The sequence below is a fragment of the Pezoporus flaviventris genome, unplaced genomic scaffold, assembly GCF_033815535.1.
Source record: "Pezoporus flaviventris isolate CSIRO_AGI_PZ_B2104156 unplaced genomic scaffold, CSIRO_AGI_Pfla_v1 ptg000021l, whole genome shotgun sequence".
NCBI lineage: Eukaryota > Metazoa > Chordata > Aves > Psittaciformes > Psittacidae > Pezoporus > Pezoporus flaviventris.
The window spans coordinates 69635-140896 of record NW_026892569.1 but is presented as its reverse complement, the minus strand read 5'-3'; the positions used below and the strand labels follow the sequence as shown (position 1 = coordinate 140896).

General features: G+C 45.2%; 1 protein-coding gene across 6 annotated transcripts; it reads left to right on the top strand.

The window, feature by feature from the left end:
- Positions 1 to 27032: 27032 nt before the first annotated feature.
- On the top strand, positions 27033 to 65210 carry LMCD1 (LIM and cysteine rich domains 1). 6 transcript variants are annotated; one of them, XM_061455678.1, is made up of 8 exons: positions 35589 to 35682; positions 42449 to 42551; positions 45475 to 45664; positions 49619 to 49707; positions 51765 to 52020; positions 57189 to 57524; positions 62539 to 62754; positions 63192 to 65210. In XM_061455678.1, exons 4-8 carry the CDS (start codon positions 49619 to 49621, stop codon positions 63348 to 63350), a joined length of 1056 nt encoding a protein of 351 aa, XP_061311662.1. In that variant the 5' UTR covers positions 35589 to 35682; positions 42449 to 42551; positions 45475 to 45664; the 3' UTR covers positions 63351 to 65210. The 6 variants fall into 6 exon arrangements, with proteins under 6 accessions (XP_061311663.1, XP_061311658.1, XP_061311659.1 ...); XM_061455674.1 differs by lacking the exons at positions 35589 to 35682; positions 45475 to 45664 and adding an exon at positions 27054 to 27162; XM_061455677.1 differs by lacking the exon at positions 45475 to 45664.
- The last annotated feature ends 6052 nt before the right edge of the window (positions 65211 to 71262 follow it).

The following is a 71262-nucleotide window of genomic DNA, read 5'->3' as shown; positions in this document are numbered from 1 at the left end:
CAGAAATTAAGCTCATTCTTTTTTCTTTATACAAGGTCATTTTTAATTGACATTGTTTAAGCTCAGGCCCCCAGAAGTAAAGCACTTTCTCAAAGGGGCTAAGCAAATTATTTAACAACCATTTACAATATAGTTACTTGTTCCTTTTCAATTTACTTATATTAACTTTTTTGCTATGCTCCTTTCCTCTTCATCCTGTTGCTGAGCTTCATGGTAGATCACATAGAGCCAGCTGACCGGCATCTCTGCTGCAGCAGCAGTGCGAAAAGAACATCAGCCACCCGGCAGTTGTTCTCCACAGCAGCATTTTCACAGCTGTATTTGGAAGAGAAGCCTGCAAAGCCTAGCATTAGCTCTAGGTGTCCTGCAGTTGAAGTTTAGCCACTGACAAGGAAGCAATGATGGGTTTTGTCCAGTGATGTTATTCTTCGTCCAGAAGACTTGAAAGGGAAGAAGGAAGAGCTTAGGGGAAGGTTCTAGTCACAGTTCCTTGCCACTTCCACTCTCGGTTAAGACAATGTACTGATGCTCCTTAGCTTCACTGCCTTGTTGCCATATCTCTGCTCGAGAGTAAGTTTGGGCTCAAAAATAAACAAAACAGTTGAGGAAAACCTGAATAAATACTCGCTTTCTGAATTGGTGAGATTACCTAGTAGTAAAACCCGCATTTTTATGTATTTCATTTTGACAATTCATGACTGTAGCCTGTTATTCCTGTCTATTACTTTGGGGTATTTCTCCTGTCCTTTGCCTATTTGGGGTGAACAAATCAGCTGCGCAAAAATCTTTGTCTTAGGTAAAAAAATAGTCAGGAAAGGACCCAAACTTTTAGTGTCTTCTATGCAGCTTCAGATGTTTGCTTCTGGATGTATGCCTGCTAAGACTTTAAAAAGCTCTCATATGCTTTTATGGACTGGACACTGATGATACATTGTTGGATTCCTCCATTGTAGATGTTAAGTCATTCACATATAGATCAAATTGCATCCACTTTAATGCTGGCTTGTTTCAGTAGGTGCCTGTTCCAAAGCCAAAGGAAATAAATGGAAATCTTCTTACTGATGCTGAAAGGCTCTGGGCCAGACCTTGAAATATGCTCATCAATGCAGCCACTTTATTTTGGCAAGGATTTGTGAAGAACTTAAAGTACTCCTGTATCTCTTACTATTGAAATTAACTCGTTACTTCATTTGCACTGGGCCACCTGATCCCAGAGTGAAGCTCTGCTCTTTAATGACGATAAAAAGGGGTTGTGGTGTTGCTCCTGGTACAGGAGCTAAGTGGTTCCCTAAGGAAGCAGTGGAGGGCTGGCTGAGCTCGCATGTATCTGAATTGAGTTGTTTTTCCACAGCAGCCAGTTCCTCATGATGTGAGGACATTCACCCAGGAGTGAATTATAAAGATGCAAGATCAGCGTGACTCCTGTCCTGCCTCTGCAGAAACAGCTTCTTCTAGATGCAAGAGCCGGATAAGCTAAATTTCACCTGGGTGACAGAATAAACCTGAATCATTTCTGGGTCCAAACATCAAAGGGTCAAGTTGCTAAAATCCTCCCCCTGTCCTGAGAGCTGTGGCAGTTAATTGCTCCATGGAGCTGAAGAAAATTCCTTCTATCTTTGCCATACTCAGCTATAGAAAATTGCTGCTCATTCAGCTGCAAGTATCTGACAGGCAGGCAGACAGCACCTCAGGGACAGAAGGCTTTAAAGCAAAGCACAGTTATGTATCAGCGGCACGTTCATGAGAAAATCCACACTCCAGATCTCCTAGTAGCATCACGTAGTCCACATAACATAAAAACCCCAAATAAAAGGAGCCCCTGAGTATGGAAAAGTTTCTTTGGAGGAAGAGATAAAAATATTCCTGGATATAAACCTACTGGAGTCCAGCAAACAACACCCAATTCAGGGAGCAATAATGGACGTGCTACGAATTCCCATTGACCAGAAAGGGTTTGTGATCCACAAGGTCAAATGCAGGAGGTACATTTTAAATAGAAAAGGAGATAAAATGTTAAGGCAAGTTCAAACTGTGTTTGAATTCAAACACAAAAGGACTCAACAGCTACTGAATTTCAAACGGATTTCTGTGACTGTAGCCTTTAGACTCCTTTGAAAGCCTTATGAACAACCGTTCCCCAAAAGTGGGCTTGCATACAAGTAACTTGCTGAAGTAAATATCTTTAAATCAGGTTTGTTCAGCTCTGTTCAGCAGGCACATTCAGTGTCAGAACGTTTCAGAACATAACTGAGTATGCAGCTATAGAAGGTTTTTAATTAGAAACAGTACAATGCTGTCACATGGATGCTTTCTTTAAATCTTTCCAAGATGTTTCTCTTCCATATGCCTTGCAAGCATACCAGCTCAAGGCATAGGTGCTTATTTAAAGAGCCTGCTCTTATAAGGTGGATAGGGAATTGAGAAGTGTAAGCTAAAAAAAAAAGTTTAAAAAATGCAGCACAAAACCAAAGGTATCGCATGAGTCTCTATCCCATGGATCTGAAAGCACAGTGAGCATTTGTGATCTATCAGGATCTATGGGAAGAAGTTCTCTGGTCCTGTGTTCCAGCTGAGTGGTGCCCTCTCTATGTTAGGCAGCAGCACACCCCGGGAAAGCATTGCAGGCTGCTGCTGCAGGCACAGCTCCTCCTGCAGCAGGTATTTCCAGTGCTAATTGTCATGAAGAACGCACAAGTGTTTTTAACGTACAAACCGCAGCTTCGAGGTGAAGTGCTGCTGCCAATGAAATAAGTGGAGAAATGAGTTCTGCCATTCACTGCAATAGCAGTGGGATTTCTCCCAAGCCTTTAGTACCTCTTTGTAGCTATATATGTTCCTCTATATTACTGCTGCAATACAAGCATCTATTGTATTCCCTGATCTTCACTTAAAAAGCTTCCTGGATGGTTTTCCTTCAATACACGTTTCATCTAAATCTGGAAACATATTTGATAGAAACTCACAGGAAGATATTTAAAACCATTAGATGTTACTGGGACTAATTCATTCCCAGAAAGAATGTCGTGCTAAGATCTTCTCTTCTTCATGAATACCACAGAAATTCACAGTAAATTAAACTCAACCTCTGATATGCAGCACGATTTGAATGGCTTTGCCAAGGAAAGTGTTATTTATGCTTTATATAAAATCAGCAGTAATTTTTAGGACAATTTCATGATAACCACTTGGTAACCATTAATATTTGAGCTGAATTAAGGAAAGTTCAATCCTTTAGGTGATACTACTAGGAATTTGGGTAAGTTAATGTTTTGCTACTGCTGTGGTCCTCCCTCTGACTTCAGATTTACATTCTCATGCTGTTTGCAGGAGTGGTTTGGAGGAACAAGAGTGGAAATACCTCCCTCGAGAGCCACCCAGCAAAATCCCCTAAAGCAGAATGAGGTGTCTCATCATTGACAACACAAAGGCAAAAAATATGCTGCTATCTAAATCAGTGCTAGGAACATTCACAATCTAGAAGATGCAAAACACAAGGAAGATGACTTTTACATTGCCTTAAAGTAGCTGGTAGCAAAGGAATGCACCTGAAGCAGCACCAGCCCTCAGCAAATTCTGTGAGTGGCCTTTAGCATCTTAAAAACAATATGGTGAGGGAAAATGTCCAGAAACCCAAAATTAATTTGATTTATTGTCTGTAGGGATACAGCATCCTTGCTTGAGGTATCAACAGCAATCTGAAAAATTCTAGGGGGTGATACAGATGGCATCATTGAAAGTCACACACTGTCTGTCCGGCCAGGTGTCTTGTCCATTTGCATGACTGAAAATGCCTCTGGAAGGCAGAAGAGTCTCACTTGTTTCTGTGGGATGGATTCTCAGGTGAAGCAGTCTGGTGGACCATATTCGTACATTGTGTTTCATAGTTGTGGAGCATGCAGGAAGGAGGAAGGGATTTATTTGGTGTGCATTTTGGCTTTCACTTCTGTGAATGACTGGGAACAAAAGGAGATTTAAACAGAAATGCTTTGCAGCTCTATCAAAGTTTGCCAGCCTACTCTTTTGTTCATTATTTTCATTTTCTGCCTGGTTTGCTTACATATTCTAGCTTGCTCCTCAAAACCAAGCTTCCTTTCTTCCAACTCCCATTCCTTCCTAGACAGCTTTCTCCCTCTTATCCCCCATCTTTTCGTATACATAGTCACAGCACAGAGTAATAGAGAAGTTTTCCTCAAAGACTTCAGAGATTTTTTGCCTCTGACACAACTTTGTGTTCTTCTGCCTTTCTGTTGTCCCAAAGAGCTGTTTGCATCCTTTGACTGTAGAAGTAGGAAAGCTTACACCTTTCTAGAGAACACCTAAGCATTGTCAAAGTGCTTGTGGTGATGGGGAGAACACAGTTTATATCAACATTCCTGTTTCTGGGTTCTGAGTGACTACCAAGAGTTGCAGTTGCACACTTTGCATTTGGGGGAACAGGAAGTCTGAAAGCAGAGCTCCTGTTCAATGAATTTTCCCCACCATATGGAACAGGAGGACAAAGGCAGGAGCAGCCTACCAATATCTATCCACCCACCTTCCTGCTGAAAAATGCTCCTGGCTGGGTGTCTGAGGGGATGACACAAACATAAGAAAGAAAACCTATATCAGCAGGTCTCCAGCCGGCTGGTGTTTCTGGTTTTGAACAACTGCCTCAAAGCTGCCAGAGCAACACTTCTATTTCAATTTTTCGTGCTCCCCTGTGTGCATCTGTTATCTTGATGAAGTCCTACCTCCACAGCACAGCCATACACAGGCTGCAAGTCTGTACTGAAGCATCCTGGAAGTGTTCTTAGTCTTGGAGTGGAAACATGGACAGACGGTGGTCACAGGCATGGTGTCTCACAGCAACCCAACAGCTCTGCAATCCTTCACCAGCCAGACTTGGTGGTCATCCTCTCCCTTTGCTGCTGCCAAAACCAGCTGCACTGGAGCACTGCTGTAGAGCCCGGTGCAGCCAGGAAGGCAGGTCCCAGCATCCCCAGTGCTCCCAGCACACAGTGACAGCACCAGCCCCACTCCAACCCCTGCAAAACACAAGGTGGAAATGCACAAGAGCCAGTTCAAAGTACATCCCCTGTGGGTTAAAAGGAGCCTGAAGAATCACTTTCCTTATGTGCACACCTGGTTTGTTCCCAGCACTCATTCTTCACTTCCTCTGTGTTCTGGCAGTACTGAAGGATTCTGCTTTTTGAGTTCATTGACCTAATCAGCTCTGGGGGACCTGCATGATTTTGTGAATGCAGAGTGAACAGTTTTGGGGGTTGATTGCTGCCACTCAAGGTTACCAAACATATTCAGGTTTACTGAGATGATCAGGTCTTTGTTAAGGCTGTGAAGCCCTGTAACTTATCTGGAATTTCCAGAGCTCCCGCAGTACCCTGGAAAGGATATTCAGAGGGGTTGTGTGTTGTCTGGAAACCCCAACTGCAATTGCTGCATGTGCCAGTCAGCTCTCTGGGCAGGGCATGTGCAATTAAAATGGTCTCTGCAAGAGGTGCTGAACAAAACCATCGTAATTCACTTCTCTTTTATTTTCAGGGACCTAAAGAAAACAAAGGGCTTAATTCAACTCTGGAAGGCAAAACATTCCATTGACTTTGGGGGTGGGGGGGGGGGTGGGGGGGAGCAGAGCTGGAATTAAAATGGAATTCTTAAACTGCTGTGGACCAGATGTTTTGTTTTACAGCTACAATAGCTTCTGCAGGATATTAACTGCAAAGTCCTTTTGGGATCTTGAGCAATGAGAGATACTATATGAACACTGATACTAATTATCCTGCTATTGTGAGGGCATATCAATGTTTCAAAATCTCAGGTGTCCCATGTTAACATTACAGCTCTTAAAATACGATTTACATTTGAGAACAAGTGGGTTTGCTTTCAGTCCTGAGGAGTAAAGAGCAATAACTTCACTTAAAAGGAGACCTACTGAAGCATCAGCACGAGGAAAGAAAGCGGCTTGGGGTAATCGTTGTACTAATCCTTACACATTCCTCACAGACCCTTTCCCTTGGGTCTGGGAACTTGAAACTTTTACATAACTCTGCCTGTACATAATTGCTTGCACTGCTGTAAGCTTCTAAATGAAGCTGTGTCCCAAGCTTTTCCAGCAAGTAATGAGCTTTTATTCATGAATACTGTAATCACGTTGGGTTTTCTTTATTAGCTCTAAAGCTTCAGAGAGTTTAAAAATGTATGTCAGCCGTAAATGCACTTTGCAGACTTGTAGTAACAGGCAAATTCTCTAAAATATCATTTACAGCAGACTTGGTTCCATTAGAGATCAATACTCCTCCCGTAAATCCAGTCTATTTTCCTAACTCTAAAGATCCCTTAAAATTCAGCATTCATGCTCATGCAGGCGCTGGGTCGGTATTTCACCCACTTGAGGAATCACATGTTTTACCACAGTGCCACCCGGTGGGGCTCCAGAAATGGCACCCACTGACACCGGCCTCGGAGAAATGAGGATCGCAGCCTTGCCTTCCGAGCAGGGAGGAACTGGGGACACGGAAGAGGTTTGGTTCTTCACTACTGCCTACAAGCTTAGCATATGGAAAAAGTAATCACGCTACTGCAAAGCAAGCAGCACATTGGTGGCACAGGGAATACTTGATTGTATAGTGATTACAGGAAAGAGAAAGAGATGATACACAGGGTATAGACAAACATTTATAAGTGTTACAGCTTAACATAATATTTCTATTCAATTAAGATGTGCATAAAACATCATGTTTATACAGTGCTAGCAGACAGAGAAGTCAAGTATGCAAGCTTAAGTTATTACTTGTGATGCTCTCAGTCAGGTTCAGGTGGGAGTAGGTTGTCCTTAGATACAGTCCCATAGGGCTGCAGGCTGCCTGCAGAATCGTTTGATTATTCCTGGTTTAGAGCTGGAACCCAAAAGCACAACTAAAATATGAATATTAATAGGTGAGTAAAATCTCTCTTTCATTCATCTTGAGGTTTGGATGCAAAGCCTGCAATGGTGTTGATGATTTCGGTTTTCAGACCTAGGATGCTTCTCCTTTCCGACCACAGAATAAATGCACCCTTCTGCATTTTCATTCAAATGAGACCACCTTTGAAGCAAGTTCCCTTGTCGTTCTCATTTAATCCCTTCTGGTTTTCTTTACAGAGTGGTTTCTGAAAGGCAGTGATTACTTTCCAATAAAACTAAACCAGAAAATGTGTTCCAGAAGCACCTTTTATGTGCTTCAGCTGCAAACTTTTTAGTCCATAGAGGGTCTCCTAGATGTGGTCCATAGTGAAAATCCCCAAATATGTGTAATACGGATGTTGCAGACTCAGCACCAACCAGTGGAATTTGCAGTTTGACCTGACTGCACTGTGTTACTTTGTAAAATAGGAATAATCTAGAGAACACCACTTCTGTCTGCCTTTCCAAACTCCAGTATTGAATCATGATAAACAAATAGCCTCACTTGTTCTTGTGAATCACGACAGACACTTAGTTCATTACACCTACATTTGCAGCATGCCAGTGCCTGCATTTTCTCAGCTATGCTTTCAAGGGAAAAAGAACGATTTTGTCAGATATTCAATAATGGAAGCTCCATATATCTGTCCCACTTCACACGGCACTATTGTTTCTCTCATCTTCGCTATGAAAACTCATCTGTCAAACAGATATATTCAAGTCTTTTTTCATGCAATACTGGGTCACACAACATAAACAAAAGAGATGACAATTCATAGGGGGTTTTCTCCCATTTACTATTACTTTCTGTAAGAGCCATCCTGGGAAGCATTATCTAAGAATGAGAAAATTAGTCTAATATTAGGATATTGGGCTTCACTTTACAACCCTGTTACGGATGTCTTGTGTAACTTGGCACAAATATGTCACTGTCTGTCTCAAATCGGTATGTGTAGAATAGAAATGATACTTGCATACCTCTCCAGAATGAATCTGTTCATGACTGAGGTGTTAGAAGAACATCTGTAGCTTGGCTTGAGAGATCACTTTGGTCCTTCCAAAGACCTTTCAGTTAAAAGGGAAAAGCCAAGTTCATGCATTAAACTGAAGCACCTTTGTGATTTGGGGAATTAATATGATTTCTGTTTCCTTTTAACAGAACTCAGAATTACCAGGAGGTGCATATGAGCTCCAGTTGATTGATCTTCTTAGTGTCCTTTGCCATACAAAATGAAAGGGAAATTCTCATCTCGGATATAGACTCAGGCCCAGCTGAATTCCCACATACCCATCCTAGGAGCTGCCAGCAAAACCATCCTTCTGCGCTAGAAAGTCTGTGGGCAGTCTAAATAATGTGGGAACCCCTCTCTTGAAACAAACCTGCCAGCTCATTTTTCAGTACTTCTGCTTACTGTCATAAATAGAAAAACTGGGATCAACTGCAGTTTCCTGCAGCAATGTTAGTGTTTGTGGTCTAAAATGCAAAGTCATTCTGGAATTAAACTGACGCAATTTAACGTGTATCATCCCACTGTTGATTACTCATCTGAATATGGCTGTGCTTGCTCACAAAGGTCATTATAAAGACACATTCAATTGAATTTGGCTTTGCCAAATAAGCGTGTTCCAGCGGAGTAATAAGAATATTCACACTCATGCAATTTAGTTAAACAAGCTGAGTATCTCTGTGTTAGAAGTATTTGTGAACTGTAAGAGCAGGTAAATGGTAAGTATGAAAGAAAAGAATCTAGTTGTGCACAGATTGATTTTGTAAAAATCGCCTTTGTATGTCTATCAGGCTCTTGTCTAAGGAGCAAGGAGGTATTCTTGAGTAGCCACTTGAATAGGTGAAGCATCTCAGCCTCCAGGCTGTAAATCAGCCTCTAATTATTGAAGACTAAAGAGGGAGTTTATGTAGAGATTACTTTAGTCTCAATTCTCTGTGAGTTTTCCTATTGATTTTAAAAGGACTCAGGTCAAGCTCTAGCTGCCTGCTCCAGGGTTTCCTCTATGAAACATTTGTGTTTGATCATTTCTGGGAAAGAATAAAGAATAAATTTAGATAATGCCTAGGAGAAGGCTTGAAATGGGGGCAAGGAATAGGAACCAACAGATCCTGTCCTTAAGCTACCTGTTATTACCATTTAACATGTTGTGAGAATAAATAAATACAAAATACAACATCATTAGTAAGCCCTTCCTATGAGGGGCTGCAGTCTAATTAAGAGAGCTGCAGTGCATAAAAAGCTCTATTGCTGGGCCAAGCTGGATGACAACAGTGCATCGCCTGCTGACAGCAGGAGCAGCCCTGCGGTTCCTCCCCTGGCGAGGATGCAGTGTGCCAATGAAGTGCTGCAGGGCTCCATCTCTGCCCCCACCCTTCCTTTTAGAATGGTGTCTGATGTGGAAGTGAAAATACGTGAAGGATGGAAGGTGGGAGCTCACTGAAGGAGAAGCTCCTCTCAGAGATGCGCTGGAGATAATACCTTAATTTAGCGGTGTTCTGAAGGTAAGACAAAACTAAGCAACAACCAAGAGCTAGGTCTGAATGCTCATCCTGGGCATTCAGAGTCTCCTTTTGGAATATGAAGTGTTTGATTCCTGGTTTAGCATAGCATCCGTTCAGTATATGACTCCCTCCCAGCTACTCTTGTGACTTAAGCCTATACCCCAAGGTCTTGCTTCGCAGCAACAAGCTTCCAAGTGCAGCCAAAAACCTCTCCTGCCTCTCCTGTTACATGTCAGCCTTTCATTTGGCCTATACCGCTCAAAGAGAGATGCCCTTCTCCAGCCTTAAGTTACAATGGACATAAAGAGATGAAATACTTGTTTGGATGCCCTGGGGCCTTATTTTATAGATTTGCCATACTCTTGAGCATGCAGCAGAGGATCAGTATGGACGTGCTTTCGCTGTGACAGCTAATTCCCCAAATTTAGGGCTGGCACTTGTGTGTAAGAACAGACATAAGGTGCAAGCACTGAGCAATCACCACTCACTCCCTCGCAGGAACAGGCTCCCATCCTCTTATTCACACCCTTAACACATCTCACATTATTCAGAACCTATTCTGACTAACATGAGAGAGATGGGTCCTGTCAAGAGTTAATTATTAATAGATTAATTCAATAGAAAGTTTTAATAAATGATAAGATTAACTCAGTTCAGATAATCCAAACATAGATATCACCTCTACATTAGTCTGGCTGGCCCCTTAAAGCATCTCTTTCGTGCCTATTGCTGTATGTCTGAATAATCCATCATATCTTTGCTCCTGCACTCTTCCTTCTACTACCTGGCCATTAACTCTTTTAGAAAGTTCTGGGGACACTAATGCATTGCCATATCTCTGCTTTCACACTTGTATGCTTCTCTGAGGAGCAAGGACATTCCAAGTTGCAGCATCAGAGTGGGATTCATCTGCCATGAAAAGAAAGGTATTTACACCAGGCAGACTTCAGCCATTGATGGGTGTAACACCGGCTGCCCTGTGAAAGGCAGCAGGACAGACCAGGACTGCAGCCAGCTTCAGCCAAGAGCCAGAATTATCGCAGGCCCTGGCATGGGGGCTGCTGAAGATGGAGGTAAGCCAGAGTCTGTCCCAAATAGCCTGCTGCCCATGTGGCACGGGGAAACTTCTTTCATAACAGCTAGATTTTGGTCCAGTTTATGGCCATGTGACTACAAACACAGAGATTTCAGTTTGAATCCTTTAACCATTGCTTGTACATACTGACAGCTTTTCAAAACCAAACAAGTAGAGTCACTAGTCAGCAGAACAAAATGCTATAAACAGATCAGAAAGATTTTTTAGTCACTGCTTTTCCCCCCTTTTCTTTTGTAGTTACTGTTTTTATGCTGGAGACTAATATTAGCTTTTCCACTGCTGTACAGAGAAGCTAACTTTGTTCATTGGGAGTATTACTTGCACTTGTCTCCTTGACCTGTAAAATCACACATCAAGAATACAAAAATTAATACTTCTACTAAAAATAAAGTGACACAAAGACGTTAACAAATGTATAATTAATTTTCAGTGAAAGGCCAAATAAGCCACAAACCCTAGAATTACTGATGCCACTTTACTTTCGTAGGTGGTATTGAAAAATGTGAAGTAAATGTGTTTTTTTTTCAAAGAAATATAGAAAAAAAGTTTTCCAGTGTCAGTATCATCCTTCCTTCTGCTGTTCCTTCCTTCCTTCCTTCCCTTAAACGTTTCAAGCTCTAAATTTGTACAGCGACTTGGAAAGTACTTGTAAAACCCATTTAATATTTACAGATGTTTAGTGGCAGGAATAGCAACTTCCTTTTACATTTCCCAGCGGATGCCTCATGCTTTGTATTTCCCTGAGCCTGTCACAGCAAGTTACATCACTCTGGGAAACCGAAATAAAGATGAATCATTTGTGAAGCTCTTGTATCTCCTTTTGGTCAGCTTTTCCGATCGCATCAGAGGAAACTGATAAAGAAGTAGCAGGTTTCCCTTGTGACGAACAGATAAGGTTTCAGATGTGCTTCTGATGGGCCATTGTGCTTAGAAAAAGGACTGTCGAGGGGCTTATATCCAGGAATTATGTCCTCATCCCCAATGCCTTCCCTGTCACTGTTACTGCAGCAGTGGCCTCCCATCCTGCCCAGGTGGGCACCTTGCATGACTGACTGCCCGGCGCAGTTTGTGCAGGGATGCTGGAGAGCACGGGGGCAGCCGGCATGTGGCGAGTGGTATGCGGCACATGGCACACAGCAGGACTGCTGCCAGATCCATCTGAGAGCCCCAGCACCCTCACAGGAACCCAGCTCCACTGGCTACTGACCTCAGCACAGACAAGAGCCAACTTCTCGCCTGGAGTATGCTGAAGATAACATCATGCTTCCCTGTGCAGCTCCTGCTGAGGTCCTGCTGAGCTCAGCACCTACAGTGGCAAAGAAAACGAGTTTTCCCCCTCATCTGACAGTCTGTTCAGGGCTACACATCTGTCCAGAATCTCCTGCCCCAGAGCGGCGCAAATCCATGTGAACCAGGTCAGCGTTAGCTGGAGGGGAAGCACTGCTGCAATGGATGCTGCACAGTTGGGCTGCAAGAAGGAAATAACCTGACCACTACCACCCATGGCACAAGTAGGAGTTTCCATTCATAACTCTTCAGCCCTAGGTCACAGCCTTCACCAGAGCAATCCCTCTGTCTCTCCAGATTTATGTTTGTACACGGCACAAACTTTTCCAGGACTGTCTTACATCAATAAAGCTTCAACCGTATTCAAACCCCATATGTTTTATTTCCTTCCTGTTCCCCTCAGAAATACTTGGCTCCTGTCTAAAATGCCTTTTAGCAGGAGAATGTTTGATATTGTCCCAGCTCCACAGCTCCAGGGCCCATTGTTGCCCTTCCAGCTCCTGTGGTCCCACTGTTGCTTCTCATCTGGTAGCCTAGTCTTTGATGTGCTGTGCTCTGTAGAGCAAGAAAATACTAAGCTTCTCACCCACAGTGCTGTGGATTTTAGATTATTGACATTTTGGATCCAAAGATAGCTTAAGGTGATAATACCAGAGGACCTGCTGAATAGAAATAAGGCTGAGGTTTGATCCCAAAGGTATGGCGCAGCAGCAGCAGCTGGGAATACATGTTCACAGTGAGTGTCAGCAGTTTAATGCCTCAGAAATGAACGTCAGGTTTATAACTTATTGTGCTGAATGTTGTTCTTTGCTGTTTGTGTAAAGAGCTGTCTGGCATCCAGCACCTACAGGAGGTGGGTAATAAATAAGCAATCCCAGATGTGAGCCCACCAGTATTTTGTTGTATTGTGTCTAACCCTTCCTTTAACCCTTTACCTTGGGATGTGTGAACTGAGAATCTCCTGGTTGCCTCCACAGCACTGTAACTGCAGGCTGCTGGTGGGTTTTTGTTCCTGCAGCTGGCACTACTTCATTCATTACAGCTGCTCTGACAGGTCACAGAGTGGCAGTGCATTATTTTTATTGCCCTCCCCTGACTGATCATCAGGATGCACACAATGCATCCCGCAAAGCTGCGCCTGGAGTTAGCACAAGCTGGCCTTGTGGGTTGCTCTTCGTAACAGAGAAAAAACCATTTCAGCTGTACTTGCTTCACCAGCCATCTCCTGCTTAATCATCCCCTCATGTATTGGCCCATAGCACCCCTGCTATAATTTTTCAGTACAAAATCCAAAATTCCTTTAATTCCAGAGAAGAGTCTTAAAAAAAAACCAACCAAAAAAAAAACTGAATTCTCTCTGAATCAGAATTAAAAATGCACTTTATTAAATGAAAATAGTTATATTTTTGTTCTCCATAGCACAAATGGCTTGTTTTGTTTTCCTTTTGGATTTGTTTTACTTTGGATGTAGCATGTAATTAATCATGGATAAGCATGAGCTGCTGACTTCTATCAAGACACTTGATTTATTTTGTTGCTTCCTTAAAGGCAAATACTGTTTACACCTAATTATAGAAAAGCCTTATGCTAGAAAGTATTCAAAATAACTACATAAATCTGAAAAATTAGTAGTATCTGTGCCATGTTTTGACATTACCAACTTACAGCTTGAGCTAATTTCTGCTAAAGTTAGTGGATATTTTACCCGCTGAAATCAATAGAAGAATTACAGCAGCCATTGATGGACCAAATGAAAACCCAGTCCTGGAATATGTGATAACTCCTGCATATCGGGGCTATCACAAACTGCTGTAAAACCGGAGCAATTAGATGGAAATCATTCTCAATCCACATGTGGAAGGCGCAGGTCAGAAAGGGGAGGAGGCCTTCTTCCAGCTGGAGCTCTGCTCTGAGAACATTTCTTCCATTTCTTCTGCTTTTAAGGGACATAGATTGCTCTCTAAGGCGTGAACAAGAAATATGCAAAGAATCACTCAGGCTTACTTACGGGATGTTTTTTCATTACTATCTAAGGAGAGGTCTCCGTGTCATGTTGTCAGATAGTCAGATTTTCCGTTTTCAGAGCCAAACCTTTCAGTACTTTCTCAATCGACGTTCCAATTGATCTGTCATTGCTCATTTTAACTAAATAGATACAGCAGGATTAAGGCCAGCTTTAAAATATTAATAAAAGCTCTTTGGGAGATGAGCTGTTTCACATGGAAATACTGCTGCCCAGGTTTTACTGAAGAAATGTTCTTGCTGCTGACAAATGTACTTTCTGAAATGGCAACACCCAGTTGGCCAAATATCCCCCCCCCTTCTCTTCCTGGAAGGAAGAGAAGATTTAAGACCTCCCAGCCTGAGGCTGATGGGATACCCATTCCCACAAGAGATGCAACAGTGCAGGTGCTTGGTACCTTGGGGCTATATCCACTGTCTTCCAGTACTGTCACCACTTCCTTGAATCCCTGTGTTGCTCTGGTACAAGCCTTGGCAGCTTTCTGGCCTTCTCCATAGTCTTTGATTCTTTCTAAAATTAGGGCAACATAAGCTCACAGAAATTCTTCTCCAGGAAACATAATTTGTTTTGACACCCATGGCATGACAGGGCAGTGTAAAGCCTTAACCTCCCCACAGAGCTGTCAGTTCTCTTCGACCTGTGGCTATTTCTATGCAGTTTATTTTAATATTTGTACCCCAAATGCTAACAGATATCCTGCAAGCAGCAGTTGATGGAAGCGTGTCCAGGCTATAGGGCCCACATCCTCAAGACATGTTATCTGTTCACCTCTGATCCTGGCACTTCCCCTTAATCTGACTTCTACTCTGTGTAACTGAAATTAAAGATGTACAAGGGGTAGCCCCAGCATGAGTGTTTATCACTAGTACTTCATCCTCAGAAACATGCTGCAAATCCCTTTGAGCCCTGCCTGTTTGAAAGAATAAGAGAGGATTAGGGAGAGACTTGCTCAGCTGATTTTCTTTTAACTGGAGCGAAGTTCCCCACTGGCTGCTGACATCTGGGAAGCTCACACCACATTTACATATACAGTCTTGCATGGGGACAAATCTATGATATTGCAGCACAAAGTCTTAATGAGCCAGATGGCATTTATTCCTGAGTGCACCGGCTATGCTGCTGGTTAAGGATTACATCAGTGTGTCAGTGATGAAGGAACAGCAGTGCAGGTACCTGCCCAGACCTGACTGCAGAGCCCTGCTCAGCTCCACAGCTTCACTGGGGTTGGCTCCCCTCAGCCCATGAGGATTATTCAGGTCATGATTTGGGATGAGCCTGCAGTCCCGGGGCTCCTCCAAGCAGCCTGCACACTGGCTGAGCTCCCACCGTGAGCCCACTGCCTGTACAAGAGAGGACATCAGGGTGCCAGAGCCCTCACAGAAGTATTCCTACTAAAACAGAGAAAATGGCCCTGGTGTTCCAACCTGAAGGCCAGATGCAACCAGTAACCCCTCATCGCTCATTGACTCAGATCTGAATGAGAGCTCTGCCTTGTCTTCAGGGGCACCTGATTTCACCTGCAGGAGACAGGGGTAAAGGTTATAGCTTTTAAATAAGGCCTCTTATTTTTTCAATAGACACAGAGCTCAGAGAAATCTGGCAACGACTCTGACAAAAATAACCCTGCGTGTGTTTCTGGCATCTCTACAGAAGCATCGAACACACTTGTTCTCAGTAGAGCCATGAAAAATATTATTGTCTAACTTCTCCACATTCTTGATCAAGGGATTATGGATTTGGATTTTAAACTAAAAGAAATCAAGAAGATTCAATACAGAAGTAGAGCCACTCATTAACTCACCATTCATTTAATGCAGAGAAGTCAACATCTCTGACAGAATGGATTAAAAAGCCAATGTAGGAAGATTTTTACAAGAGTATTGTAAATAAAGATTAATGAATCTGGTAAGAGACAACATTTAACCCAGAATGTTACTGGGAAAGCAGAGGTAGGGAAGAGCACTCACCAGATGCATTGGAGAAACCAGGGAGGAACTCTGCAGGCTCCTCCAGAGCTGCCAATGGCCAGAGCTTCAGCAGCTGTGGGTGGGAGCAGACACCTTGAGCTGAATACAGCAATGGCAGGATGTGTCACAGAGAAAGAAAAGGAAGCCCACAAAAAGAAAAAGTATTCCAGAAACCACAAAAATCTGAGGTTCACGTGACGCCCTGGAGTGGTTCCATGCACAGCAAGGGTAGTATTAGCCTGCTGACAGCAGGACCCACAATCGGGTGCTGCAGATGCACAGAGATCTCTCAGACACCAGCTTTGCCTCTAGCCTCCCACTCGTGGGGATAGCTCCTGGGGCTAGGGAATGGGAAGCAGTGAGAAGAAAGACCTAGCCCCAGCTGGCATCTCCTATAACCTATGCACATCTCTTATCCAGAGAGCAAATGGATTTCTCTTCCCCCTCAGTCACAAGGTTTCTAGTAAGAATACAAGAGGTAAACCCAAAATATTTGGCTAGCTGGTTTCATATTTGCTCAGAGGTATTTTATATCCACTTCTCATGAATATTTAGCAATTTACTGGGACATTTTTGTAAATCAATTTTAGCCAAGTGGGGAATATTTCCATAAAACCTGTTTTGAACTTGCAAATGCAAGTGTTCATGCTGGAAGTCTCATTAGAAGAATTACAAGTAATATTCCATTAATGTGTCCAACAAAAAGAAATTAATTCTGAAGATGAGCTACAAATGAACTTCAGCTCAAGAATTGTCTGCGGGAATTACTTTGTGATGAACTGAATAGTGAATACTGGCAATTTGTGACAAGAAAATGAGGCAGAATTTATTGAATAAATTACTTGTGGTTTTGCTGTAGTGGTGGTGGGGAGATTGTTGGGCTGAGTTTACCATTAGGACTTGTGCTTTTACTGTAGGAATAAACCCTTTGTTTTCATTTCTTGACCTGGCATTTTCAGGGATGACCGATTTATTTTTCAAGATGGGGAGAAATGGACAGAGATAGATGGGGAAAAAAAGAGCAACATCAGACTAAAAGCAGCAAGCAAAAACAAAGATTCTTAAGCAAAAATGAGATCCAGCAGTGCTCCCCAGAGATGCACCTTGCTCAGGTGAGGTAGGACAGTGCCTGCCCTGCCAGATGTGCGGTTCTTCTGGCTGCCTCATGCAGTGCCTGTGTGTTTGGGTTGGCACCCAGTCCTTATTCAAAGACTTCATCTGATGGCAAGTCCACATCCTTGTTGCTTTGCTGTATGAGCAGGTAAGGGATTTTTAATTGAAATGATTAAAAACTAAGACAACATGTGTGCATTGCTCCATTAGAGAAGGGAGCCAGACCCAAAGCAGTGATCTCTGGTGGCTTCCAGTATACCCCTCTTCATGCACCTTGTACTGCTGTGTACATCATCAGCAATATGTAGACACACACCCTGTTCTGTAGAATGCACTAGTGCACTTTTGTTCTCTTTCTATGTTATAGCAGCAATATTTGCCATGAAGACAAGATTGAGCTCATGAGCTCACTCTGCTGCCCCATTCTGGTGAGGTTTTCGGGGAGGAAGGGTGGCATCCCTTCCTTGGCAATGGGCCATCAGCACAGAAATGAGGATGCCTCATGAGGTGCAGGAGCACAGGAAAGATCAAAATAGCTACGAGCTTTCTACACCTAAGAGGAAAAGTTTATGTACGCTTTTAAGCACTGAAGAGTTTCCCTGCATTTCTTGCATGACTCTCTAGGTGGCGGATGCTACCTTACTTAACGGAGTTATTCAGTCAGTATTTTCTTGATATTTGGGTGTGCGCTTCTTGGTGCTAACGTACACTTAAAGGATGAGTAGGAGCATACAGCTAGATTTTGTCATTTAATCCACGGAGGAGTACATCACCATTATTTCATCTCCCATTGAGAGGTCTCCTTGAAGGAAGAGGCACTCCCCAAGCCAGAGTATGGATAGCACAGCCAGGTCCAAGAATGGTGTCGGAGACCATGGGCTCTCTAGGACACTGTTGAGCCTGGGCAAATCTGCATGACCATCTGAAGGAGTTCCTGACCATAGGATTACTTCACATCACTGCCAAGTTTACTCTTCTGTATCTGGGGAATTCTTTGCACTACAAATAAGTAACCAGGTGCTAGCCTTTTAATCACACAGAAAAGAAGCTTTTGTTCAATAGGGGAAATGGTGAATAACACGTCTAGCTAAAGCTAGCAGGGACCATGCTTTACTTAGAGGAGTTCTCCAGTCTACAGGTAGTTTCATAGATTTCAGTAAGGTTCAATTTGTGTATTAGGAGCATTACTCTGATTTCTGTTTTCTCAAGATTTATAGGAAACCAGTACTTCTTAAATACTGAAACAAACCGGATAAATGGCTCTCAACACACCAGTGACCAAATCACAGAAGGCATTGCTACTAAAAGCCCATGTTTTTGACAATCTCAGCAGAATTATTCAGGGATGAGGGAACTGTACGTCCATGGCGGGACTTGGATTTGCAATCAATGCCTTCAAGTGATGAAGGAGTATGGGGACATGAGTAGCATTACTGGAAGTTTTCCTGAATCAACTGCTTTTTTTACTGAAGACTATCTCCTTGTACTGTGTCCTTTCATATGCCATCACACAGACATGTCTGCAACATTCATAAATGTCACATCAATGAAGAATACGGTTCAGTTAAAAAAATGAATATAGTAGTTTCCAATCTGGAGGAAATCAGTGTAGCTTCAGTAGAGTCAGCAGGGAGATGCTGATTTACAGGCACTGAGGAGCTTGTCCTAAGACTACAGTTTAAGCAAGTTGTAACTGCCATGACAGTTTAAGGATCTGGTGATTATAGAAAAAAGGAGTATGTGATTCATTGCACTAGATGAGCTTTCCTAGCACATGGAAGTGCAGTGCCTGGAAATAGGCAATATAATTAAAAGATATTTTTTACTTTTTTTAAAGTTGTACATGATAATGCACATTTGAGACTACCTGATTAAATGCACTTTAAGATTGCAAAAGTAACAAACTAATAACTACCTTGTTCCATGCTTGTAATATAGAGCAGTTTACTTTTCTGTACCTTAATCAAGGGCAGCCAGCCTTCCTGCAGCATATTGTGATTCTGTGCTTGCTGGCTAAGAGAGCTGTGTGCTTGGGTATGCTAAAGACCAAGCGAAATTGTTACCAGCAAATAGATGACAGGGAAATATGAAATGGTCAAGAACATCTTTCAATCTTTCCACTTTTCCCAAAGAAGAATCTCAGCCTTTGTTTTTCTGCAAATATAAACTGAGATTTATCTCAAACAAACCTTAGCTCATGTCTGACCATTTCACCTTGTTCTGAGTACAACCTGTGCTTTGGCTTTCAGTCAGGGATACAGATTTGGGAGTGGCTCTCTTGTTCCTCTTTTAGCCTGTAAAATACTTGAAAAATAGTCATTTTATACGTAGTTTAAGATTCTGGACTGACTTTGTATTTCTTATCTCTGAGTTTACTTAGCACTAAGACTACCAAAATAAAATCATCCATTATGCTTGAGATTTTTATTAGCTTCTAATCTAAGAGCTGATAAGAGAAATTGGAGTTTATTTCAAGCAGTGGGATCTACAAGTGTGCAAAGCAGTACTGGGGTGAGGCTCAGTGCATTCCACACCGGTGAGAACCCACAGGTGCATTTCCTGAATACAGCAAGTACTCTTCTCCCTTAGATTCTGGAATAAAACAGGTACGTGATAGCTTGAAAATAATGGGAAACGTTTATGACCCAAGAGTTCCTTTCCACCCAGCTGTGCAGAGGGTCAGCAGTGTCCAGCACTGACACTGAAGACTTTCATTAATGCTCACTGCTGTGTTTTCTTCCACAGGAGCCCAATGCCTCTGCACCCTGTGAGACAATGCAGTGATCACCATGCCTCATACAGAATCGTAGAATTAATGCAGTTGGAAAAGACCTTTAAGGCCATCTAGTCCAACCGTAAACCTAACACTGCCAGGTACACCACTAAACCATGTCCCTCACATGACAGGGTGATGCTTAGGTAAGACAATTCCCACAATACAATCACCCAAAACCACCTGTCCCTGAAAGGCATCTGGGTCTTGTTTTGTGCCATGCAGGATTTCAGTTTCAAGCTATTAAATCCCCACCAGAAGTGATAAAATATCAGATGTATAATGCAATTGCTCAGAAACAGAGCTGGGAGGCTTTATAAAATATATTTATTGCAGTTATTATATGTGCTATTCTCAGGGGACAGGAGGCTTAAAAGCAGCAGCTAGTAAAATATCTCAGCTTGCAGATTATCATTGGAGATCACAACTAGCATACCACTTGTTTTTGCCTTTTTATAGTTCAGTGCTCAGTTCAAAGTGGAACTGGACATCGGGGATGCTGTGGGTGTATGAAAGGAACCAGCAGGTCATTCTGGCAGGTGACCTGGGCTCTGTTCTCCTGTGTGCTCACAGCCTTTTGGCTTGCTTGCCTGCCTTTTTTCTAATTAAGATGAGCAGTGAGTACGCTCTGAAATCATCAGATAAAAGGCATTCTATAAATGCAACAAATTAAATATCCAAGAGGAATTAGGCAAGATAAAAACAAGTTCCCATCCCCGTGTTTGCATTTTCAGGAAATTTGAAGGATGTGGGACCTAAGCATATTCTAGAATATGTTTAGATCTAGGCATTTCACAGTCATTATTCAGGTGAAAACAATACTTAATGTACCCTTCACCTCTGAGGTATTTTGTCTCTACTTTTTGACTTTAGCTTTACCAGTCTATTTCATAACTCAGGTGATTAGTTGGGTAGTGTGAAGATACGTATCCACACATATACATGGCTTTATGTCTAGTTCAACTTTAGAGATAGTTTCCAATGCTGCAAACTTCCTTATGCTCTTAAACATGCATAATTCATGCCATGGAGATTACTGAAGAAAAATAAAATGCATTCCTGAAGACGATAGGGACTATTCATTCAGATTACCAACACAAGATTAAATGGAGATGTTTGTCGCTTAAAAGGTCAGCTGAGAAATTCCCAAGTAAGTAAACTCAGAGTAGCAATTGCTCCTTTTTAGCAGTGTCCATTTTGCTCTCAGTAGAGGTTTCTTTATGGGATTGTTTAGAGTCATTCTGTAATACTCAGGGCAGGGGGGTAAAGTGAATGGCATAAAATAAACATAGATTCTTGCTATTCCTGTCTCAAAACCCTTTTTGTGTGGAACTCTGAAAATCTGGGTAGTCCTAATAGACACACACACCAAGGTCCTTTGAGCATCTGCCATAGCCTTGTAGTGCTTGTTGTCTGCAAACAAGTACATTAACATTGCAGTGATTGATCTACTGGAGAATGAGGTTCTCGCTGGATTGCAGAATGCATCTGGACCAGCCTAATGAGCACATTCTTCACCATCAGAGAGGCTGTGGAGGGCCTGCAAATATTTTAGCCATGATTCACAGAGCCAAAAGGTCTTGTTTACTGATATGCTATTTATACCTTACTCAATTAAACCTCTTTGGAAAAAAAAATAATCAAGGATGCCAACACAGGCAGTGCTGTTGGAAGTGAGTGTCTCCTCATTAAAGAGGTTAGAAAAACACTATTAATAATTTTGATAGATCCTTTTGGGTATATTTATGCCCTAGTCTTTGTCCACCTACATCAAGTATTTTATATGGTGCGATTCTGGCAGCAGAGAGGAAGTTTAACTGTGTCTTGGTGGCAGTCAGCTACAGGTGCTGCATCCATGGGGATGAGCTTTCCCCCTATCAGCCCAGTGTCACCCTGCCAGGAGGTGAGCTGCCTGCAGTGCTCCCTCCACCATGCATCAGCCCTGCAGGGCTAGCACAGGGGCTCTAGGGCAGCCACCCCTGTGTCAGGGCAACTGCTGAAACCAAGACCTGCAGCTCCCTCCTGTGAGCAGTACCGTCATGTCAGGGTGTCTTCTGAGCAGAAATATTTCTGCTTGCTCCAGCTTCGTATGAACACCTAGTAGAAAACTGATTGCTGATTCTCAGTGCTCAGCAGTTACAAAGCCTTCAGGGATGGAGACAGAAAACAGGGTGGCATAACCTGTGAGGCACATGGCAAAGAAATGAAGAAGAGACATGGAAGGATGTGCAGGCAGCAAGCTGCTTTGCTGAGGTCAGATCAGTTCCTGCAGGTCCTGACTTCATGAGCTAGAAAAGAGGTAAATTGCCAGAAGGTTCCATTCTTTGTGTTAGTTGCAGGCTTAGAGAGATGCCTGTTTGAAGGAGAAAGCTAGAGAATGATTCATACCGTTTGAATCTCAGTTTCTTGGAAATCCAGGTCTTTCAAACCTGATGGTTAAAAAAATCAGTGCTATGGGCATGAAGTTGAATGTACTGCAAAGTGCTCTTTCCTGGAGCTTTCACTGTGGAATTAAATACCTTGCCTTGAAATTCACATTAATGTAAGTACATGAACCAGCTGGAGCTTTTGAAGGTGTCTCCCTGAGCAGTGTAGCCGTACCTTACTTAACCCCTTGATCAAGAGCAAGAAGCCTATGAGATAAGCATGAATGCTCATGTGGCAGTGAGCACTAGGAGCATTAACATAAAGTACTGAGACTTAAATTAGTAGTGGAAAGTAAGCACAGCAGCTTTTATATAACACTTTATAATGATGCACCCATTAAATAATGAAAATTTTGTTCCCGTAATACACTATTAATAAATTTCAAACCATCATACCTTTAAAAAAATGTACTTCAGCCAAGTGGAAAGCAGACTAATGTGGATTTAGAAAGAGGTTGGGAGTGCAACAAATTATAGATGCTTTCTCCTTTATCAGCATTACAGAGTACTATTAATTTTAAAAATAGCTTTTAAAAACATACGTGGCATACCATAATGGAGATGGCTGTGTTTCAATACATCATCCTGATGACTCTTTCCACAGCCATGAGTTATGCAGACGTGCCAAGCTCTGTTTTGCAAATATGGAATGTACCATGCTGCAGCTGGAAGTTAAAAAAAGTAGTTTCGTCTTTTGATTCAAGATTGGGCTCTGCTGAGGCTTCCGAGTGCAAGTGCTTACGGATGTGCACTGTGTGCGCATCAAAGGCCGGGATGCTCCCTTCCAAATGTGGATCTCTCAAGGAAGCACCATCCCTGAAAAATTTCCGTTGTTCATTATCCCCATACAGCGTTGGAATCTGATCACTGATGCACGTTTTGAATGATTAAACCCAAAAGCGTTAATGGAAAATGCTAATGCAAACGAGTAGCTCCATTAAAATACGTTGTCCATAAAAGTTTTCCGTGCTAATTGTCTTGAGCATCCTCAGAATAGTGGGTTATGTCTGTCTGAATGATGAAGGAGGTCGTTGCCATAGCAAGGACTGTTTTTATTGACTGCTTAAAGGAAAGAGACACATAAAACCGTAACCGAGGCCAGAAAACGAATTACAGAAATCTCTGGGTAGCTCTAACTTACTCTCCAGCTTGTTTGCTTGCCTTCTTTATTTTTTCTTTTCCCTTAGACTCCACAGTTCTTTACTCCTCATAAAACAGCAATTATAAATATGACAGAGGTCAGCGACCCGTCCCAGCAGCCCTCAAAGGCTCCGGCTTGGGTAAAGCTCTGCCTTCTCACAGACTGCAAGGCCCCACAGTCCCCAGACCTGATGTCCCCAGGCTTCAGGCTCAGCCTTTAACATGCCCCAGGTGAGCGGCAGCCACCACCCCCTTGCAGTGGCTTAGGAGCTGGTGCAAGAGGGGCACCAGAGCTGTCCTGTGACCGTGCCAGTTCCTCCTTCCTTCTACCAGCAAGAATTTTTTCTCCTATTTGTGGGTTTCAGCTGAATTGCCCAAAACCTCCCTGAGTCCTCAGCACAGTGCTCACAGTGGTGTGGGGCTGGAAGGGGTCTTGCTGCTGCTGGGAGAAGGGCTGCAGTGTGAGCTGGGCTAGATACATGAAGATCCTCAGAGAAGCCTTCTGCTCTGAACACAACTGGCCATGAGAACAGAGGCAGGGGTTGTATTATTTAAGGCATCCAGAACATAAGCTTGAGTTTCTCTCTTGAATGGCCTTTTTTTATGCACTGAGACATGAACCCCAGTTCAAGCTTTCACTTCAGCCTTGTCATTCCTAACTTTTTTTCCCCAGTATTTATGAGCATAACTATATCACCACTTTCTGTGCAGACGAGAATGCTACTTACAGAGCATGTACATGCTGCATTAATATGTTCCCTAGTCCCATTTTATTTTATTTAGTAACATAAGAACATCCCCAATTTAATCACCATTTATTCATTACCCAATTCAACCCAAAAGACCAGAATTCACTAAAAGGAAGACGATTTCTTCTCTAAAAGCATTAGAATAATGATTAGACACTAGCTCAAACTGTAACAATAAGGTTAGCAAAGTCATTTATTACTTTATCACTTATTAAACATAAATTTGTCCACCTAGAAATGGCAAACTCCATTTACCTATGTACTGCTCTGTTCAACACCCCTTCTTCAGGCATTCACTCTTGCCTTCCTACCAGCATATGCCTACTGAGCTAATTAGTTTTTGCTGCCTGTTGAGGACTACAGTAATTGAATCTGTCTTTGTGCTCTTTTATGCCAATGTCCAGTTACACTATTTGGAGCTGCATTATCATATTCCTGGTCAAATGAATAGCAGATGCAAAAGCATCTCTTCATAATGCTTATGTAGCACTCTGTTTCCTGTATTGTTGATGTGATTATACAGATAAATAATTCCGCTGGAACTGTGCTGTGTAAAATCTTTATAGTGACAAGTACAAAGAAATTCCCTTGCCCAGATTTACTTCCACATGCTGCTGTGCAACTAGGAGCTGTAAATCTGGCTTTGTCTGTTGCTGACAGCCACATTCCAAAACCATGTGGTGAATGTGTGTGCTTGTCAGTCTGGGGTGGATGGATGGATGGATGGATGGATGGATGGATGGATGGATGGATGGATGTACGCACCATCGTCACAATCAATCATCACCAGCAATCCACTTTCTTTCTCAAACACTGGGAACTTCATGTTCAATATCAAACAGCACCTTCTCCAGATTATAACTCAGACCATCATGTGATGCTTCCGTGGAAACAGCTATTAGGGACTAGGTGCAATAAAGATGTTTTTATAGCTCTTATGAAAGGCCACAGACTTTGTATTACTGGTCATGGAGCCCCTGCCTGGACAGCAGATTAAGTGTGTTTGTGTAGGATCCAGATATGCTGCAAACTGTAACCTCACTCCCTCGTTTTTTCTATTATGTTATGATCAACCACTATTATTCGAGAGTATTTCAACTCCATTCATGATGCATACAGAGAAAAATGTTCCACACCACCATTCTGAGAGTAAGCTATCGAGCTTAAATGAAACATGATCATTTCTGCTTCAAGCAAATGAGAAGAGACTTTCTATTTTGCACATCACTGAGTTCTACATGTTGGCATTGTTTATTTTACGGAGCCTCCATTACTGAATTGAAATATTAATATATTGGTGCTATTCAGATGGTAACTTGAGTATGTCTCTCATTTATATGAATTTCCCAGAAGGGAGATGTTTCAAAGACCAAATCAGGGAACAGATACAACTTTATCTTTTCAAATCGTGAAACATCCTCTCCTTTATTCCCAATTAGGGGTTTCAGCACCGCATCCCTAAGAAATCACCAACAACATACTCATCACATGTCAGTCATCCAATGTCCCCTGTTTAGCACTTCTGGCCGTATCTCTCAGCTCCATTCCCAGTTCAGCATGCCTGCCTTTCCCTGTCTCTGGGCTCTTTTTCCATTACTTTCCTGGCACTCGCAGAGAGGATGCTTGGGCTTTAGGATGCAGACTTGTTCGAGCAGGTTTGTTAGGAAACACTGCTGGGATAGACCCAGAGGTGATTAATAGAGATCTCGAAGCAGCTGACATTTCCTGGAGCATGTGAAACTGCTCTGCTCAATGAGCAGCATCTTCTAGCTTTCACTCCAGTGTGTGCCTATGCTCTGGCCATGTATTGGGAATCACCCAATCTAGACAGATGGAGATGAGAGTGTTAATGGGGAATAATGGTTTTACAGTGTCTCCACATCTCAGCTGGGAACTGAAAAATCTGAGGTTTCACTTTCCCCCTCCTGCAGGTTTCTGAGTACGTGTGGCCCCTGCTACAAGAGCAGGAGGGGAGTGTGTGACCCTGCCTGGTGTTTATACTTCCCTGAAGCAGCAAGCAGATCAAACTTGACAAAAAACATGAGGGCCTTTGTTGGGAAGTGTCATTTTCAGATGTGCTTCTCTCCCATCATGACTCTTTAGACAGAGATGTGTTTTAATAACCCCTCCATCTCAATGCTGATTCAGACTGTGAGCTCCTTAAAGCAGCTCTGAGCTAAAGGAGGGCATATTTCCAATGACAGGTCAGAAGAGTTACAGCTCCTTAAATCAAATTAGCAGACAGCATCTGAATGGGAGCCTCTGCAAGATGAATGGGGTTTTGAAGAGTAAAAACGAGGTAATAAACAAGATTAACACAAAACTAATGGAGAAATGGAGATAAATAAGGGAATGTCCATGTAATGTCAGAGGGGGTAGGATGCCAGACTTCTGGCAACATGTTTGAGACAGGAATAGGTAACTCATACCTACTAAATCACAGCCATAAATCCTACACTGTGTTAACAGAAAATGAATGATCTGAACTGAAATGAAAGGGAAAAAGAAAGGAAATTCACTGTTCATGGTAAAAAGAGCTGCTAGTCTAAGCTGCTCCTTTTTTTGCTTGAGCCAGGTTTGGAAAGGCACTTCAACTGCCTGATGAGGCAGGTAAGTGCACACATGGCATTCAGCCCCCAGCTTCATAAAGTTCCCCCTTCATAAAGTTCACCCCCGTGTGCTCAGGGTGCCACAAAAATGGCTCCTACAGCTTTGAAAAAGAAGAAATTCATACTGACAAGTTGATTCTGAACTGCAAACCAGGACAAAGAAGAGGTGAAAACAGCCCATTCCTTCCCTTCCATCATAGCAGATCCCTTTCAAAAGCTAAGATTGCCTAAACCAACCCATTAACCTGCATTGTGGGTTGACACAGAGATTGCAGTGTGTCAGATTTCTAGGTATGGTCTGAAGTCTTAGTCATTTTTGGTTAATCATTAATTAAACAAAGGACTTTATTGGTTAACAGGTGGACTTCTTACTGACAGAAGTACAAAAACCTGTCCAAAGGAAAAGATCATTTTGTGGCTACAGCACAAGGATGAACCTTTACGGCTCTAATGCAGAATTGCCCTGTTCATGTAAGCAGGTCTTGTGAAGTTCCTTGTCCTTCAACCTTTTTGGACAAAATCTGGGTAAGGTACGGGATCCTATCTTTTATTATGTGACTTCATACACTTGGAAAAAGGAGCCAAAGCTTTTGAACTGGCAGACCTCATCAGACCCCAACTCTACCCACACCACAGGTTCCAATTCTATCAGTGGGTCTGGAGAGGTTTTACCTTCCCTGCAAACCTTTCTGCCTCCTGTCCTCAGACCATCCAAGTGTAACAAGAGGATTATTTGCCTGACTCTCTGGAGCTGTTGAGTGTGACTGTGCAAACACGTAGTTACAGTCCAGCACATTTTTACAGTCGAGTACATTTTTATTGGCATCCACACCTGGAGAACAAGAAGAGATAACAACAGGGGCTCGTAGGGCTGTGAAGTGAAGAAAAGCCTGTAGTGCAGCAGTCTGAGCTCTGCTGAGGCTGGGAGAGCTACCAGAGCCCACACCACTGAACAGATGCAGTAATCAGCAATGTGAGGGCAGAGATGGACGCAGAGCTGATTACATGGGGCCATCCTAGTGAATAGGCTTGTGAAAGTCTCTTTGCAAGGCAGAGTTTGCATTTTGGAACTGGGCTCATGTTTTAGGCATGTACGCTCATACTTGGATTGGAATCCTTTGGTGATGTTTGGTGCCCTTACAACCATTTCATTAAATAATGGAAAATATTACATTTGTGATTTTGTCTGCCACTGCTCGGAAACAGCCCGTATGGTACAGAGATGCCGTTCATTTTTTAAGTGCTGCGTGGTCTCAGCTTGCAAGAACATTTGATAAACTGTAGCTAAACTATAGGGAAATAAATACTTTCTTTTAAATCCATAGTTGTTTTATGAACTTGGGAGCAACCAGTTAAGCTAGATGGATTTTGAAAGGGCCTACAGTGTTTTTCTGTTGAAATACCAAATGATAAACACCATTTTTCTTCTCTCCCTGCAGAAACAAGACAGCCCAGGGTAACATAAAATTTTCTTTTACTTCCTTCCAACAATGGCACATTTCTTCTTTTAGAGGCTGATTAATATTTATTACTGTAGTAAATGGCAACTTAAATACATGCTAGCAGTTCTGCAGTATATCATTAATTTAAGAAAACAGGACACCTACTATCAAACTACAATGGGTCCTTCTACAGTGAATAATGGTGGTGATATGGCAACCTTTTGAAAGGAGCTACTGAAGTATCCCGGTAGTGATTTAAATGGCAACATGTTACCATGCAGGAGCAGATCCTTCCAACTGGTACCTATGATTACATGGGCAGTCAATGAGTGAGGCACCTTTGGGTATACACTGCAAGTGGCAACACAAAAATAAAGTGGGAAAACAGGCGCAACCTGAACATGAAAATCGGTGTTTTCCTCATAAAGGGTATTGAAAGAAGTCCTCATCCTTTGTCCATCCTAGGGGTGCAGGCATGCATTTGGCAGGTCTAGCAGGCATCACTGCATGTTTTGTGAAAGGCTGGTCTTAAATTCTTCCAAAAGAGGGTTTGAAGTTGAAGCTGAGAAAGACACTTTTGGGGCTGTGTTTCAATTAAGAAGGCACTTTGAAGAGGAGGAATCTTTGGGTTTGAGTATTTTTCTTTCTGAGATTCCTGAGTTGTGTTCAGATGTGCCCTTTGGAAAGTTGAACAAGGACTCTTAGTGTCATAATGAAAATCTATATAATCCATAAAATGACTCTTCTTCAGAAGCATCAGATAAGGTTAGTTCTACTTTGTTAATGGTTCTATTTTTTAACTACAACAATCTGAAAAATTGCTTTTGTTACTTTTGTATTCATAGAATCATAGAATCACAGGATGGTTTGGTTTGGAAAGAACCTTAAGATCATCCAGTTCCAACCCCCTGCCATAGGCAGGGCCGTCTCACACTAGACCATGTCATCCAAAGCTCTGTCCAACCTTCTAAGATTTCTTGCTCAGGTAGTAAGGGTCTTAATGCCCTAACACTTCAGTCCTCATGTAAAGACAAATCCAGCAGCCTGATACAGAAACATACAGGGAGGGTGACACAGATACTTGACGCAGGAGCAGACCTGAAGGCAACTACTTTATATGCATGTACTTAGAATGCACAATAAGGAACTGGCATTGCTGGATCAGAGATCTCTGCCATTTGTAGGCGAAAAGATTTATAACCCTGAACTAAACTTTTCCTGCTCCAGGATGGCTTCACTATGGCTTAAGCACCACAGCTGGCTCCCATGGCCATTCCAAAGCTGGCCTTTGTCTGCCCTACCACCCCCATCATCTCAAGTGCCTTGTCTGAACAGTGCCCTCTGGATCCATCTACTGACCTTCTACAGCCACATACGTCAGCTAAAAGCAGCCCTTCGCCCTGAAACCTCCTTTCTGGAACATTTCTTAGTTTCTTCGTGTACGCCCACAGCTTTCTCAGGAGGTTTTGCCTCATTCAGTTTCTTCCCTTCCCAGATTTGCCTTCCTACCAGGTGGACAAAGCCACTCCTTCCCTGGCAGCGTGGCCACCTGGGCAAGGGATGCTAATGGGGCTTGAGCTGATTGTGCCAGGCACCCACCTCCCAACAGGTCCATCCACATGGGAACAACTTCCTCTGAGCAGCATGGCCAAGGCAAAAGTGGAAAACAAGTCTTTGATTCAAAATAAAATGGCAAAAAGTGTGATTCATTTTCTTCATAAACACTATGTCATTTCTTACTTTATGGATAGACTTACAGGATTCAGAGACTCAGACTGATACATGACTTCAAGAGCTTTACTCACTACAGATAATCCTTTGATGATGAAACTAACTGCGTAAAGCTTTGGAAAGAAAGACTTTTCATGAATATACCCAAATTAGGCAACCCATATCGTAACAGCTGTGTTCATAACCACATGTATTGCTGGTTTATTTTTTTAATCTACATTACTGGATCTATTTTTGACTACAAGCAAGATGACTCATTTGATCACAACCAGTGAAAAAAAACATAGTATGTTGCCACAAAATATGTCTTAGACTTGATGCAGTATTATTTTTTTCTCACCACTGCAATCATGTATCTCTTTAAAACCAGCCATGCGCAAAATCATCCCATAGAGGAATTTGGCTTGTTTTATTCAATAATCAATAGAAAAGGAGCTGCCTGGATTTAATTGTCATTTGTCTGCCTTTCTGATTTGTTTCTTCCATTTATTTTCCTGTTCTTTTGCTTTGATTTTGCTCTGAGACTCCAGGAGATCAAAATTTCTTCAGAAATATTTCAACCAAATCTGTAGTTTTACTACTACTACATTCATGGAAGAGGGGCAAAAACTTAAGCAAAAGCAGCTGCAGAGCAGTATTTTCTACTTCATTTATTCCTTTATGTTTGTACAGAAGAGAAAAACTGAAAATTAGCCAGGAATGTAATACCGCAAATTCTCTCACTAGAAAACACAGCATAGTTTGCAGTAATCCCTTTTACCATAGCATTAGCTGCTTGATCTGCAGCACACAGGCTGCTCTCAAAGAGGCAAAAGGCTTTGCCAGCTCATACAGACTCCTGTGTCGCTGGGGCTGTGGTGGTCCACACCAGCACATCGGTGCGGGCTCTCTGAGATTTCAACTAGCTCATGGCATGAGAAATTTATAGTCATTGCCTCTGGACCAAGTTTTCACTTGCATCAGCCAAGGAGCAAGTCAGGCAGCAGTTTTAAATGCACAGTATCAGTGTGGGTCCACCCTGGGCAGAGCAGGGCCAGGGCTGTGTGAGGCTGGGGTCAGCTCTGACAGCCCAGAGGCATCAGCCTTCTGGTTATCAGCAAAATTCACTTTCAGCTCCAAGGTTTTTCACTCCTCTTTCTGCAGTGGTGCCTTTTATTTCTCGAGAACAAAGCATCTCAGCATCAGTTCCAGGCAGAAATTTGGCCCTTTCCTCCATGTGGGATTCCTGAAGAAATCAAGACATTCCTAAGAAGATCTTTGTGCTCCTCCAGCACTGCCTTTCTCCTGCAGCAGGACTTCAGCCTTGTCTGTGCTCTGTCTCCTAAACCCCAATCCCGCAGCCTAAACCCGACTCCCCAGCCACACAGCTTCAAGCTAACCTTGCTCCATGTCACCCTTTCACCTCCCCTGAGACTCATCCTGTTTCCCTGAGATGCCTGAGAAAGGAGGTGATGCCTGTCTACACCTCAGCACCTGATGGGCTCCTCTCCTTTTTCATCCTCTTCTTCCCACCTTTTGGTGAGCCTCTGCTGCATGAGGATAAAGCCTTGAGCCAGGCTCTCCACCTCGAGGTGCAGCCCTGAGGCACACTGGATCAGGGATTAAAACTGGATCAGGATTAAAACCAGAGATCCAGGTTTGGCAACCTGCTCCTCTCTGCTGAGTGGAGCATCTGGTGAGAGCGTGTGGGGTTTGGGAAGGGGCAGGGATGATTTGGCCTGCATCCCCCAGATTCAGAGTCAGAAGGGCTGGAAAACCACTTGCTCCATTCTTCAAAGCCACGGCTGAAACAATGCGAGCGGCAGGAATATAAATGAGGAATAAAGCTGCAAACTCAACTGAATTAGACCTTGCAAAATCCATCTTAGAAAGTACAGATTCTGACCTAAGAAATGAGTATTGCTTAGGTCGCTCTAAATCACAGAGAATGATGCCCAAGGAGAGACAGATGACCTAATACGTCTTTTCCTCCCCTGTCCTCAGTGACTTCAATAAACTCCTGACCTTGCAGGCCGATAAAGACCAACCCAAAAGAGACGGGAAGTCTGGATTCACCCTCAGCATCTTGTCAGAAGAAGCGAGGAGCTCTGTTTCAGAAATTATTACTAATGCCAGCCTTTTGCTGCCATTATATCAGCTATCAACTATTTTTTTGTTCAAGTACAGGCTTCTGCCTTCAGAGCTCAGCTGACCACTGAGTGCACTTCAGGATGCAATAGTCTGGTGACACCTCAGTGGGGATAGTTTTGCCCTGATAAAAGTGGCTGGTGAATCAACAGGAAGCTGAAATCTCTGTTTCTCATAATTGAGCATCTTTCCCCTTTGTCCATTTGCTGGCAATTTATGGGGAATGACTACTGCAGAGATTTAGCTGTGTTTAGTCATAGAATGATTTTGTCTCTTCCTAGCAAAGAGCTAAGTATAGCGCAGACTCATTATTCAGAGGCCGTCAGTGATAACTGGTGCTGGCATCCTTCCCGAGGCAGAGTGTGAGAGGCCGGGTCCTCCTCAGAGCCGTCTTCAGCTTGCCTTTGCCTCTCCCTGACTGCATGTTGCTCTGCATCGCAACCTGCCGTGATGCCAGAGCAGATCTCCTTCTCAATGACAGCTTCTATGGTTGTCTATTCCTGATGACAGGCTGAGTCGTTCCGAAATCTGTAAACTAAAATGGTCACCATCTGGCTTGGCTGAGTTTCCCAAGTCTGAGAGCACCCACCATCAGGAGCTTCTCAAGGGGGTTCTAAACACGAGAAATAATCTGCCCTTGATTTAGTTTTTCACTCTGGCTACACTTAACTATAGCTTGCCATGACTTAATTGGGTTACCATGAACTACAACAACTCCAGATGCAAATATAAGCATCTAGAGTGTTTTTAAGTCACATTCTGATCATGGCTTTATTATCTTCCAGTATTAAGAAATCATAGAGCCTAATGGGACTTTTTGCAAGGGTGTGTAATGACAGAAAAAGAGAGAATGGCTTTAAACTGAAAGAGAATAGATTTAGCTTAGATAAAAGGCAGAAGTTCTTCCCTGTGAGGGTGCTGAGGCACTGGCACAGGTTGCCCAGAGAAGCTGTGGCTGCTCCATCCTTGGCAGTGTTCAAGGCCAGGTTGGACAGGGCTTTGAGCAACCTTGTCTAGTGGAAGGTATCCCTGGAACTGGACGATCCTTAAGTTCCTTTCCAACCCACTCTATGATTCTATGATTCTAATTACACACTGCGTCAAGCATTGTTTCCATGCTGACGAAAAGCCTTTGCTACGTGGGGAGAGCCTGGTCACTACCTTGGCACCCGGAGCCTGCTGGTGCACAGCTTTACAGCTACTATTTAAAACTAAACCCAAGAAACTAAAATCCCCCAAACCCAGCACTTTTCTGTGTAACCTCTCCCTACAACACAGATTTGCCTCCCACAAATGGATCGCTTTCCCTCCATGCTGGCTGGAGTGTGCCTTCCAGCTGTGAATGAGGACGGGAGCTGATGGGGACCTGTAGCAGCTCTCCCTGGGGCCATGTGGCAGTGGGGCAATGTTAGCACTCCCTGGGGTGTCCTGGCCTCTCACCCTGTGCCTCGTGGCTCCCAGAAATCCCTTTGTATGTCTTTGCCTATTTCCCAGGTTGCTGTATGCATTGAGAAAGGGAGCTAATGTCACCTCATTGCCATTTCAAACGTTTCTTGTGGCTGCCAAGGTTTGAAAAGCAGCATGGGTTTGAAAAACAATATCCCTGGTGCTGTTCCCTCTACTCACTCCCAAAATGCCTCTGGAAGGTCAGGTTCAAACGCCCTCCCCAGAGGGACTTTATCATGCCAGAATTTCTCTTCTGCCATTGCTTTTTAACCCAGATTTTTTGAAGATGTTAAAATACTTCTAAAAAAGCCACAGACATCCTCGCTGTGTGTCAGAGCACATTCCCAATCCCAGGGGGTTGCTAGCCCCTCATGCCTTTGGCCTGCTTGTTCTGTCAGGCCAGCATCTCCTACACAGCTCCATCCCAATTGCTTCTCTTGAACAGAGTGAATCCCTTCTCCCTGTGCTGGATCCTGGGAGGCATCAGCCACTCGGTCCTGTGCTGGAGCAGGAGAGCACCCAGCACTGTGCATGGCTGTGGAGGAAAGCCCCACACTCACCAGCTGTGGAATAGCACTGCCACTGTCCCTAAGTGGGTTTGAGGCAGGACTGGAGAATTTAGAACTCAGTGGGCACCCAGTTCCCCATGAGGCAGATTTGCCCCTCTCTGCATAGACCCAGGTAACCCATACCATGGCTAGAAAGCAACAGAAAGCCCTTTCCTTCTTCTGCAGACTGAGGGACATTGTAAGAAGCAAAGCAGAGCATGACTGGAGCATGAGAAGGGAAACGCAGGCACCTGCATTGCGTTCCCATCTCCTCCAGTGAGGTACCAGCCTTTGCTGCCATTCACTCATTTTCCTTTCCACACGGCTGCTACAAATTGTATTGCTTCTTTTTGTCCCTTCCTGTGGTGGGAAGGTTGGAAGCAGACGATCTTTATGGTCCCTTTTCCAACCCAAACCAGGCTATTATGTGATTTTCGAAAAGCATATCCAGGTGCTGGGGAACAAAATGCGATGTGAGCGCTAATAAATCCTGCCAGGGTCACACGAGTGACAATGAGGAAAAGGGACGCAATTAATCGTGAAGTTCCCTCAGAAACTGAATACAGAGGAGGCTGGGATATCTGTTTCCTTTCTCTGCAGGAACGTATGCAAGAAATCTTGGGAAAACATACTGACGTGAGATATTAAATCAACACAAGAGTTTAGGATTTCTTTTTTCTCTTCAAATTACAGAGAGTTCAGCCCTGGGCTGTGTTTGCATTCTTGCTCCTGGTAGCTCTGTGTTGATCACAGAGCATAAGCAGGCAGCTGGATCCTGAATTCTGCTCTTTCAGCATGGGTTTTTCCTGGACTCAGGCATGAAGAGGAAGGAGAACAGCGGGAGACAGCGGAGAGGGAGAAACCAGGGAACAGAGCTGCGAGCAGGAGCACACAGAGCCCTCTCACCCTCACCTGCACAAAGGGGCTTTGTGCTGGGCCCTCCCAGCCAAGGCAGGAATGCTTGTTGAAAGCTGTAAAGAAGACTTTGCCATTTCATGTGAAAGCAAAGCCCCCAAAAGCAATAATAGATTGTCATTCAATGCTTGACATATTGAAATAACATAAGGAACACGGGTTTGGAGAGTTTCTTTTGCAAAAATTTCCTCATCTGTCTTCTGTGATAAACATTTTCCCAGCATTTTCCTGCCTGATTTGAGAAATCCATTTCCCTGTGCCTGGTGTCAGAGCCTGGGACGGCAGGGCAGAAGGACGGTGGGACAGAGGGACAGCCCCAGCCCGGCCATGAATGGCGACTTGCCTTGCGAGGGGCCAGATTCCCAGGCCCCCATCCAACCTCCCCTGCATATCCTCCTCCCCCCAGTTCAGGCAGACCCTCTTAAAACCACTTTTATTTTCTCTTTTTCTCTTTGCCCTATTCTTTTTTTTTCTTAGTTAAGCCACCGGAGCTGCGCTGGGGAACTGGGGGGGTTGCGCTGGGATGGGATGGGATGGGATGGGATGGGATGGGATGGGATGGGATGGGATGGGATGGGATGGGATGGGATGGGATGGGATGGGATGGGATGGGATGGGATGGGGGGCGCGGAGGGGCTCTGCCGCGTACACGTGCGCGCGTTAGTCAGCACGCTCCGCCCCACCGCACGCCATTGGGCAGAAAAGTTTGTCGCCGGCGGCGGATTGGCTGAGGGATGCTCGGGGCAGCAGCGATCGCCAATGAAAGGCGGCCGTCGGGCGGCGCGCCTAGGGTGAGTGGCGGACGCGGTTCGGGATGGATCTGAGCCCCGCGGTGCAGAAGGTGGGTCCGCGCCGGTGGCGGGGAGCGCACAGAGCGGTGGACAGATCGGGGCGACCCGTGGGGTGCTGCTTCCCCTTCTCTCCTCCTCGCCGGGGCTGCGTGGTGCCGGGGGTGACTGAGTGCTCGGGAAGGCGCGCCAGGGCTGCCCCGTTTAACCTGCTCCGCTTCCTTCGATCCCTTCGCCTCCAGTCATCTCCTGTGCAGTACCAGCGGCTGCGATGGGCGAGGAGGAGGGGGCAAAGCACGCCCGGGACGAGGAGTGGGCAAAACCCATCTCCGGGTCTGCCCAGGCACACTGCATCTGGGTTTGAGCCTATTCCTATACAAGAAACCAACTTCAACGAGGCTTTTGCTGAAAAAGCAACTGTTTGTCGGCTAGACTAACTTGTGTGAGGTTCTGACCACTGCTCTTCTGAGCGCCTGTATCCTTGGAGGGAGTTGCTGGTCTCCCTTTAGACCCGCTGGAAAGCCTTTGTGCCTTATGCTCTGGCTGTCAGAGGCTTGCTTTTCCTGGGATATCCTGGGTCTTGGCCACGGTGTCTTTTGATGAGCAAAAGAACCAGAATAACTAAAAGGCCCTCTTGGCATGGCTGAATGGAAGGGATTTTAATTGCTAAATAAAAATCTGTGTGGAATGGGTTGTCAGGGAGCAGCTGCTCCTGTGACCTTACTTTCTGTACCTTTGTCACTGCATAATTAGGAGATGAGTTAAACACCTAATGTCAGCACTTCTCGGTTTCAACATTGTTGTAATCCCATCTCTGGTGCCAGATGGCCCTGACTGCCTAGTATCATATGCTGTGCCCTGAGACTGTCCTCTGTGGTTCTGCTGGGACCTTCCTGGTGCTGGATGGCACTGTGTGCTGGGAGCTTATTGAGATGTTTCTTGCCAATGCTGTCCTGAGAGTTCCCTCCCGGACTGTCAGGATGGGAAGCTCAACCTGCCTGCCTTTGAGGTGTGGCTCCCTCTGTCCTATTGGGTTTGAGCTGTGCAACTGCTGGATCTGAAGAAAAACTATTTGACGAGTTCTGTGGAAAACAGGATGCTCCTTACAGGCTGTCCCGGGCAAATGTTAGCGTCTGGCAGCAGGGCTTGTGTCTGCATTGCAATCTGGGTGGCTGGGGCTGTGCAATGCACTATCCTCTGCAGCACGATGCTCCTGCTCTGTGTCCTGCCTGAAATATCTGGTGCTGTGAGGTGGGATTGAGGGGTTCCTCCTTCCTTCCCTTCCTCCTTCTTGTGCCCAGCTCTGCCCATCTCCCCTGTCCCTGCTTGGTGGGGACCTGCTGAGGAGATCTCTGGTGTGCCATCCTTAGAGACCGAGCAACGTGTCCTCTGCCAGAGGGTCCCTGTGGCTGGTAACCTTTTAGGCATGTCCATAGGTGCTGGTTGCTGCAGCTTCTGGGGGGGGGGGGGGGGGGGGGGGGGGCAGGGAGGACATCTTCGGATGCCCCCTGGGGAAGTTATCACCAGACTCTGGGTGGAGATCGATCCTGTAAGAGTGAAAACTGACCTTTTCTCATGGGTAACTGCCCCTGTGTGCTGGTCAGCCTAGCTTTGTCCGACAGCAGCCCGATTCCTGCCTTGCCTAGAGTGCTGCTCATGGGGTTTGGAGGGTTGGAGTAGGGTAAAGCCCTGCCAGCAGCCCCAGGGCGGGGGTACCTTGTAAGGGAGCAGGGCTAGGCATGGGCAGCAAGGAGAGCTGAACAAATCTGTGCTGTTGAGCTTAACTATGCCCTAGTAAAGCTGCCACTGCACTGTACCCGTCTGCCAGGAGCTTCTTGAACATCACCCACAGGGGATGGAGCAGTGAGGCTGCACAGCGGTACAAAAGGGGCTTACAGTTCACCATGAGGGACTTGTGAGTGCAGCCATCACCGGAGCCTTTGTGAAACATGTGGCAGGATCCTTGGCTCCCCTTGGTGGAAGCGCAAAGAACAGGACATTGTTACTAATTTCACTTAAATCTGTTCCGTACAGACTGTCTGCAGCGGAAGGGTGTAGTTCTGCTGTGAGATCTACTCAGAGCACTGGTGCGGGACAAAGAGCACATGATGCCCTCTGTCCATGTAATCCTTCTGATGGGCTGCCTGTCTCCTGTCACCTGAGTGGAACAGGGCATATCAGTGTTAAAAAAAGGAAAAGTCCCATCTAGGTTGCCTTTCAAAAGGGATATGAATGACATAATAAAGATAGAAAAATACAGACCCTGGATCACTGTCTAAATAATGCATGTCCAAAGACAAATGGATGTCTTTGCAGTAGACGGCTGTTTAATTTCCTGAATCATGAGAAGGGCACTTTTTCTGGGCATGGGGTGGAATGCTGTCAGGTTTTAATTTGGCTTGGCAGTGCTGTGCAACCAGTTTGAGCAAGTCAGGGAAGGCAAGTCTGGAACTCATTAGGGCCTGTTGCAAGGCCCTGAAAATTCGATTTTCAATCACTGTTGGGTTTAATTATTGTTGATGTCTTGCCTAGCGTATTATGGGATTCTTTCTGAGGAAATTAAAACAGCATGAGTGGGCCGGCATTCTGTTTGGCAAATGGGTTGTTTAGATTAAATTCTAAATGGAGAGTTAAAACGTGAAACGAAGATAAAGCGTGATGGCTGGCATTTCATGTGTTACTGGAGCTGGTTCAGCTGGACCGTGCAGGCAGCAGAATTTGTGTACTGTTCTCACTAAACTCAGTCCATTTTTGTCAGGAGAGGAAAATAACCCACTAAGCTAAAAGCACTGCTCAAAGCCAAGGTAAAGTTTACTCAGTTAATACAAGTTTTGGTTCTTGAACTTTTTCTTCCTGCAGTTCTTTAGCAATGGGTTTTTGCAGACATCTGAAGCAGACTGTAGGACAGGAAAAAGGCATTGCTGCTGGTGTGATAAATTGGTCCCAGTGCGTGCAAGTGTCTGGGTGATGTGGGTGGAGACAGAAGCCTCCCTTCTCCATCAGCAAAGTATCTGGACACTTGAAAACTCCTCTGCATATGTATCTGCAGATGTGAATGGAAACACTATTAAGAATTAGGAACTTGCCCTTTTAGAGTCCAAAAATGTAGAGCTCTTAAAATACTTGAATACACTGGAGACACAACTTCATTTTTTTTCCTAAACTATGTCCCTTGATCAAGGTGTGCAGAGCATTTTGCCTCAATCCCTACCTGTGATTTCACCTTGGAATGGTGAGTGCTTGGGCAGGTGGCTGGCATCACAGAGAAAGGTAGCCCTAAATAATGGGGGCTATGCCCAGAAGTCATCTTCTACGGGACACATCTGAGAGACCTCTATTCTGTCCAAAACCACTTCTAGGCCATTCAGGCACACAGTGATAACGATAACAAGTGCTGTAAACTGCAGTGAGTGCCCACAAAGCCGTTTTTTTAGTTGTGTAAATGTGCTAGGGCTTGTTTGTATAAATGCTGTCAGTAATGGTACAAGCAGTTTCACCTCTGCTGTTGAAAGTTGGATCTCTTAACTGGTAATTAGACCACCAAATGTTATTCATCCTCTGTAGACTACTTTCATGTTCATGCTTTCTGGTTATAGTCTCCACTAGCAGAAGCTCAGGTTCATTATGAAAAGGTGGAGCCTTTGCTGTAAATCCTCTTCTTGGTGGACGAGGAGTTTGGTCGCTGCACTGGGTTTTACCTGGCTGATGGCTGTGGAGATGGCTGTTATCACCCGGTGTGCCCTCTGAGAGCTGTGGGACTGAAACCCTGCCCAAGAACAGTGCCCTTGTGCTGGAGCCCAAGGGAGGAAGTGCTGCTGCAGCTGTCATGGGGAAACAGATGTTGATCTTAATGAAGAAACCGGCTTAGCACTGAACAAGTATTTATAGATATGAAATCATAAAGCAGCCCATGGGTTAAAGAGCTTATTTGGGACTTGGACTCAGAGCTAAGTTCAGGCCCATAAAATACAATTTACAAGTTACAAAATCCCTCTTGTCCTGTAGTGTTGCTCTGTCTGGAGTATTTGTTTAAGTTGAGAACTTTTTATTGTTTTCAAAGGAAATATTGTATTTCAGCCATTCAGGAAAAGAGGTATTATGATGTCCTAGCTTGATGCCCTGTTTAACGATGGGGCTCAGAGAAAGTGAAAGATTTCAGGGCAGCTATTTGCAGTTTTCAGCAGAACAAGAGTTTCCTGATGCTGGTGATTCCTCATACTTTTACCAACTCACCTACTCCAAACCCTTTGACTCCAATCTCTTCAGTTACTAAAAGCCTCCGAGCTGCTCCAGAGCTGTTATTTCCTTCTGCAGTGGGTACTTTCTCCTTTCTGGGTGTGCTGGCTTTGAACTCCCCTTCAGTAGCCCTGCTCATGTGTTAAAGCATTAAAAGCAGTTGATGCAACTGAAACAAAGAGCAGCTTTGACTTAATTACTGGCAGATAAGGCATTGTAAATTGTTAATTCTTAGCTCACTGGGTGCAGTATCTCAAACCTGTTCAGGAATGGCTCCCCTGAATCAGAGGTGGCTCTTTAGAATCAATCAGAAGGGCAAGGGAAAGGAAAGCTGTCCCTTTCTCAGCACAAGGGGCTGAGTGATCCCAGTGAATTCAAATAGGGACTATTGGACAGGATCATGTGTCGCTGGCTCACTTAAGTCAAATGGTACAAATAAAAACACTAGGGAAATGGAGGGGATGGCTGAGTAGTAGGAAATAAGGAAGATGGAAGATGTTTTTCTGCTAGTACTTAATTGTAGATGCTGTTAGCTGTGCTTTCAGACAAGCAAAAATACATGCTTCTAGGAAAGTAGCTGCTGCTTGTGCCTGCAGTGTTAAAGCTGCATTAAAGAGAAACACTCAAGCATTAAAGCAGCTGGGTGACTGTTTTATACAAACTGCTGTGCAAATATCATTATTAATTTCTAGCACAGTTGTACGTATCTGTTGGAAGCTTTAAATGTTGGAGGTTTATTGCCCTACCTACTAAGAAATCAGGTTAAGTTCTGTTATTTTACATAGTCCTCGGAAAATCGTTCCAGATGTTTCAATGGGAAGGAGCCTGACATAGGATGAAAAACCTGTTTTATCAGAGGAACACAGGGAAACTAATTTGCCCAGAAGCTTTGTGGCTGGTTGCCTATCCCTTAGCAGTAGTTGAGGTGGCACAGCCCTTCAGCATCTGCAGAAGAGTTCAGGGCATCAACAGCCACAAAATTAACTTGAACTTATTGATTTGCTTTTCCTGAAGACCTGGAAATGTGTCACTCAGAACCACCTCCCTTTATTTTATTCACTCGCTGTAAGAAGGCAACTTCTGTCAAAATTTCAAAGCTTCAGGGGGGACAAAGTATCCCCTGTGTTCCCATCACATGTGCTGCCAAGTCTGCTTGGACTACTAAAGAGCATCTTGCAAGTGCCACCTACAGCAGGGAGTGTACAGAAGGGCAGCTAGCTGGCTCCTGTCAGTCATGTGTCTTAATCCAGAGTATCAGGATATAATAACTGATCAGTATTTCTCCTAGCTTAAAGTAGCTGCCCTGGATCTGGACATTTAGGGTGGGAACACAGACCTGTACCCCAGAGGCTGAGTAACTTCTCAGTAGCTGACAGAGCTGCTAATTCACCGTACCTTGCCTGTTCAGTGCTTCATGCCCAAGCTATCTTTTTTTGTCATTCTTATACAGCTGGATGGGCCTTTTGAGATTTTTGGAATGGTTTATGATAGTGACCAGACCCTATAGAAATGCTGGAGCTGATACAGTGAGGCCGCAGTGCAGGAAGGATGGGGCGGAGGAGAGGGATGAGTGGTCCAGGCATGCTTCTGCCCTTTGCTCTGCTGTGAAATGCCTTTGTGCCCTTGGCATGTCTTTAGCTCTCTTGTGTCTTGATCACTGCTGTGAAATGTGAATAGTAAAGGTGAGAAGGTATTTAGGAGGACAAAATCAATCATGTTATACGGAAACTTGATAGAAGCAGCTCCTGAAGTGCAATGTGCGAGTGTACCCGCAGACCCCCGTTCCTGATGGAAGTTCAGCATCTTCTCCATGCGTTCAAGGTGGGAAGGACAAAGTGAAGGTAACTGGGGATTACAATGAGACACTTACCTGAGCACTCTGGAATCCAGCACAGCTGCTGTTTAATTAAATTTGGGTGGGTTCTTCCCATTCCATACACCTACTTGCAGCTTGGCTTGGTTTTATAATTAAGACCAAGTGTCTGAAACACTGTCTTGCTTGTGGAAGAATCTATTCATCTTGCTTTCCAGTTTGCCCTTCTGTTATCATTAATTCACACATTGTTAGTGGAGAAAGGAATGCTGCCAACTATGCGCTCTTGGAAGAGTGAGTTATTTGCAGAGGCTCTGGTTGTGTTGTATCTCTCATCCTGTAGGTTGAGATCTGGCAGCTCCATTGAAATACTTTTCTCAGATACTGGTGCCTTTTCCTGGTCTTTATGTTGCTAAAATAAAGGGCAGCAAACTTCTCACTCTACAAAGTTTAATATCAGTAAGTGCCTGCAGTACTCTGGATGAGACCAACTCATTCACTGGTGACTTACATCCTATGGGGAGAATCTGAGATGAAAGACAGCCTTTTGTTAGTGATATTTTTCTGTGTGATAATTTAGATAACTGCTTGCTCAGAATCTGGCAGGGAAATGAATTGCTTTCAGGTCATGATTACAATAGATGTTTTCTGTCTATGAAAATGAGAGGGAAAAAAAAACAATCCTTCACTGTTCTCAGTCAAAATTATAGTAGCAAGTGTGTGTTTTAAGAGTAGTTGTTTGCACTTCCACAAATCTATTCCACTTGTAGGTGCTGTCAGGGAGTCCCTTCTAAAATCCAGAAAAGTTTGTCTACCAGAGCCCAGTCTCCTGCTCGAGGCAAGCCCTCCTGCCTGCCCTTCTGCTGGTCCAAGGTATGTTTTCAACAGGTTTCTTCTGTGCTAGTACTGGGAGTTGACTCCTGAGCACACCTGAACCTCACTGGGCATCAAGTATTGTCAAGGAGGATGTTTGGTCATCAGCAGGACTGAAGAACTAATGTAATACCCAAGACGTAAAACTGTTGGACAAGTTGATATGTTTCAGGAGCAGCAGTTCTGCTGCTGTGGCTCTTCTGCTCTCTTGTATCAGTGTCTGTAGTGCTGACACTGACAAAGTGGAAAGAAAAATCCACTTCCCTGGGATCATCTCCAGAGCTGATGATTTTGTACTTTAGTTTGTCCAATTTTAGACCATTGTTTAGGTCATACTTAAGTGAGGATTGACTCTTGACACGTTCTTCACTTGTACCTTGTGAATGCAGAGCTCAGCTTTCAGTGTTGCTGAGATGCAGGTTTATGGATAACCTAAGGAGTGCTAGTGACAACTGCCCTTGCACTTGAACGTATATGCAAATGCTAGGCCTCATTTAACCAAACACCTGTGAGTTCAGATTTGTTGGACTAATGTGAACCTTTTGCCAGTGTAGGATCCGCTGAAAGGAAAACAGTCTTGGTAACTTGATCAGGTAACTGAGAAGCTTAATGCTAGTGCATCTAGTTTTCTGCTTGAATTAGGAAATTAAATAGGACTGAGACTATTTCATATGGGTTTCTTGTTAGTTCAGTGTGAATATTACTTAGATGATCCTTTACTGTGTATAGCTATTAGAAACATGCCTTATTTAAGATTCCCACTAGCGTAAAGAACATTATGGGCTCAAAACTATGGTAGTTCCAGTTAGTAGAAGATTTGCAGGGAGCCTCCTAAGATGTGTTCATTGCTAGCACAAGTGTCCTGCTGTGCCTTAAGTTTAGGGCAACCTAATAATGTTCATGCCCCCGGCTTGGTCTCAGTGATGGCTCTGTTCCTGCTGCTGATGCCCTGTGGCTTTGCAGAGACAAGTCTTTCAAATGAGGTATTCTGAAGGAAGCTTTGGATGCAGCCCCAGATCAGCCCAGGGTCTCTATGGGGTGCCATGGGATGACCAGCCCCACATCATCTGGCAGCAGATGAGCTTTGCAGCTCTCTATGGTGGGGAGGTTCATGCCACTGTGTCCCCTGCCATGCCAAAGAAGCCTTTCTGGCCAGTAGCTGGTGTTACATGTGAGGAGAGTGTTGAAACTCCCTAGCTTTGGTCAAACAGACTGCTGGCCTTCCACCCTTCCTAGAAGAGAGGCAATTGCATGTATGCTCAGACATACATAAGATAGTAGGGTGCAACACATGATTGTGTCTAAGAAGACAATTATAGGAAATTAGCCCTGCTGGGCCCACAACAGAAAGAAAAATGCAAATAAAGAGGCTTTTTGTATGCACAGAGTCTGGTTTTATTCCTGCTTTTAACTAAAACACAGACCTTTGGATGTGTTAAATCAGTTAGTTAAGACCAATAGCAAAATATTTTCTGCTGCAGCCCAGATATAAGCTTCTTAGCTTTAACTGATGGTGGTGTAGTTTTCCAGAGCTTGCAGTGTTCCTATTGCTGTGATACCTCTTCTGTTAGATATAAATACTTGCACCCTCCAGTTATTGAAAATCCTTAAGGAAGTTTGAATTAGCTCCCTATTGTTATGTAAGCTTAGCTCTATTATAGTCAAGTAATGATGACAAATTGCTATCTATCCAGATCCCTAACTCCTCAGTTGTTCTGAGCAAACTGGTCCCAACCATATGAATCTTGTATGACTTTTCCCTTTTACTTTGTTCAAGGGACTTTCTCAAAGTTAGAGTTATTAATCTCCAAAATGTGTTGCAGCTGGAGGAACCCACCCAAAGTGTTCATGTGCCCCTTTTGCTTCACTTGAGCTCTCTTCTGCCCTGGCTGTGATTTATTGAGGTAGGTTATCCAACACCAAGACTGCATGATGGCCTTCCAAAGGCTGTGCAGAAAGGTTTACATGGGTGCTGGGGAGCACATGGGAGAGGTGAAATGAGGACCTCTGCTCTGAATGGCTGTTGTGAAGTTGTAGTAACTTTTTGGAAAGCAGCTTTTCCTCTCCCCTCCCTAAAAAGGAGGACAAAGCATACCTGAGGTAGTGACGTGACTCCATCGCCGTTTCTAGTCTCCAAATAAGGTGCTGTGCAATAAGTGCCTTTGGGATCCAGACGCCTCCGCAGAGGCAGGAGGACCCTTCTCTACCAGCCCTTCTGGAGCAATGGCTGCAGTGTCTGGTCCCCAGAGCCCTTTCAGAGGATGGAGAACAGTGAGTAACGCACGCTGCAGTGCCAGGGAGGAATAAGGCTCTTGCAGGGCTACCCTTCATCCCACTCTTGGATCTGCTCAAATGGTACTTGTGCTCTCTGCTGGCATTGAGAATGGCGAGTTGGAGCAAGCAGAGTCCTGCTGCATGTCGCATCACTGTGTATGAAATGAACTCTTGCAGGAAGGTGTATGTTCTTTGAGTCTTCAGCAGCCCTTGATTAAAAACCACATTGACCAAACTTGCCACAACTCTGAGCTCTATTTCAGGTTTGGTCTGAGGACGCAACTGCAAATTAAAGTGTCAGCTGGGTTTGTGACCCTTGTGACAGGTCCACACCTCCATCCACAGCAGCATGATGGAAAGTGCTGCTGGCCAAAGGGCTGTTTTCTTCCATCTGAGGCTGCCCTGTGCTTTGCTGTGGTATGTGGTGTATGTGCTGCTAATGGCAAAACCATCCTGTGAGAAGATACCTTGGCTTTTAAGGGCGTTTGTCTTAGGGAGTATGGTCCAAGCATCCCTGATCTGATAAGCGTCTCGTACTTCAGTTATCATCCTTTTGTTACAGTGACTGATTTAGCAGCTGGAGCTGGCTCCACTTTCCTCTTTCCACCTTGTTTGTCACTTAACCAAGACCCTAGCTTGTTTTGTGTAGCATGGTTCTGCTGGAGATCAAAATGAACTTATCAAGTCTGTCTTGATGCTGTGCCTTGTGCATAGCTGAAGGAAGATGACGTAAGGAGCAGACAAATAATAAAAGAAAAGTAAGCATCACCGACAAGCAAGTGCCAGACTCATGACTGCATTTCCCTTATGTAGTTGCAGTAGCAAATTCTTTAGCAAAGGTGGGTGCCTCTGACTGGTGGGGACAGACTGCAGGCAGTGAAACAGCCCTCATGGCACATGCTCACTGTATGTACCTGTGATAGCTGGTGTGTCTGAGCACATGCAGGTCTGAGTTAAGCCTATTTGCGGTCTAGAAGCTTGGTCTCCTTGTCTGTAGTGTTAACCTGGTTGTTTCTAGGGGGGTCTTTGCTGGGAAACACCTAAGCTTAGACTGAAGTCTCCTCTTGGGTACATTGAATCTCTGGCACTGAACTGGTTGTGAGTGTGAGAAGAAGCTTCCGCTTGTTGGAAGGATTTTCAAGTCATATGGATGTAAACCCCAGCATTTTCTCCATGTGCCATTGAGGATGGTCCAAACTCTATTGTCAAACTAGCTTCAGTACGCCCTCTGGCCAGGGGTCATTAGCCAAGGTGTGCTGGGCTGGTCAGGGCGTGATGATGCACAGCAAGAACCTTCTGGAGTCTCAGCTGAGCTGCAAATGGAACAGGCTGGTGGAGTTGGGATTCTGACCCGCTCATAGCTTCTAACCAGTGGTCCATCCTGCAAGACCTGCTTTGGAAGCTCAATGCTCCTTTCCAAAGGAGTCCTCAAAGTGCAAACAAAGGTTTTCCTTGTCTCTTGTCATAATAGGCTCTATTGTCCAGCCACTGAGTGAACTTACCAGTGTTTAGGATGACCCTGCCTTTGGCCAGTGTAATAGTGAACCATGCTATTACTAGTGTATTCCTGAGGTTGGTCAGAGATGTTTTTGTGGGTAGAATGGCCTCAATTTCCTATCATTTCACTACCGAAGAATTTCCTCTGCACTGGTTTGCTTTCTCGCTTTTAATAGCAAGAATGCTATAAGACACAAAGCCAAATCAGAACTCTCAAAATGCGTTGTATATCTAGTCATGGTGAGCAGAATTTGCTTTTCTTCCAAGTGGTTTGTTGACACAGGCCTGTTTTTAAAGGCATTACAAATGTCTTCACATTCTTAAACTCCAGTATTGCCTTGTTTAACACTGCTGTTCCCAAATGGGCTTGGGCATAGGTGGAGTCTAAGATAGTCAAGGGAGCATTTGTTTCACATTATCTTACTGGATTTGGGTTGTTTTGTTTTTTTTGTTTTTTTTTTTGCAGTGTCTTATGTCTGTTTCTTAAAGAAATCTCCTTTTATGCATATTCAAGGAGCCGGAGCGGAGCTGTGAGGAGAAGCTCCATATCTGGGCAGGAAGTCTTTCTTACCAGGCAGCCTGAAAAACAGGCAGCAGCGCCTGTTGGGTTTGGCCCCTGCACAGAGATGGAAATGAGTGCCTCAAACCTCCCTCCGCTTCTGAGGGAGTGAGGGATAATGCTGTCCTCCAAATAGAGACGTGGCTGTGATTTGGGCAGCCGTGAGGAGATGCTGCCCAGAGGACCCTGAGCTTGTAGGGCAAGGCAGAGCAGCAGCCAGTGGTTATGTGCCCTTTCCCCGTCTGGAGGGGCTGTGCCACCCTTTGGCTTGGAACCGCTTGTTGGACTTGTCTATGGGTCTGTTGTTCAGCCCACAGTGATGTGGGGCACCACCCATCTGATCCCAGCTCTGCCAGCTGGCAGGCTTTGGGATGCTCACCCTGCCCTTGGCAATGGACAGTCATGACCAAGCCATTGAATGGCAGTGTTTGGAGTTGGGTAGATGTCTAAAACAGATCCAACAGCTTGGAGGCAGAGATCCTAGCAGCTAATTGGGGTGATGGGTAGTGCCAGCCTGCTCTGGAAAGCTGGCACGAGGTTGTTCTGGGAGCACTGATTCAGTAGATAGTTCCGTGGGTTAGACTGAGTAAACATCAGTTACTCTCAATTACACTTGGACCTAGGACATGCACCAGAAGTCATGGTTGGACAAGTAGAATGAACTACCGAGACAGGGGCTTGTTAACACTGAAGGAACAGTGTGAAACGCTGGGTATACGTACCAATGTGGAGGTCACAGGCTGGTAGTCACCCCAAATGGCTGTGAGCTCCTGAACAGGCACTTAATTAGACTGCGAAGTATCAGTCTGGTTATGGGGGTTTCATGTACTGATGTTTGCTACTGGTAAGGCTTTTTTCTCTTTGCTTTTCCTCTTGTATGTAATGAAGCTTTTCCAAATGAGTTTATTTAATCCAGATGTTTGTATCTTAAATAAACAGCCATTCACAGTCACTTGCCTATACTCAGCTTCTAACTCATTAAGATCAGAGTCTGTTAAAAGTCCCCATCAGTTAGTGGGCACTGAGCACATGATTACAGAACTGGCAAGATTGTGTGGTCTGTGGGGATCTTAAACTTCTCTCTTTTGAAGAGCTGGCACATAACTGAAGAATCAAATGGCCTGTTTCTCTGGGGCAGGGTGGGGAGTGTGTGTGAGTGTTAAGGCTGTTTTTAAGATGTGTTTTTATGAATTCCCAGAGCGAGAGGTCTTTTCACTGGCTTCAAAATATCTAGAAAAACTGCAGGTGAGAAGAGGTGAAAACTGCAGGTGAAAGCGGAGGCACAAATGAAATAGCATTCCCTGGGGCTAAGTGAGCTGAAATGGGCCATTTCGTACCCTTAGGGCTGTGCTTCTCAAGGTCGAGCAGCCTTGTGTGGAGGCTTGATAGTTCTGTGCAAAAACAACTATGTAAAGGCTCCTTTACCTTAAAATCGGCAAACCAGCACCCAGCTCTTTCCAGACCCCTCTGTCCATAAAAGCTTTGTCCTTATTAGCAACACTGGGGTTTCCAAGTCAATTAAATGCCTTTTCTAATGAAGTGCCATAAAATAACTTTTTTCTCTTGGGAACTGGAGTATGAGTTTGAATGTCAGAGGAGACCTTGGGGCGCTCCAGATCCCTGCAGGAGCTTTGAGGAGCCCAGGAGCCACTGCTGAAAGCTGGATGGGTGGATCTGGGCAGGAGCAGGAGGAAGGGGCAGCTGCCAGTGTCATCAACAGCTTTGCATCCCAGTGGAGCTGTGAAGCCCAGTGCTGCTGGGCAGAGCTACAGGCTGGTCACCAGCTACATCACTGCCTGCAATGCCCAGCCACCCGTGCAGGATCCCTGCAGAGCCTCCTCAAAAGGGGATTTAACCACCCACAGCACTGAAGAGTGAAGGAGCTGAGCACATTCCTTCACTACATGCTTTAAAAATACCCTCTGTTCTTTTACTGCTATTGATCCCTCCCTTGGAATATGGGCTTTGGCAAAGACTGCCTTTACCCATCCCCATCTAAAGCTGTGGAAGCCTCTGACCTTGCTGGGGAGGGAGGCAGTGTGCATGGACAAGGGTTGTGAGTTGCTGAGTGGGGAGAGGAGCTGGAGCTGGGTGAGGAAGATGAGGAGCTGGTCCTGGAGGAGGCTTACATAGTCTTTCATTACAAGATCATATGCTGTCATAACGCAGAAGCTCATATGGACTAGATTAATACTGCACAGGCAGGCAACAGCCTCTCCAGCATTAGAAACTTCTACAGCCTTAACTGTTCTTCTGATGGGCCCCTGTAGAAAGACCAAGGAGGCCCAAGCTGCAGTAAAGCAAGCTCAGCATTAGGTTATGGCAGTGCACTTCATGTCCCACTGGAGGAAATTTCACTTGCACAGAATCATTTGCAAATATATAAAGTAAATAAAAATAGCATTTTAATGAGACCTGAGGCCTCTGTGTATGAGATTAAGCTGGCTATCTGGGCTGTGTGCATGCTTGCTGTGTTTGATGTGTTGTCCCCCCTACGCTGCTCCGGACATGCCATCTTCTCTTAAGGTGAAAGCCTTCATCCCAAGCATCTCTAAATAAACTTGAGCAGGTCTGCATGGACAGCGCTCAAATGGCCTCTGTGAGGTTTGAGGTTTCACAGGACATAAGACAGGGCTGAAGAAATCATTTGAAGGACAAAACACAGAATTAGTATTCTAGTCTCAGATAATCTTTGAGGATAAAGCATTTCCAACTGCAGTGTCCTGTTCTTTTCCAGATGTCGGTGAGCCAGATGCAGTCAGGAAGAGGTGTGCCTTGTTTACGCTGCAGAGGGATGTGCACGGGCTTTGAGCCACATTCTTGGAGGTAATGTCCTGGTCCTGACTGCCCCTGTCCTGACACTGTCCCTTTGGTCCTGTTGATGTTCAGACTCCAGTGACTGCATGCAAAGAACTGCAGGTAGCTTGAGGTGTGTTGGGAGGTGCAGAGGACACAGTCTCTGGCTAGGACAGCTGCTGAGTTGGGGAGATGCTCATGCTCCCTGCTCTCTATCCCCCGTCCCTCACTGGTGCTGCTTAAATCAAGCTGGGGGTCTCATGCCTGGGTTTGGGGTTCTTTTCCACTTCTGCTACCATTGCCCCCTCCCTGGGAGTTGACTGTCTCTGCTAGATTGTTCATAGGTCTTGGCAGTGAGCTGTGGCATGGGAACAGAGAGAGCTGGATGGGAAATGACCCATCTTAAGAAGGGTCTCACCAGACACGGGACCATCCCTGGTACAGCACTGCATGGCTGGTGCTGTTCAGTGGGATGTTGGGAAGGGACCATGGTGCCAAAGCTTCTCCACATGGCTCTGCACAAGCCACTTGATGCACTGCATAGTGTGTGTTCTGGAGCATGGATCCTCTGTGTACAGGATCTTCTGCCTGCCACATGCTGCCTTCCCAGCCTGTCAGATTGTTTGGAAATCAGTTTGTGAAAACAATTACATCCTTGCTTGTTTTGGAGACAGAGAAATGCTGACTGAAAGGACAATCCTGTCCGTTGGCAGGAGGTGTGCCAGGTGCCTGGCTGTCACCATTGTCCATGAGGGCTTTGTGGGTGCAGAGCTGGCACAGTGAAAGCCCTTGGTGGGGGCTCAGTGCTGTGTTCTGCTTGGCAGCACCATGGTGGCTGTTGCTGATGGCCATCCTGAGCATCCAAACGGCTGAAGTGCCAGAAGTGTCTTGTTATTTGACAATTTATTTTCTGTTTTTCCACTTAAAAACACTAATTAAAGTAAATAGCCACCAATATTGGTAGCTGATGGGGGCTGACCATACTGGGTGTTGAGCTCTGGGCAGGGGCAGCAGGCTCCTGCCCTATCTGCTTGCAAACCCAAATGGGAGAAACAAAGGGGGCTTTGAAATAGAAGGGAGCTATCCAGATGTCATTAATTAAAAAAGAATTGGTGCTCTCTGAGGCTGTCTTGCAAAACACTGGACTCTTTTCTGTGAGCCTGGAGAGCTCCTGAATGCTGTGGGACAGCCAGATCCTATCACAGTAGCACATGGGGGCCTGAGGTCTTTAGGTGTGCTGCTGGCAAGCTTCAGTAGGCTTCACTGTGCAATAGTATCCTACAGCCTTCAGTTCCTGAGATCAATGCCTCAGCTGTGTGGAAATCCAAACTTTAAAACACATTTGGTGGAATCACTACTTTTTTAATTGACTTAAAGGCTGGTTTGAATACTGCTTGTCCCAGGATCCTGCTGAAATACTTGGGGTTGCATCAGAGTTACTTTGTCCTTTATGCTGTTAGCATTTGATTGAAAAGCTGGCCAGCAGAGAGTGGCCTTATAGATTTAGCTATAAATCATAAAGATATGATAATTAAAATGATAGACACTGAAGTATCAATTCCTTTTAGCAGTCACTTTTTTAATGGTATGTAAAGCTTTGTAGAAGGTAGTGCTGGTGCTTAGCTGTTGGGGACTGGTGAGGGTGGGAGATACAGTGGTGCTTGAAGGGGCTTTCAAAGTGCACAGATAGTGGTAGCTCCCCGTGGTGGGTGGCAGGCAGCATTATATCAGCACTGCTGCAGCTGCTTTTGCTTGGGGTTGGGCTTTGTGGCTTTCTGCTCTGCCACTGCCAATCCCTGTTAGGAAAAGTTGGACATGAGCTGACAATGTGTACTTGCAACCCAGGCTATGGTTGGCTTTCCAGGCTGCATCACCAGCAGTGTGATCTTTGTACCTGGAGTACTGTGTCCAGCTCTGGGGCCCCCAGCACAAGGAGGACATGGACCTGTTGGAGCCCACATGCCACAGGTCTTATGCCATAACCCTGCTCTGTGCTCAACCTTTGGAAGAGGCTGCGCCATCACATGATCATATGCCTCTTATGGCCCAGCTCCCATCAAAAGCATGCTCTTGCTTGTCACCCACAGGAAGATCTGCAAGTCATGCAAGTGCAGCCAGGAGGATCACAGCCTGAGCTCGGATCTGGAGGATGATCGGAAGATTGGGCGCTTGCTCTCAGACTCCAAGTACGCCACGCTCACTGCCCGGGTGAAAGGAGGTGATGGCATCCGCATCTACAAAAGGAACCGCATGATCATCACCAACCCCATCGTCTCCCGGAAAGACCCCACTTTTGACACCATCACGTATGAATGGGCTCCACCAGGGCTCACCCAGAAGCTGGTAAGATAATCCATGGTGCGTTTGGTGGGTAGTTGTTGTTTAATGGAGATCATAACATAGCTCTGGAATAAAGTTATTAGGCGGAAAAACAGTAAAACATACAACTTGTCTCAGAGAGCTAAAATGCACATAACATCTTGTATTTTGGAAAACCACATAAATAACTGGGCTAGGTGGGAGAGGGGAATGGATTGCTTTTGGGTTTTTATAGCTTTGCTTACATTTCTAGGAGAAGTCTTAATGGGTTTTACAACTAGAATGCTCACTGTTTTGATAAAGCTCATGTCCAGTAAAAACATTGCTGAGGAGAGATCCCATCTCTGCTGTCCTGTCAGTTGTACAATACCTGCACAGCCCAAGCAGGCATCTGCCTGCTCCAGAGCCATGGGCTGGATGTGGGAGCGATTCTTCCAGGCCACCTTGTGGTGTCAGGGCTGGGGTTTGGTCCTTTCCCTGGGCACCAAGGAGACAGAAAGCTGTGCAAGATGTGGGACGAGGACAAGAAGTTAACTCCAGAGGTGGAGGTAGCTGGGACACTTTCACTAACCTGGAGGTCTTTTCAGCAAACACTTCAGGAAATCATGCTTCAGTCTGCCTCAGAAGCAGAGAAAATAAATCAGTGTGGAAAAAAGTAATGCTGCATCTACATCCAGTGCTGTGTTTGTAAATCACTCTGTTATAGAAGTGGGCTTTAATGACGATAGCAAAATAATGGCTGTCTTTAAAATAGAAGATAATTATTTTTTCTTTGCTTGATGAGGTAGTTATTAAAATCTTGGACTTAAAATAGACCTGGCATCTCAAGCTTATTAACCAGGAGTGCAACTACTGCTCACTTGTGCTGCTGTAAATCACAGAATGGCCCTAAGTCCCCCCCCAGAATGCAGCCTTGTTTTCTGTTGAATGCTGTATCACCTCAGCCCTGGACAACTGTCTGTAGGAACACTGAAAGAGCCAAAACAGCGTGCTGACAGCAATCGGCTCATGGCTTAACTGCTTTGTAATGCTGTTCCCTTTAATTTCAGCTCAGATCTGCTGGGCAAGCAGAGGAGAGGGAGGGGAGGTTGAACTTCTTGTGGCGGTGGGCAGTTGGGTGGTTGTTCCTTGGGGCTCTCCATGTCCTGCTCCCAGAAGAGCATTGCTTTAGTAGGAAACATCCTCCTGCAGCAGCCCAAGCTGACTGAGCAGAGCACTGGGCTTGGAGCCCCTGTGCCCAGGGACTCTCCAACAGCAGCCTGTCCCTATTCCCAGCAGACTCATGGATCTTCCTTCCCTGTGGAGCAGGAACATGGAAACTCATGGTGCCAAGGCGTGATAGCTTGGAGGAAAGTGAAGCTGAGGTCTGTGGCTGAGAGCATCCTGCCCACAGCTCTTGCCAGCATGGGCATGAACTCTGCCCGTTGCTGCTTCCTGAGGAACCTCTCCCAGATCCAGCACTGAGCTGGGATCTGTTTCCTTACAGATAAACACAGTCTGGTCCAAATAAAAGAAAACATTTGTGTTCAGGTTTTGTGAAGAGAACTCAGGGTAAGAAAGTGAGATGGGGAGTATGGCCCTGTGCTCAGGGCTGGATCTGAAAACAAGCCCCCACAGCCCCAGCTTCCATCCAGGCAAGTAATATTGCTGTGTGGGAAGGAATGGACGTGTGTTTTGGTGTATGGAAGTGTTAGCCAGCAGAGCACTTCTTGAGGGAAAGCATTTAACTGACTTTTAACTGTATTGTGGTACTAAAACCGTTATATATTACACTGTCATTAGTGGACAGCTTTTGCTCTTCAGATTAAATAGTTTAAAGCTGCTGGAAATTGCAACCAGATTTTTATAAAGAATTGAAACAAATGTGAAATTGCAGCTTCAGGCCCAAGAGGCAGACTTGATTCTTCTTAACTCACTTGCCCCCACCCCCCTTGGAAAGGCTGACTGCAGGTGGCATGAAATCTGCATTGAAAATGCAGTTGTGACCTGTGGTGCCAATTGGAGCAGACCACTTGGGTTCAATGAGGGACCGAGACCCCCATGCAGCTGACTCGCTGTCTGCTTAATTGTAGTGCTGCTGCTCTCGGCCTCCTTCCCTTCCCTTCCCTTTGGTAGGAGCTTGCCTAGCAGGAATGTTTGTTTAACCAGTGTTTGCCTTCCGCAAGTCCCAGGAGGAATCAAGGAGCTCATGAGGGATAGAGAGAACAATGATGGCACTCCTCCCATCCAGCCTGATCGTTCAGCCTGCTGCCCAGCCTGGGATTTACCAGAAGCCTGGGTTTCACAGCTCTGAGCTGGCTGCAGTGCTGTGCTGCCAGCTCCTTGGGGCAGGGTCACTTCCTTACTGTGAAGGATGCCCAAACTCTGCAGTTTCTGGGCTGCTTTCTTCTTCTATGGGCCTGAACCCCAACCATGAACCTTGTGGGTGCATGTTTGGGGTGATCCCTGTCCAATAGGGGCACTGGGGAGCCTGGCAGCTCCGCCACCCAGTGGGGCAAACTCCCCCCCCATGGATTCTGGCAAAGGGGCAGCTTAGAGGGTACATGCTTCATGAAAGCTTTTGAACTCTTCATATTGCCTGAATGGGCTAGAAGATATCTTAGTTCAAGTAACCAACATCCAGGAAGTTTGTAGATAGCCTTGATGAATTTTGGTCTGAAGATCAATTTGACAGACTTTCAGGAGCGATGCGGGATGTCGGCTATTCTCAGGATAGCTTGAAAGAGATTTGGGCCAAAAAGCTTTTAGTGCATAACTGACTCACTCCAGTGGCTTCCTTCTGAAGGCACGTTGGAAACTTGGGATTGTTTTTAATATCGTTGTCTTGGAGGGTCCAATAATAGAAGGAAGTCCAGAGTGTGTTTTCATTAAGCCATGCCTGGAGAAGCAATGAAATAGTTAGGGTCCTTGGGGAAAGTGAAAAGAACAGATCATAAAATACCTGATGTGCAGTAGTTAATTTTGAGGAAGAGCATTTTAGATTTTCATTGTTACCTGCACTAAGGCAATAGAGTAAAGCATTTCACCATAGTAATACATGGTAGCAGCAAAAGAAACAACTTTTCCTCATCCTGCTTTCCCTGAGGTATTCTGTGGATGTTTTATGACATCGGCAATTATAACCTTAAGCATTCTGTTGATCAGTGAGTGAAATCCTACCGTGTTTCTGGGCAGATATTGGACCCTGCCACTGAGCACTCCAGCTGTACTTATAAGAAAGGCTTAAGACTTTGCTTCTCTCTCTCACTTTCAGCACAGATGTTTTGTACTGGCAGTGGAGAGTCTGGTGCTAGAGTGGAACGAGGCGCTTCACATGCATGTGCTGGCATGGTGCTTTCTCACAGTGCTGGTAGAAGTGTTCATTAGTCTTGGCACGTTTGTAGTGGATTAAGAATTTCTTCCATTAAGATCCTACTGTGCTAATGCTCTGCTAGTGCTCTTGCTGCAGCTGCACCAAGCCAGTGCAGACTGTGCAGCATTTGCTGTCCCGAAGTTGTGTTGTACAGCATTGAAGCTTTGGTTGTTTTTCTTTCCAGTTGTTGGATAATACCAGCAGTATCCTTATTTTGTAGGGCAGTGCCTGTGTGAGGCCGGGGAGGAGCTGTCAGGAATTCTGTTTTCCTGCTTCTGTAGTTCCTATTAGGATTTCTCACTTCTGTGAAAGCCATCTGTGCACCAGATCACTTCTACAGCATCCTGTAGCTCTCTAACCAGCTATTCCCAAGCAGCACCTTCTCCCATGTGCTTCTTCCTCCCCTGGAAAAACTCCTGAATATGAATCCTGCCATTGCACAGAGGCATAGTATACTGAGTGTTGATGTGTAACATACTGTGCAGCAATGTTAACATGCACACTAAGAAATAGGGAAGAGGCCCTGACTCATTAAATAATTCATCTGTTGCTGCTGTGAATCTTCAGGCAGAAATCTTGCCCTGCAATGATTCTATGGGGCTGAAAGTAGCTGAGGTGAAAGCTGACTTTGAAGTTCTTGCAGGTGTGATGAGCTGTTTGGTGCCATGCAGATGTTTCTGCATTTAAAGACCCAACTGACCTGGCCCATGCACAGTAAACAGTTAATCACTTCCCTATGGTTTGTAAAATTCAGATTTCAAATGCTGACCAAGTCAGAAACAAATCTAATGCAGATGGATGCTGGTCTTTAAAGCGGAATGGCAGAGTGCCAACTGGCTGCCCCATAGCTCTTCACACTACAATAGGAAAAATGCCTTGAATGGAGCCTCCCTTCCCCTCAGTACCAGGCCAGCAGAAGTTAACTGTGCAGACCCCACTGTCCTGCAAGTGCTAATTCAGTTTGGGGCAGACCTCTTGCAAGATTACGTTTTAATCTGCTTTTAAGACAGCAGCTAGTAGCCAGTTGAGTAGGAGGCTTTATTTTTGATGGCTTCTTGGCATTTACTTTCCATATTGCAAGGCATCAATGACCAAACGCTTTCCTTTTACTGCAGAATCAGTATCTGTGCAGCATTGGCAGCTCTGTGTTACGTACAGACTCAGCTGCTGACTGCTTTTTCCCTGAGTTAAGATTCTGGGTTTAATTGATAAAAGGGGAGCTTTTACTGTAAACTATGCTTCATGCAACCCATGGGGGCTATGGGGTGTCTTGATGCAGGCTGACCTGCTCCTTGGAGCTCTCCCTGTCCTGGCACAAGGCAGTAGGAAGCTGCCTGGTCTTGAGTTTTGATATTTATAGATTTCTGGTCTTTTCAGCAGCCCAGGATAGTGGCATGTGAGGGATGGTGTGTTGGGATCTGGGTGTAAAACTAAGTAAGTCTTCAATGCTTTCCTGGGGAGTTCTGGGGGTTTTCTTTGGCTTAAAAAACAGCACACAACCCAAAACTCCCAAAACAAACAAAAAATGAAGAAAAACTCCAAACAAATCCAAACCCCCACCCAACCTGTTTTCTGAGGATGAAGTGATTGGTACTTATTTTACATGTAGCCTGGTACTTATTTTACATGTAGCCTGGCTACTGCTTGCATCTGAGTAAGTTTAGCCTTTCATTCCTGAAATGTTAGAAAAACACAAAGGGAGAAAGGAAGGACCGTGTTTTCTGCCACTGCTCCATAATGTGAGCAGAGCATCTGTTTGCAAAGTACTGTGGATGTGATGAGCACTTGCGCTTCCCTGCCAAAGGCAGCTCAGTAACTGTTGGTGCTCTCTCCATCCCAGGCCATGCAGTACCTGGAGCTGATCCCGAAGGAGATGCAGCCGGTGGCAGGAACGGAGGGGGCCTACTACCGTCGTCGGCAGCTGATGAGACAACTCCCGCTGTACGACCAGGACCCGTCCCACTGCCGTGGCCTCGCCGAGGGCGAGCTGAAGCTGATGGAAGACTTTGTGAAGAAGTACAAAGCCGAGGCGCTGGGCGTTGGGGAGGTGGCTCTGCCGGGCCAGGGTGGCGCAGGCAAGGAGGAGGGGAAGCAGCAGGACAAGAGCATTGGAGCCAGCAAACCCTCTGAGTCCACCAATGGGGCCCTGGAGAACGTGCCTGCAGGAGGGCAGTATGTGAGTGCTGTGGTCCGTGGCGGTGGGATGGGCTGGATGGGGTGTCCCGGCTCTGCTTGGAGCTTGGGGAGCTTTCAGGGAACAGCTTTGGTCTCCACTAGAGGTGGGTAAAGATTGCATCAGCCTGGGACGTCTGTTCCTTGTTCATAATACTGCTCCTGTGGGCTTCTGCGGGGCTGCTGCAGTGCTTTTTCAAACAACTTGAAGCAGTGCTGCAATGCTCAGTTCCATCATGGCATGCTTTTGTGGAGCACTATGAAACACCCTAGTGGGACGTGTGTACTCCTGCCAGTCCTGCCTGTCTGTATAACAGGGGTGAAGAGAGGTGGTTATAATCTCCTCTTCATCACCCTCCCTCCACAGCAAAAACTGTGCTGAACCGCCAGGGTAAGTAAACCCTCTGCTAGATGCACAAGCAGTGATTTTGACTTCGGATTCTTTGCAGCTCTGCCCTAGGTGTTTGGGAGTCAGTAAGGTACTCAAGGCATCTCACTGCAAGTCAGTGAGTGTTTCCAGCTGGGCATCCAGACCAGAGCAAGTGGAAAGACTGCAAGTGACAGGAGGTGGTGGCTCGCTGTAATTAATGCAGAGCTGTGAACGTGGAGATAATGCTTCCAGGGCTGTAATCGCTTGGGGGAACTTTGAACAGATGTCCCCGGGGCATAAAAATACATTTCCACAGGGAAATGATTGAGATTCCCTAACACCCTTTCAGATTTATATTCTCCCAGCGCTGTCTGGAGTGGCCATTGTGGTTGCTGAACAAATGCTTATCATAAAATATGGTGAGTGAAAATATATCAAACTGTCCCTTGTGAGGGTGACTTGCAGCAGAGGTTTTAAAGCTGTAAAAGAAAAATGGTGTCTGAGGGTTTATAAGACAAGATTTTTCTCGCCATTGCTGCACTGAGATTGTAACATGTTCAGAGCAGTTTTCATTTTCATTCCATATTGGGTAATGTATCCCCTCTGCTATGGCCTTTTCTGCTAACATGCATCGGACTTTCAGAGCCCAGTGATACAGTAAAAGTTTTTCACCGTTGCAACAAAATACTGAATCAGGCAAAAAAGAAATCTAAAACATAGCCAGGAAAGGAAGGTTTCTATTAAACATTTATTAATAAAAGTTAACTTAGCACTGCAGGTTTACTTAGACTGCAAGTTTGTCCTTCCAAAATTACATAGCTGTGATGTTGTTCTCCTTAAAGCATCATTTTTCTCAAGGCACTAGCTGAAAAATCAAACCACTTCAAAAATCAAACCACTTGTAGAAGATCCACTTTGACCAATGCACTGTGCAGCTCAGTTTACAGCAGCCCCATGGAGTGCTGTGGTTTCTTGCTGTACTAAGACAGGACTTCTGTTTCCCCCTCTAAGAAAACAGTGCCCATGTTGATTTGATGTCCTGTGCGGGAATTAATGATGCTGACCTGATAGGAATGGACTATGTCCCAAGATCTGAAATGTGCTGAACTTCCAGAAGGTCTGCTGGCTTTCATGAAACTGCAGTGGGAAAGTTCTGCCATAGAAAAATGAGATAGCACTTTACTTTGCAATGTGTGTGAGGCTGAAAGTAGATGTGAGTGAAATGAGCTGTATGAAGGCTGAGAATAGATGTGAAGGGACTGAGAAATGAAGTGCATAAAGCCAGTGATACTGGAGGTTTTAATGTTCTTGCTGTATTCAGGGTTGAAATGTACATCAGCACACTCCAAAACAAAAACGTTACCTTTGCTCTACAAGAGAATGAACCCAGAAAGCACCAAAGCTGCACCAGGAAATAAGCTGGAATTTCCTTGGGTGTTTGTGTGGTCCCTGTGCTAAGGTTGTTAAACCTCTTATTGCACACTCAGGCCAGCTGTGTTGAAATTGGTGTGCAAAGGAAAACATACAGGGCCAATGTAAATCGCCATGAGAGAGGCATCTGAGCTCAAACAGCTTTTTGAACTCATCTTGGCTGCAGGGAAGGGGCCCCATGGCTGCAATAAGTCTGTCCTAGGAGCTGAGTGTTCTCCACTGAGCATAAAATCATCTTTAACCCCCTCAGAACTGGAAAGTCTTCAGGTATTATGAGCAATTGTGCTGGAATCAAAAAAATCTGAAGCAATTGATTAGAATTAGCCATTGTCCCAAAAAGCTTGAGGTTACCAATGTAGGGAGTATTCTGGGGAAGCCTTGTAGCATCTGTGGCACTCATTCTGTGGGAGATGCGATTGCAAAGTAGCTGCTAGTGGAGAGGGTGAGTTTGGAAAAGCTTAGGAGAAAGGGACACTTTCTTGGCCAACAGCTCTGGTTACTCTGCTAATAAAGTCTTCACTCCTCTCCTTACATGATGGAGATGTAAAATAAGTACCAAGCTGTAATGCCATCTTAAATTTGAAGAGCCACTTTATTTAGTGTAAATGGCAGAGCGGTGGAAGTTATATGATGCTTAGGAAAAGCCCTGTGGATAACTGCCATAGAAAGAAACAGCAAAGTTGTTTTTCTAACAGTTCTTGTTGGCAAGAAACTTGAGCTCAGAGTTGGAAAGCTGCTCGTGTTTGTTCTCGCTGTTAGATCTTGCAAGATAAGCAGGGCTGGGATGGATGGCTCTGGTTTCTCCACACTGTCACCCCCGAAGGCAGCTGCAGGGTTGGGCTCTGCTGCCCTGTCTCACGCAAATCTGGTGCCTTGGGGAGGTATCAGGTGTATAAGGAAAAATATGGTCTTAGTCGCACACAATGGGTGCAGAATCCATTGGTGCCCATCTGCCCCCCCTGCCAGTGAGGCTGGTGTACCAGTAGTGATCCACATTGAGCATGGCAGCTTCATGTACCCGTTTCCTTGTTCATACAGACCAGAAATAGCATGGCTTCCGCGCCACTGAGCTTACTCCTTCTTTGGTGTGGGTCTTGGGAGTACTTAGAAATGCGTCTGAAGCCCTTTGCAGTAGGAGTGGTGTAAGCAGACATATCCCCTTTCAGACTTGCGGAAAAGCCAAGCCAGGAAACATTTTGTCTCTCTTCTATTGCTGCCTTCACTAGTCATACTGGATTTCCTGGTAAAATAGGAGATGCCCATCAGTGTGGTGGAACCACTCCAAGGACTGCTGGGCAGCTAATGAAAATCCAGACTGAACCAAGGAGGAGGCAATAATGAGGAGTGCTAGGAATAATAGTAACAAAACAAAGAAAAGCCACTTGGTGGGTGTAGATGGGCCTGAAGCCTTCTGCTATGTAAAGGGCAAAATGAGTTTAAGAAAACTCCCCAGATGCAAAGAATGGCCTCTTTGGCAGTCAGGTTGTGAACTAGCAAAAGAGTGGATGTGGTGGGAAACTTGCCTTTGGTTTGACATATGTATAGTTCACAGAGAAGCCCCACTCCCTCTGTGCCCCAGAGAGGCTGTTTCTGCTGCTGCTTTACTGGGGTTGTATCAGGGAGGATCACAGAGGGGTGAGTTTCACAGTCTGTTGTGGCATCAGGGTGGTGTTCCTCAGGTTGTGGACCACAGCTTCCCTGTGCAATGTCCCGCTCTTCTCGCCCCATCCCTGATGTTTTCCTTCAGCTCAGGAAGTTTTATTTACCTTCTGGTGAGAAATGTTGGTTTTGTGTCCTTCTACCCACCTTTTAGAAGCTTGTTGGCTTAAATCAGTATTTGTGAGCAAATCCATCGTCTGAATGCAAGGAAACTCCCAACCCCATGCTGCCTGGAGCATGCTGGAAGGGGGCCAAGGCCATGCAAACAGTCTGGTTGGGCACAGCAGCTGAAACCACAGCACATGCGACACGCAAGCTGCTTCACACTGCATCTCGGTTTCATAAAAACCTTCAACAGACTGCTAGTGGAAGTCTGGCCTTGCAGCCAAGGGCTCTGCTGGAAGAGGCTCCAGCCGCTACTTAAGAGTGTTTTGTTTAGGGAGTGACAAAGCACAGGCTCCAAGTTGTTATCCTGACCTGGACTATCCAGACTTAAATGGGAATTTAAATAACAGCTCATCAGTTGTCAGCCTCCGAGAGGAGAGCTTTAAAGCTTGCTCTAAGCTAATCACAGGATCACTCTGCAGGCACAGATAAAGAGTAAGCCCGGTTGGCCTTGTGTGTAATGTGCATAAATGTTAATTAATCTTCAGATTAGCCAAGTCTAATAATTGGGCTGTTATAAACTGAAAGCACTGTGCTGAAAGTGACATCTGTCTTATGCATAGATATATATATTAAAATGTAGTGAGAAAAGAACCAAGTCTCTAATCTCTATGCAAAATAACATCTTTGCTGTGCTGCAGTTCAGCAGTAGAGGATGTTCTAACTCTGGAAGCCTTGGCATTTTGGTGATTTTGGTTTTAGCTTGGGAGGAGGGTCCCAAAGGCCAGACACTTAACTGATGGTGGGCAGTGCTATTCCTACCTGCCTGGATCTGGCTGTGGACAGAACTAAACAGTATTCCAGGGGAAGACTAGCCAATATGTATTTATAATGACTTTTAATTATTTTACATCTTGATACTCCATCCATGCATAGCACTGGTCCAAGTGTTTGCACAGGATGTGAAGTGTGGTAGGCTGAGACATCTTGGTTCTGTTGGCTGTGAATGCCCTGTGATGCTGTGTGTTGTTTGAGTCCTACTGCACGATTGAGATGTTTTCTCAGCACTTTTCTTGAGCTGCAACCATTGCTTTCTCTTCAGTTTAGCATTTCCTTGTTCTTCCACCTCGCTGCACTGTTTCTATAGCCTCATTTCAGGCTGGTGATACAGCTGTGAAGTCGAGCTTTGGTACCCTCAAGATTCCCTTCACAGAACAAGAGCTCAAATGAAAGCAACCAAAGTTGCACAGCTTAGCAGGCCTGGAATTAAACATTTTATTTCCACTGTCCTCCTTGGTGCTATGGGATGTTGAGCAGGGAAACCACAGGTCCTCCAGGCTATGTAGAAGCAGGAAGCATTGAGGATGCGCTTAGAGAGCCTGGTGTTGTGGTTTGCTAACTGTGCTCTTAACCAGCTACGTGGTCCATGCTCACTCCACTGTCTCTGTTGCAGCACTGTGAGACCTGCAAGCAGGCATTGCCGGAGGACTGCCCGGTGGTGTATGCCGACAGGGCAGGCTACTCCCGGCAGTGGCACCCAGCATGCTTCGTGTGCTGCCGGTGCTCCGAGCCCCTTGTCGACCTCATCTACTTCTGGAAGAGCGGGGCCGCCTGGTGCGGGCGCCACTACTGCGAGAGCCTCCGGCCGCGCTGCGCTGGCTGCGATGAGGTATGGACCGGCTGCTCCCCGACCCTGTTGGGGTCTTGGTGTGGGTTAATTGAGGGCTGCTTAACCTGCCTGCCTACTCGTGCCTCCTAGGAGAGGCATCCTTCTGGTGCTGGTTACCGGGCTGCTGTGGAGCTGGAGATGTCTAAAGAAAATGGGGCAAAATGGAGTAATATTAATGATAGTCTCAGCTGGAGATGCTGTATCTATCTCAGAGCAACAATCAAGCTCTAGCTGTATTTAAAACCTGATGGTTTTATACTGCTTAATTGCAGCCCATGACTCATTGCTCAGGACGTCCTATCTCTTAATTACTCCTTCCAAAGCCTGGCTCCATGGCTGACTATTTGGTGGGATGCATGGGGTGGGCTCTCCCTGTTCCTGCCATGCTCCAGCTTGATGAGACAGTGGAAATAAGCAATTGTCTGTCTGCCCTGTAGATCATCTTCTCGGAAGACTACCAGCAGGCAGAAGGCATGGCCTGGCACAAGAAGCACTTTGCCTGCCTGGAGTGTGAGACGCTGCTGAGTGGCAAACCCTTCACTCTGGACAACACCAGCCTCCTGTGCACGACCTGCAGCAAAAGCAAACACCTCTGAGCAGGGAGCAGCCTGGGCCAAAGCCGGGTCCCCGAGGTCCCAGAACTGGGGTTATTTGACAAGTACATGAGAAGGGAAAGGTTAAAATGCAATTAAGAGCCTGGCTATTCACTTGCAAGCAACTAAGTGCCCCCTTGCATCCAATACAGCTTGCAGGAGATTATTTCCCTTGGGGAAGAAGCAAGAGAAACTCATGTGCCTGTGGATGGGAGGTACATAGTGTATCTGACTAGGAGGGACTGAAAGGAGGTTCTGTGTTGTGCTGTTCTTTTTATAAAGTCTTTCCAAGCTTCTTATGACTATGATCTTGCAATAGGCTTTTGGAAATAACACATCTCAAGAGTCACTTTTGGCATACTAAACCTATGGCTGTGGTCAAAACTAAGGGTTATTCATATTTTTGGAAATCCATACTGGAAGCTTAGACTAACAGGCTGCTGACAGCTGTACTAAAGCCATGGGTTTGAAGAATCTGATTAACCCGGGTGATTACTTTCTGAAAGCAAATGATATAAAATTGCAGCAACATGTAGCTGTGGCTTTCTCCTCCTTAGTGTACAGTAATGCATAAATAACAAGCTGGCACACAGGGAGACTGGTTTAACCCTGGAGAGATGGGAAGGGTGCAGCTCTGCCCCAGGACACTGACAGCTCATTGCTTGTGAGCTTTAGTCCTGAAATGGGAATGCAAAACCAGGCTCCCCAGCCCCTTGCCTGCCTCCAAATGCTGTTACTGCAGGCAAGTGTGTTTCCACAGAGCAGCACTGTGTTCTACTGCAGTGCTGAACATTGTTAAGCATTTAAATTGTGAGCCTTTATTTTGGCTGGGTTTGACCAGGAATGTTATAGAAAGCAGCTTTTCAGCCTAAGCTGTCTGGGGGGTTGTGCCTGAAATGCTGCAGTGCCAGGATTTTCCTGTAATGTCAATGACCCCCTCCAAACACCAGGGAACTGTTCCTCTTGGAGCTGGCACCACTCTTGACCTGGACTCTGCCCTGCTCCTTGTCCCGCAGCTCTCCCATCCCTAGGGAAGGTTCCTGTGACCTCCTGGGTCTGATAGGGGTGACACTATCCCAGGATCTGGCACTGAGTCTCTGCCATTAGTATTTGTTCCCTACATCAAGCAATGCTTCTGGTAGTCACTGAAAATCTCAGCTAGTCCAGGCTGGCAAATGTCTGTGTGCTCAGTCTTTTTTCCTATATTAAACATACATTATTTGCCAGAGAACTGGAATATTTTTTGCAGAGGTGAATGTGCAAGGAGCTCACAGTCACTGGGTTTTCTTTCTGCTACAGAAGATGCTGGTTTCTCTTTAAAGCATGCTCCATGCTGTGGATGTTTGCTTGCTTATGATAAAATAACTTGCAAATGAGAGTTGGGGGGAACTGTACATGCTGCAGGGTTGAGCTACGTTTGAGCTGTGGGCCAGGTTGTGCCCCTCTGCCATGTGTTTTGGGGGTATAAAGACATATCTGCATGTAGGGCACAGTGCTGGTTAAGCCTTGCTCAGCTCTATGCTGCTGCATGGTTGATATTCCTGGAAATGCTGGGGTATTTAAAGGGGGTAAATGAAATGGAATAGAAACATCCTGAGGTGGCAGCCACAGCAGTAGCTGTGGGGTAATGGATGTGTTTTGCAGTGTGTCACGATGCCTATGCTCTTGGGGTCCTTTGTCCATCTCGGGTTAGTGGATGGCTGTGCTGAGTGCCAGGGTTTGATGCTTCAAGTCAAGAGAGGATGTATAGACCTCGAGCAATGCTAGGAATAATAAAGCTCCCTTGGATCAACCTTGGGTACAGGCTCTTTGGTTGTAAGTAAAGTGGGAATGAAAAATAAAGCCCAGTGCTTATTAGCTTTATTGCCTCTTCTTCATTTTTTTCTTTCCAAAGGAAATGGTTTTACACCTTTGTAATTTTTTTTTTTTAAGACACTTTCTAAACCCTGTGATGTTAAAGCAGCCAAAAGTGCATACTCTCAGTGTAAGCAGTGATAGGAATAATGTGACTCACCAATGAAAGGCCAGGCATTAACATCCAAACAGCATTCACTGATGGAAAGTCGGTGTCCATTTACAACACAGCTGGTTACCTCTTAAGGTGATCACCTACAAGGTAGGTGCGTGGCCACTGCATAGGTGTCTGCAAGGAAATTAAATGGAAAAAATAAAATCAACAAAACATCAAGTTTGTCAATGTGAGACACTATTACCTAAACTGCTGCCATCACAGCATGCTGCCCTCTTCTCCCTGGGTGGTGTGTTTGTTTTGCCTCGGCTGGTTGCATAGTCCTTGCAGCGTTTGGGATAGAATGAGCCCCTTCCACTGCAGCCAGGGTTACAGTAGAGGCTCAAAGGGAGGAGGTGGAGAAGAGGTGGCTCTTGTTTTCTGTGCTGAAGAAGAATGTGCATGGTGGGAGCTTGGGTAAAGGTCAGAGCAGAGGCATGGGGAGAGAATGGGAGTTTGCGGGGGGAGCACTGGCACCCCAGTGCAGCAGCAGGGCAGGAGTCATCAGTCTGGGGTTGTGAGGGCAGGGCTGGGTCATTCCACCACCCTCTCTGCAGTGGGATGGTCTCTGAATGACAGAGGTCAAGCCTGCTTTACATACAAGTATGGATCTCAATCATATTATCTTGGTTAGGTTTATCTTGCTGCGCTGTGACCACAGTCTGCACACAGTAGCATCAAGTTCTTGCACAGTCTATCTCCATGAACACAATCCTTGATCACTAATACCTTTATTTGGCTACTTGGAAAGAAGATGCCTGTATGGGCATCAAAACCCAAAGCTTTGGATTTTGATTTTGTGATCTATAAATTGTAAATCTTGTCTGAAGTCCCTGTTTCAGTATACACATGCTTGCTTCAGGCTTTTTGGACTGCTGGCATCCACTCAAACCTTTCAGGTATTTCTGCAGCTTGTAAAACATTGCTAGAAAAATTGCTGCAATTACACAGCTTAACAAAATCCTGGACCTCTCAAGTGTTAGGAGCAAAAGCTTGAAATTAATGCATCTAATGGCTCAAGATGTATGTGATTCTTCAGTTTTGCTATTAAAATTGAAACTCAGTGTAACCATGAGAAGATATTTGTGCCAAGTGAAGACATTACACTGTGTTTTGCTATGGGTTGTTAGCTATAGCAAAGGAAGCTGCTGCAGCTGCCTTCTGTAGGTCATGAGCTCTGGTTTTCGAGATGGTTACATTTACAGAGCCTTGCTGGCCTCGCTAATACAGAGCCATCAGTGAGCATATTGGGGTCTGTCCTGAAAATTAATAAAACCAGAGCAGTTTCCCAGGGTTACTACGTATAATAGGATAGACTAAGGGCAAAGCCTGTGTTGTGTGACTGTCTGAAACGCATCTTGTGCTACAGCTGTGTCCAGGCATGGATGCTGCTCCCTTCAAATGCTGCTGCATGGCACAAAGGATGGCACAGAGCACTGGTGTTTGCAGGCCAGAGCAGTCCATAAAAGCTGAACTGTTGAGCTGAGCATCTCACATGGGGGGTTTTAATATCCATTGAATACTTCTATGAAAGCATAAGGATAAATTGTCCAATGGTCAATTTAGCATCATGTATTTTGGCAACTAATACCAGTATTTTAACCTGTGAATCTGCAAAGGACAAACATATTTACTTTGCCTTTCGATGGCCAAAGATGGTGAGTGCAAAGACTTTGTGCCTCCTACACAAACATTTAGCTCCAATTTAAACTCAAATGTTCTGTATAACTGTTCTCCTAAATAAGACTGACAATACATGAACATGTTCCTGAAACTTCAATTAAACTGGTCCCGGATATGAAAGTCTCCCAAATCTTGCTTTGCTTCCTTCCCAGTCTCAGGGCAGCAGCTCAGGAGCTGCAGTGGGGCGACAGAGGAAGGTCTGAGGTGCTGCTGCTTATCACAGGCCAGAGCACGCTGTCATCCCTATGGCTGAGACACAGTTGGTAAAAAAGGCTGTGACAGAGCCAAAGAAGGAGACTGTAACAGCAGCACAGGGGGGCACGGAGGGATGCAGTTAACATGAAGTCACAGCCTGGGGAGCCCTGCCTGCAGAGGTGTGCATTTACCGTCAAGGAGCTGGCTGCAGGTTTCCTGGGGAAGCTTCCTGATTGACTTTGCAAAACATGTGGGTGCTTGTTCCTGTTGAGATAAAATTAACTCATTGCCCAGTGCTGTTACTTACTTGAGGTTAATGATTTAACCCAGTTAGTGAGTGTGATTACCTCCAGTATTTCCTTGCAATGGTCTGAGAGGGGAATCACTTTGAAAGCAAACTCTTTAGTGCAGGAGAAATGAGTATTGGCGTGTAGCAGCTCTGGCAGGGAGCAGTGGCTGTGCCAGAGCCCTGGCCCAGGGCTCACAGTCTGGCCCATGCTGGCAGCCAGGGGATGAGCGTCAGGACCCACCTGGAGTACAAGAAGCTGTGCTGAGCACAGGGGATCCTTCTCTTGCTCCCTGCAACTGCAGACCCAACCAGGAACACAGGGTGAGTGGGACGGAGGGTAGAACCCACCAGCAGAGAGAAAATAACCTCTGACTGGGTGGAAACCACATTTCAGCTGAAGTTTTGCAAGCTGAAGCTTTTCAAAGCCGAACTGATCTGAATCTGCAAATATTTGCAGTGCTGTCTCATTTGCGGTCCTTTTTTTCTGAGAAATATTTGAGGAAGAAGGGACTGTGTGTGATTTGGGAAGATTTCAGCAGTGTAAAGGCAGAGGCTGTTTAAGTACAGCATCTCCTTCAGGTCACCTTTGTTCTCACAGGTTTCCTGTCTGCCTTCCCTGCTGGACCATGCATTCCCTAACACCAGAGGGGGAACTGGACCCCATTCAGGGGGCTCCCTGGGCACTGTCCTGGAGCCTTCACTGCTCAGGTGGGGATAAAGACAAGAAGTGAGCAGTCAATGGAGTGATACCTTTATCCACCTCAGCAAGGGCCCAAAGGAAGGGAGCCCTTTGCTTAAGTGAATGCTGGATCCTGGTTTGTATTTGCAATATCTGGACTAAGACAATAAAACTTGAAATAAAATTTCTCAGCTTAGATGGGTAAGAAAAAATTAGCTATTCCTGAGACAGGAGGACAGCATCTTACCTTCAAGGCTAGATGTCACTCAACCCAGCAGTACTGAGGAACTGGTTAGCGTATTGCAGCAAGGCTTCCTCCCACCACTGCTTTATATAGGCTTCCCCAAGCAGGGTCAAAAGGAAGGCATTTAAGAAGTTCCCCTCGAGGGTTTATGGAAAACACCTGGGTGCTGTGATTTACTTATGAGCCCTAAACTGGTGAAAGGGAAGCTCTGTTGTCAGGAGTGAATGGTGACTGGGTGAGAGCTGGGTGCTGTGGGGCACAGATAGTGTGCGGGCCTGGGGCCAACTCTGCACACCCCAGGCTACTAGGGCTGTGCAGAAAAGGTAGAAAACCCTTAAAAGAGGGGAAGAAATATGTTTTTCTAATCTCTTCCTGCAGGGCACAGCTTTGGATGTGAGAGCAGTTCTGTGCTGCACGACTCTTCCTCTCCACTTGGAAGAGGCTGCTGTGCTCTGGCCCAGCAGTTGGAAGTTTAGATTGGGCTGTGTTTCAGATCATTCCAGGCAAGAAAAGCTAAGCAGTGTTCCCTTCACAATCTACTTCAAGAAAGAAACTTGTTTGCTTGGATATTTCTCCAATGAACAGACTTGGTGCTGACTTGTTGGAACCAATGAGATTGTTATTTACCTTGAGAGTAACACCTATAGAAAAGTTGTTGATCTTGAGTATAATTCAATAAGAATCTGATACTTTAGTGGAGGACAATTGACTTAAACAGAAACTTTTAAACACTTTTATTAATTCAGTCTATTAAAAGAATGTAATTTCAGATACCTGTTGATGATAAACTCAAAATTCAGTGGCTTCAGGTGAGAAAAACATAAACCACAGGCAGAGTGAGGTGGCTATATAAACACTACAATAAAACTTGCTTAAAAGCCTCTGAGAGAAAAACTAAGAGGTGAAAAAACAAGTCCTCATGAAGTGCTGGTGTGTTTCAGTGGAAACGCTCTTCCACAGGCTTGCAACAGCTGCTGCTTTAGGAGCAAGCTAAATAAAGTTCATATGGCTAAGTGTTATTGTAGAAAAAGTGAGGTTAATTATGCCTACGTAAATCTCATTTGAGCTTTTATTTAAATTTTAACTACACTTCTTCAGCCAAATCACCAAATAAGTAAACGTCTCCACAATGAGGTTTTTATGTGGTGTTGCCCTATTTCAAGAGTTGACGCAGGGAAGGGTCTCCAGCAGCCCCATGGCACAGTGCTCATCAGATGGTGCTAATCCCATCCTGCCTTGCACATCTGCTGGAATACCTGATCTATGACTTTGCGTGTCCGTGTACTGTGTTGTATTGCTAATAAAGGAAAACTGAAAGGAACAAGGGTGCAAAGTGCCTTCTGAACAAATCATGCCGAATAGTGTTCAGATAACCACTTGTACTTGTTTAAGCAACTTCCATGTGTCGGCTCAAAGTGTCTTGCAGACAGGGAACCCCACTGAGCAAGGAAGTGCAGCACACCCAGCTGTGGTTGCTGATGTGAGGCTGAGCTGTGGCCTTGCTAACATGTTTCATTGCTCTACTTGCTTGACAAGGATAATTCTCCCGTTGCTTTTCTACAGCCTTTGCTAGAAATTGTCCCACTGAATCACCTGGGTACCCTCTGCCCATCCCTCGCTGCTAGGCTCAAAACGAGTAGCCTGTGTTGGTGAGAGCTTTGGGAAGGTGGCCGTGGGGTGGCAAGGGGCAAAACATCCACGTGGCGAGTCCAGGTCTGCACGTCCCAAACGCAACAAGCATGCTCGGTCCCCTGGAGTTCCAACTGCCCATTCTTTAGCTCCATCTACCATCCAGAGGGGGAAAAGGGATTTTCCATGAGCAGTTTCTGTCCTGATGCACCTTAGCTAGCAAGATACAGCAGGTCTGGGGTAAGAAAGCATGTGAATCACCCAGCATACTGCCCACTTCCAGGCTGCACTAAGCCACATACATTAGTTGAGATGTCCATGGTGGCAAGGGCTACAGCACCTCACCACTGGCATGAGAAGGAGCTGTGCACAGCTGTATTATTGTTGAGCCAGATGTTTCATTATGAGCTTAGCAAATTCCTTCGGAGTCCTGTGACGGTGCTGAAGCATGGAAACTGTCAAAGAGAGACATTTTCTCTGCACCTGAACTTTAAAAGCCAAATGAGACACAGGCCAACTTAAAGACCAGTGAATAAAGGTCCCTTTTATAAAAGAGACCTATTAATACTTGGCCAAGACCTTCCCTTGAGACTGCCTAAATAAATTTCCTTAGATTGACAAGGCTTGAAAAACAACCCTTTTAGTGAAATGGGATTGAAAGCCATTCAACTGGAAGGCACCAGCCTTCTGGTTTTACAGCTCTGAATTTACTCAGAAAATAAAGGTAATCTTTCACATCCAAGGAAAACTTGTTGCAGCAATTCTTCCTTTCTGTAAACTTTACAGGGACTAAACAATCACATAATCTGGGAATCTCCAAATTAATAACAAGTTGCCTTTAATTAACTACTCTTGATATATTGACTGTGTCTAATGTTGGGATGGACCTTCCTGTGGCTGGAAAAGAGTGGAGTCATGCCAAACAGCTTCAGTAGTGCTTCTGTGCTAGGGAAGAGGAGGGGTGCTGGCCTGCCTAGAATGGAGAACAAACAACAAAAAGGAGTGGTGGTTCAAGGGGATCCCTCTGCAAACACCATCAGCCAGTTTATAAACAGTGTGAGTACAGTGGTTTCCTTGTGTCTGCACTAGAGCTCTGCTTTAATGAAGTTCCTTTGTGTTCCTGGGCTTCTTGATGACTAATGCGTACTTAGCCGAGTTTATGGCTGAGTCTGTCATGCTCATCCCTCT

Bases quoted from the DNA above. Each gene is read 5' to 3' on its own strand.
- LMCD1 (XM_061455674.1), top strand. From the start codon at position 27,083: ATGCAGAATTGCCCTGTTCATGTAAGCAGGTCTTGTGAAGTTCCTTGT. The intron at 49,708-51,764 runs GTAATGTCCTGG...TGTCACCCACAG, and splicing joins TTTGAGCCACATTCTTGGAG to GAAGATCTGCAAGTCATGCA. The intron at 57,525-62,538 runs GTGAGTGCTGTG...TCTCTGTTGCAG, and splicing joins TGCCTGCAGGAGGGCAGTAT to CACTGTGAGACCTGCAAGCA.